General features: G+C 46.7%; 1 pseudogene; it reads left to right on the top strand.

Moving 5' to 3' along the window:
* Positions 1 to 27709: 27709 nt before the first annotated feature.
* Positions 27710 to 35431, top strand: LOC147121627 (uncharacterized; annotated as a pseudogene).
* Positions 35432 to 72089: the final 36658 nt, after the last annotated feature.

The raw sequence follows: 72089 nt of genomic DNA on the forward strand, positions 1-72089 counted from the left end.
AGACAGTTGAGGTCAATTCATTCAAAATAGAAGGAGTGAGATATATTTCTTAAGGCTAAGTGGGTCAAGGGATATGGGGAGAAAGCAGGGACAGGGTACTGAATTTGGATGATCAGCCATGATCTCATTAAATGGCGGAGCAGGCTCGAGGGGCCGAATGGCCTACTCCTGCTCCTATCTTCTATTTTTCTATGTTCCTATGTTAAACCTGCAAGGGGAGTAAATTGGATAGGCCCTGAAAACCGGCGCGGGGATCGCAATGGGTAATTACCCCACATCCGTTCGATGTAATCCAGACAGCATTACATCTTCGTATTGCCTGCTCATCAGCATGATTTCTGCGTGCTACCAGTGCTAACCCTGCTGTTGATTGGCTGCATGCATTGGCAGGGGGCCCAAAATCGATACTTGCTGGCACTACTTAAAGCTAGCCTGCACCTCTTAAAGGGGAGGTGCATTGTGGCTGCAGCAGGTGCTGGACATCGTTCTGCATCTGAATCTGACCTGAGAAAGGGAGAAGAATGACGGACCACGAGAGAGAGCGGGCAAACAGGTTTTCGGACGCTGCATTGGAGGTCTTGGTGGAGGAGGTGGAAAGGAGAAGCAATATCCTGTATCCTCAGGGGGGCTGGAGGCCTTCCAAACACATGATGAGAGGGCAATGGGAGCAGATAGCCGCGGAGGTCAATGCTAGGAGTGTAGCCCCAAGGACCTGGATGCAGTGCCGCAAGAAGTTCATTGACTTCACGCGAGTGGTCAAAGTCAGTGAATGCATCCTCAAATGACATATCCCACCATCTGCACCACTAGCCTCAACCACTGCTCAATGCACCACACCCCCTTCACTCACCTACCAGCAATCTCTATCAATCAGGACTCATAGCTAACATTCAGAGCTTCACCTCACCCTCACATACTTAGCACTGTTGGAAGCCTCACACCCACATCTAACAGCTTGCACACACTGCCAGCTATTCAACCATGACAGCCACATCACCCAAACACATCGCTCCACACTCACTGACACACTTCCCTCTCTCTTGCAGGAGAAGGTGGCGTACAACTGGAGGCAGCAGGAACTAATCGGAGGGGGAGAAGCGTGCCTCCATGTTCAAACCCCCATGGAGGAGATGGTGCTGGCCATTATTGGAATTGCTGAGGCCATGGCCAGCAGCGGGGCTGAAACCATCGAAGATGATGCTATCCTCATAACTACCTCTCCTCCTCACATCCCACTTCATCCTCATCCCACAATTTCTTCTGACTTACAAGCTGCAGATGGTGTAAGCATGCACCTCTTGCTTTCCTCCCACCACCCGCCCCCTCCCCATCATGACAACCATGTGCCTTTTTCCTTTCAGATACCCAAGAACTGTAACCTGGCCAGGCAGTGGTGGAAGACCAAGAAGACAGTGATGAAGAAGACACACCGTCACTTGATTTCAAACTCGAAGCCCCCAGCTCAGATACTGACGCTGTGCGTGTCTTAGAGGATAGCATAAAGGTAGGATCTGCTCATGGTGAGACACGGGATATGAGTGAGCTATAGCCAGAGCAGGAGGCAAGGATGGTGCTGGTGCCAGCTCCCCGGAGGGCGAGGTCGCACATGAGTTCTGCTGCAGAGGACTCAGATGAGGACTTCACTGGGCCAGGCTACAGAAGAAGGCTGATGGGTGTACACAACAAAGTGCATTGGGAAGCCTGCCAAAAAGCCTGCATTCAATGTCAAGGAGCATGGAGGAGTCCAGCATCAACTTGGCACAGGACGTTGCACAGAGCTTGGAGCCCATCCTTTCCAGCAAAGAACAGCCAACCTCATCAACACACTTGGGGACCCAACCATGATGCAGCTTCTGTTGGCCGATGTCTCAGGTTCCATTGCAGCACAAGCAGCTTCCACCAAAGGTCTGAGTGCTGCAGTGGAAGCTCAGACTGAAGTCATGCAAGTTCAGCTCAGTCTGCTGCCATCGTGGCTGTGGATACCAGTATTTAAAGGGGCTTGCAGGGTGTCACAGCAGTCCAGCAATCTGTCCTCCAACAGATTACTAGGATTGCTGAGGTGCTGCTCCGGGGGAGAGCCAGTGGCTCCGTGGAGCACGAGGCTGCTGACCTCTCTCAGGATGACAGCATTCGTCCTCCCACCCCTGCCACTCCACTAGTGCCATTACTGCTGTCTGTCAGCCAGCCAGCCCAGACTGCCGCCCGTGCTGAGATGGTGCAGTCCGTAGTCAGGCCTTCTAGGCCCAGAGCTGCTCGAGGTCATCCTGCAAGGCCATCTGCAGTCTCTCCCACTGAAAGTCAGCAGCCTTCCACCAGCCATGCTGCAGTCAATGGGGTAGCACTTCTTAGGAGCACTAGGACAGGCAAAGGCACACGGAAGACAGGCACTAAGGGAATGCACAAGGGTGATTAGTTGAAGTTTATATGCAATATGGTATGATTTCATGTATAAATTTGGTCTGGAATGTTTATATTGTGGTGGCTTTTATTGTAGCATTGTGGCCAAGAGGACGCTGTGATGGTTAGTGACACAGGGAAGGTAAAGTATGGGACTGTTGGTGAAACGGGAATTGGGCTTGAGGTTACTGGTATTGCACTTGAATTAGTTCTTCACGTACAGTCCGGACAGAGAGGGGTGTGTAGGTTGCACCAGCCATCCTCTTCCTCCTCTTCTTCCTCCTCCTCATGCTCCTGCTCCTAAGCTTCTCATCTGATAGGTGGTGACAAGGGCTGTCCCCTCATAATGGCGAGGTTGTGCAGCATGGAGCAGACCACCACGAATCTTGAGGCCTGCTCAGCCGAGTTCTGCAGGGCTTCTCCAGAGCGGTCCAGGCAGCGGAATCATTGCTACAGCACACCAATGGTCTGCTCTATCACACCAATAGTCTGCTCTATCACATTTCTTGTGGCAGCTCTCATTGTATGCACGCTGCGCATGTGTGCGTGGGTTGTGAACCAGAGTCATGAGTCCTGTTGTCAGTGAATAGTCCTTGTTGCCTAGTAGCCACCCTTTAGTTTGCTGTGGTGGCTGAAATGCAGCTTGCGCAGCGGACTGCCACATAATGAAGGCATCATGACTGCTGCCAGGATACCAGGCACTGACCTGTATGATACGCTGCCTGTGGTCGCACACCAGCTGGACATTGAAGGAGTGGAATCCCTTTCGGTTCTGGTTATCTCTGGCAAGAGAGAATGAAATGTAGTTATCTCTCTTTGAATAGAGAGCTTCAGTGACCTCCCTGAGGGAACAGTGGGCGGCAAACTGTGAGACGTTAATATCTCCAGCACCAGCCTGGAATGAGCCTGACGCATAAAAGTCTTCGCCCCGCTCGGAGGTTGGAGTTGTGACTGCAGCAGGTGGCAGATTTCAGTGAGGACATCCTTAGTGAAGCTCAGACGTCTGACACATTGTTCCTTGCTGAGTTTCAGGTCGGAGAATTGCTTCCTGAACACCCTGGGCGGATATGGCCTCCTGCTGAGAGCCCTTCTCCCCCTCCTCCTCCCTCTTCCAGCAGCTGGTCTTGCTCTGTGTGGCCTCTGCTCAGTCTCCCAGTCATGCTCTATTCCACCCATGTCTAGAAGCAACTGGTTTGTACAGAAGCCTTGAAGTCAGCAAAACGCACTTCAGCACCTGCCACACCACTCCCTGTGGACTGTTGAAACTTGAAACAACTATGGAAAGCACCAAACACTTGTAGAATTGTAGCAACAGCCAGAAGAAATCAACCAGCAACTAACTTGTAAGTAGTTGATAATCCCTTTAAATAGAGCTGTTGGGGGGTTGTTACTGCTGCATAATGTGTGCCCAGCTGTGCGAGCTTAAGAGAGGGTGTCGACTGGAGCGTGGAGCTGGCATAAAATCAGCGTGCTCTGCATACTTCCGACGTTAACTACGCAACTTAACGCCTTCACCAAGATGGCGCCTGGCGGGCTTTGCACCAGAAGTGTGCGCACGTGCCATGGACGCAATTTTGGAACCCTACAGGCACTTGAGGCACCCAAAAAACGGGCACTACCGAGCCCAATTTCACGCCCTCAGATGTCTATTTTGGCACCTCCAGAAAAGTTCAACTTATGATAATCAGCAATTAGGACCAAAATTGTATGCTAAATCCAGACTTTCAAACAGGCGTGTCTTATTAGCACAGCACCCATTTTAGCGCCTGTTTTCACCCTTTGGCCATAATAAACCCCAGTGGCTCAGTGTTCAGCTAGCACACCCCAGGTTATATACTGCGGGTCACACTAGGTTTAGCAACAGAGGTGACCTCTTTTTGTAATGATGGTAAAGTCCCCAAGAAGTCCAATGGATTGACTGGACACTCTTAAAATGTGGCTATGTACAGGGCTATAGTTATGAACCACCTGATGTCATCTGAAGTGGTATGACTACTTACCAACCAGAGGTTTCACTTCTTTCATTTAGTGAACTCAGAATGAATTTCACCAACATGATTAGTGAGTTATGCCACACCCAAAACTGCTTTGTCTCAACACTAAAGTAGCAGTATAACTGTATTCTGATTTACGTCAGTCATATAATTGTACAAAAGTGACCTTACTTTGATGTAACTGATGCCCACTTTTATAAACAGCAAAAGGAATCCAGGAATACCACAAAATCACTGCTAAGAAGCAGCCTGTGTCTGCGGGAATTTTGGTAGGTGTGTTTGTTCTCCCTTTACAGATTAGAGGAAGATTCATTATTTCCTCAGTTCGGTCGGGCACTGTGAATTGTCCAGCACCATTGGAAATGCCTTTCTGGTGGTGGGAGGAGATATGGTATTAAAGTTAATTGCAGCAGTCACCTGTTTATGACTGCTATTGCTGTCACACTGAGTGACCAGTGTCCAGATGTTGTGGCAGATGTTATTGTGGGCACCTCTGTTTAGCGGAAACTAACTTGCTTACTGTTGCTCATTGAAAGCCAAGAAATTTGCCAGTATGTGAAGAATTCCTTCAATTCCAACTATTTATCTGTGATGCATAGCATCAGCAAACAAAGGGGACACGGCACTACATCAGACAGTTATAAACCCACTAGTGCGGCAAAGGATAGAGCATCGAGGTAGCTGTGTTTAACCCTACTTCAGTTTGGACCAAATATTGCACATAGATTTTCAGTATCACTTTGGGTCATAGCAACACCTAAGAGTAATACAGCATGCAACATTTTAATACAGCTCGTGGAAAGCTCATGTGCAGAAGGCAGAGTAGTAATTACCAATAAATACTGGATTACTACCAGTGGCAATATAACCTGCAATAACATTACCCCATAGATAATACAACAAAGGCAGGTAAATGTAAATGTTAATTTCCCAGGAGGGATTGTAGATATTTAAGCAATTAATCAATTGAGGTTAAATTGATTGCCTGTGTTTGTAGGACTGATTAAATGTTTAATGAGTTAATTAGCTTTGACATTGTAGGCTTTTGTATGGATCCCTGTTAATGGTTAAAAATTGATGGAAATTATTGTTGAATCTTAAATTTTAGATGAATAAGCTATTTTGGAAAAAACTTGGGCCTAGAAATTCAGTGCCCTTAGCACCGATTTTGCGGCGCTAGAGGGCCTAGCGCTGCAATTGGCGCCGGTTCCTAAATTGCCTGGGGCCCTTCCGCGGCGGTAGACCGGTAGCGCTGCGCCGGCACCGATGACGTCATCAGTGTGCGCAGCGTCCCGGTTGCCGTGGTAACCCGGCCCCAAGCCGAAATTCAGTTGCGGCCGCCTCGCCAGTGGCAGCCGCAACTAAGACTCCGGCAAACGAGTGTTGCCAGAGTCTGCGCCGGCGCTTTAAGGAGGCGCGGCGGCCGGCCGCTTTCCCGCTGCGGCCGCCTGCCCGCAGCTCCCTCCCCGGACTTCTCCCCCCCCCCCCCCCCCGGAACAGATGCAAGCCCGGCACTTGTCCGAGGTGCCGGGCTCATTTTTGCAGAGATTTGCGCGGGCCGCGGCCGGGTGCAGGCAGCTCCTCCTTAACGGAAGGAGGAGGCCTGCACTTCCCGAGCCTGCCGCACCGCAGCGGGCGCTGCAGCGCCAGAATAGCGCCGCAATGCGGTGCGTTGCGCCAGTTTTCAGGCGCTAAAACCCTTCAGTAGCGCCGGCAGCCGTTTGGGCGCGGCGCTACTGAATTTTTGGCGCGCGCAAAGGGACTTAGCGCCGGCGCTAACTTCCGGCGCTAAAGCCCTGGCGCAGCGCAAACTCAATTTCTAGGCCTTGATGTCTAAAAACATTTCACTAAATATTTATCAACAGTCAGAGAAATGGATAAGAATTGCAGGTTCCCAGTAAGTGTCCATCATCAATAGTGTGGACCATTCCTTTAAAATAAAATTCTCGAATGATAACCAATTGTAATGAGATGAGCCACATTCTATAAAATCAAATAAAATCATTAATTGAAAACAAAAGTGCTATTAGTTAGGGTTGGTGGATTAGGACAGTTGTCAGTCCCTGGGATATTGGCTGTGAGAATTCTGAAGGAAATAAAGAACGGGAAATTTATACAATAAAATATAACTAATTAACATCGGGCATGATTTCCAAATTAACTGAGAAAATAAAGCAGCTAAACAAAAAATGATGACAATAGAAAGAATAAAACAATGACAATGGCAAATAGGTGCAGCTAAAGGGCGAACGAGATGTCAAGAGGAGAGACAGGCATTGTAGCTCATGGAGATAACATTTTGAGATATTTATTCTTTTCATAGCTGTTTCCAGCTCTTGTATCCATTAATTAACAAATTATAGAAAGGGAAATGCAATATTCCTTGAGATAGCTAAGCCAGATCTGGTAGCGAATGACCAGGCTGGTAGTGCATCAGTGTCTTCAAGTCTGTGGCCTTCAGATTTGAGGGTGCAGTACTGGGAACTGGAGCAGGGGAACAATGGGGTGAGAGAAACTGAGTGACTGGGAGGAGCTGAGGATGGTAAGGACAGAACTACGGGAACTGTTGAGTAGTTTGACAACAGCAGACATGATGTCTTTGAACAAGGGAAAGGTGCAGTTAGAATCATAGAATCATAGAAAGTTACAGCACGGAAGGAGACCATTTCGGCCCATCGTGTCCGAGCTGGCCAACAAAGAGCTATCCAGCCTAATCCCACTTCCCAGCTCTTGGTCCATAGCCCTGCAGGTTAGAGCAGTTGGGTAAAGGGAGAGGTTCAGATGGGACATGGCAATAATGGCCATATTACTCCATGGCAGGTACGATAGCAAAATACTGCGGATGCTGGAAATCTGAAATAACAACAGAAAATGCTGGAAAAACTCAGCAGGCCAGGCAACATCCGTGGAGAGAGAAACAGAGTCAACGTTTTGGGTCGAAACCCTTCTGTTGCCTAGCCTGCTGAGTTTTTCCAGCATTTTCTGTTGTTATTACTACATGGCAGATTGGGTGAGCGGGCATAGATTTTGCTGTTGCATTTGCCAACCAAATGTTAGTGAGAAATTATGGACTTAGAATGGGCATTTACACTTCATAAGATCATTTACCATCTGCATTGTGTCCCAACAATTTCACTGTCCAGTTAGTAATTCAAGTCCCAATTCATTTCAATAGATGCCTATTGTTTTATTTGATACATTTCAGTTGCTTTAATCAACTTGTACACCTGTCATCACCGTGTTTTCACTGTGTTTCTATATAAAATATTAGAGCCCAATATACTAGTATTTTCTATTCACACTTGCATCTGCCTATATTTCTGTTGGCAAACATAATGTCAGGCTAACTTGTTAGAGGAAATAATGAAGAGCAAAGTGTTCACAGCTGTCTTGAAGTAAGAAGTAAGTTAATTAAAATCTGATTGGAGCCACTTCTTTGAGGAAAACACATTGGAATGAAACCCGAGTCCTGTCCCTTTACCGGCTCACAAACAAATCTACTTGTATCGCTGTTCAATAGGGGAACAAAGCCTGTGGGTTGTCAGCCTCGTTCCTGTTGTAGCTATGTTCTAAATCCTGTAAGAAATCACGGTCACACAGCTATTATTAGCATAACAGACTCATCTTAGGCTCCTTAAATGAATGAATGCCTGTTAATGGTCATGATTAGCAATCACAGAAATTGCTTGGTTCAAGAGTCATTCTGAGTTTTACCCCCTGATAAAAGTGCCAGATTTTCAGTCATTAAACTGAAATAATGTTAACATCTGTACTTGAACTTACAGAACTAAGCATTACACATTACACCTAAATGTTTTAACATTAAAACAGTTACCATTATAACTTGTTTTCCACTTGAACATTACCAGCTCCCCACCCACCCACCTTTTCCCAGTCTAGCAGTTCTTCTCCTTCATTTTACTACTTCTCCCCGTCCACAAGAACAAATATTCATTTCTTCTTTTCCAAAGAGAAGGGGCCACTTAGGAAAAAGGGTTGGCCATTTGACCCACCAAGTTTGCTCCGCCATTATGATATCTACATCTCTTCAAATTCCCTGCCTTCTCATCATATCCCTTAATATCTTTACTTCCCAAGTATCTATTTGCCTTTTAAACAACCAAATTGATTGTCTATCTGGAGAAATAAATTCCATATTCTTACACCCTTTGAGTGAAGAGATTTTTCATGCATTCACGTTGAACTGGCTTCGTTCTAGTTTTCAGAGTAACTGAAATAAACACAGAAAATGCTGGAAATACCCAGCAGGTCAGGCAGCATCCATGGCGAGAGAAACAGAGTTAATGTTTCAGGTCAATGAGCCTGTTAGATCCGTGATTCTGAGAGAATTATGTTTTTCAATAACCACATGGATGCTGTAACTTAACAATCAACAGGTGTTTACTGGAGGAGGGTAGTCTCAAGACTGGGGTACAGAGGCATGCTCAAGGCTTATATACAGGTGTGGTCACTGCCGGTACTACAGTATACAGGAGCTGTAAAAGTAGTTCTCTCTTAAAGGTATATGTATTGATTTCTTTGTAAGTTCAATGACGAGACATTTATGAAAGAGAATGACTTTTAATCTAAAGCTTGTTCAACTCTTTATACAGCATTTCCAGGAGACATTATGCTGTGATGCATCTAGAACGAAACTGAAACTAAACTCCACTGCCTTGCTTGTCTCGGTCACATGACCTCTGCTGGTCAGGCATAAGTAATCAATACCTGCAATCATGCTGCTAAGGCATCATAATCAAACAGGCAAATAACATCACTATTTGCTGATATTATTACATCTCCTTTTCTTAAAACAAAAGTATTTTACTTTTAACTAACAACATGTTTTCTTTGTATTAATCTACATTTTAACTGTAACACTTAATGAACTTACATTATCATTATCATGATCAAGGTTTTTTAACCTTGCTTTGTGTGTTCACATGGAATATGTAAATACACTAGAACTTGAAGAAAGAATAAGATAACATTACTTCCTTCTCGAACAATAGTCCTTAAATTTGCTCAATGAGTCTCTCAGGAGGCTTCACGTGTCTTGAGGATTTTCTGATTAATTGTCCTTGAATCTGAGTTGTTGCCTCAGATGATTGGTTCTCAGCTGTGTGATCAGGTTGTTCAACAGTATCAGTCTCTTGACCTGCTGTGGCTGGTCCCATGAGAAGATCTCGAAGATTTCTTCTCAGAACAGCACCCTCATCTGTCTGAATGGTGTATGATCTTGGTTGAACTTCACTCAGGACAGTTCCCTTCTGAGTCCATGTGTTTGTTTTGTCTTTGAACCTTACTTGGTCACCAGTGTGGAGTTCAGGTAGGTTTTGTGTTCCTCTGTCATAGTAGTACTTTTGCTTTTCTTTCTGTTGTTCTTTGAACTTCCTCACTTTCTCCCCCTCTTTTGTTTTCAGGAGGTTCTCCGGGATGGGTAGGTTTGACCTTAGCCGACGTCCCATCAGGAGTTGGGCTGGTGACATACCACACTCGAGCGGCGTTGTGCGGTATACAAGCATGCTCTGGTAGAAGTCAGTTCCACTGTCTTTTGCCTTGTACATCAGTCTTTTCACTGTGTTTGCGGGCTCTCCTGGGTCAACAGCTCTGGACAACGTGTCTGCTGTATACATCAGCTTACCCGATGTGTACGCAACATTCAGTTCCTCATAGACTGTCTCTCCTTCGCTTTCCACAACGAGGACTCTCTTTACCAGGTTCAGTCTCTCACAGGCTTTTAAACCTAGTATGGCTTGCACATCCTTTGGCACCACGATTAATGCTAGCGTGTGCTCTCTGTCCTTGTGTGTTACTTTGACAATGCATCTTCCTTTCACTGGTATATCAGTACCTGAGTATCCTGTCACTTTCACTTTTATTCCATGTATCTTTGGTCTGGGTCTAATTTTCTTAAAATCAGTCTCTGATATCACATTAACTTGTGCTCCAGTATCCAATTTAAATGGAATGTGTATGTCATTCACTTTTAGTGTCAACATCCAGTCTCTTTCTTCTTTTTTGTTTTCAGACACAACATCTACATAGAACTCCTCTATGTCGCTTTCATCTACTGCATGGACCTTGCTTTGTTGCATTTGATTCTTACAGCAATGGGCATAATGGTTGTTCTTGTTGCAACTATTGCATGTTTTACCATATGCTGGACACTTTTTTGGTGGATGCTGTGTACTGCATCGACTACATGACTTTCGATTGTCTCTTTCATTTTCGTTCGCTGGCCACGCCTCTTTTTTCACATTGGCACTCTTTTTGTTAAACGGTTTGTGTCCGTTCTTACTCACTGCATCCACGTTGCAGCTATTGTCACTGAACAGCTCCTTTGCCTGCAACTTCACAGTCTCTGTAGCCTTACACAGTGCTATGGCTTTTCCCAGGTCTAGATCTTGCTCTCTTAGCAGTCTTTCCCGTAGACCATTATCTGGAATACCACACACCAGTCTGTCTTTTATCAGCGAGTCTGTCAGTCCCCCAAATTCACACGATTTGCTTCTGTTTCTCAGTTCAGTCACATACTGATCAATAGTCTCACCTGTTTTCTGAACACGTGAAAAATCTGTGCCTCTCAAACGTCACGTTACATTTAGGTATGCAGTAGGCCTCAAACTGTTCCATTATTTTATCCAGCTTCATTTTATCTCCATTAGCAGCGAATGTGAAGTTATTATACACCTCCAGCGCTTCATCACCCACGACATGTAAGAACAGTGACGATTTCCTTTTATTACTTTTCTCGTCAGCTCCGATTGCTGATAAATACAACCCCACACGTTGTTTGAATCTCCTCCAATTTTCAGCCACATTACCTGTAAACTGAAGCGTCGCCGGTGGGTGTAAACCTTCCATTTTTTCACTTCGTTAGCTATTCTCTAATGGTAAGCAACGATGTTCTCTTTTGGCTTGCTAATTTGTGGAGAGCTGATGTAACTTCTGAATTTTTCTGTTCATCTCTTTCAGCCACTTCTGACACCATGTATTGATTTCTTTGTAAGTTCAATGACGAGACATTTATGAAAGAGAATGACTTTTAATCTAAAGCTTGTTCAACTCTTTATACAGCATTTCCAGGAGACATTATGCTGTGATGCATCTAGAACGAAACTGAAACTAAACTCCACTGCCTTGCTTGTCTCGGTCACATGACCTCTGCTGGTCAGGCATAAGTAATCAATACCTGCAATCATGCTGCTAAGGCATCATAATCAAACAGGCAAATAACATCACTATTTGCTGATATCATTACAGTACATACACTACAATTCCTCCCCTTTTAGATTAGTAGTACCCATAATATTCAAATAACAATTAACACTTTAACATGTACATTAAACAACAATAGTCCATACTTTGGGGCGGCTTCCTGATCCTTTCGTGATAGCGCCTTTCCTGAGGTTCTTGTTCTTTGTGTGGAGGCGATTCTGGCCCCTTTTTATCGGTTAGTTCATCGGGTTCCACTGCTACTGGTTCGGAGGTAGATGCTACCGGTATGTTGGGTTCATCCCCAGGTACGCAAGACATGGGGTTGACACGTTCCTGTGACGCTAAGATCTGATCAATGTGGCATCTCACAATGTTCTCCCCAACATCCACTGTGTACATTAATGGCCCCTGCCGTGTGCATGTCGTTCCGGGTTGCCATTTCTCTGTTCGGTAGTCACGGGCCAAGACTGGTTGTCCTACATTGAAGCTCCTTGTCGGCTTCTCATTGATGTGCTGGAATTGTTTATCCTCAACATTTCTTCGCACATTTGGTCTAAGCAAGTCCAGACGAGATCGCAACCTTCGGTTAAAGAACATCATGGCTGGGGTCTGGTTGGTAACTGCATGTGTCGCGTTTCGGTAGGCTAATAAGAAATTGTCCACCTTATGCTCTGGTGGAATTTCATCGTCGCACATGGCCTTTATCACCTTCTTAAAGGTTTGTACGAACCTCTCAGCCAATCCATTTGTGGCTGGATGATACGGGGCGGATGTGTAATGCCTTACCACATTCCTTCTCATAAATTTTTGAAACTCTTCGGACACAAACTGTGGTCCATTATCAGAGCAAATCTGCTCTGGCAAGCCGTTTCTGGCAAATATGGTCCATAGGACTGCAATCGTTTTCTCTGTAGTGGTTGAGGACATTTTTATCACCTCAGGCCACTTCGAATGAGCATCCACTGCTATTAAGAACATTGGGGCAGTAATTCGGGTCGGTGGCTTGCCGCGCGTGCAAGCCCCCGATATGCACTTACCCGACGCGCCTGCCGTTCACCTCCAGGGGCGCCTGGAATTCCATTTTGAAACAGAAGAATCCCGGGCAGCGTTTGACGTCACGCCGCCCAGGAGTGCAGCCAGCGCGAAGCCTGGAGCGCGCTGTGCAAGTGAGACACGCCCCTTAAGGTCTCATTGTAGTAGGACACGCCCCCAATCTCTCCAAGCAGCTGCAGAGGACTTTGTAGTTACACAGCTGCAGGGAAAGTAAGTTATCTGCTATTTTATGAATGTTTTGTGAACTTTTATAAAATTTTAAAAATGTTTACATTATTTTGAAGAATCTGAAGTAGTTTTAAACAGAATTAAAGCAATTTAAAGACTTTTAAAAGCCCTAAAAGAATTTTTTTTATTCCATTTATTTATTTAGCAATGTCGTCGTCATACGTGTCTTCACACTGTTCCCTTTGGGGAACTGTATGAAGTGGTGGAAGGATTTATGGCCGTGATTAACGCTCATTCCGTGACCGTAACCATCTTTGAACCAGCCATTAGGGTGGTTAGTCCGATGGCGGGAGGGTTTTACGGGCTCCAACAAGCTATACAAGGTGGGGGGGCCACCCACACCCACGGACGCAAATATCCCGCTGGATGTCAACCCAGAATTTAGAGCCGGAGCTCCGACTCCACTTGCCGGGACTGTGTGGAGTGGGGTTCGAAACCCTACCCCGTCTGGCCCAGCGGCGGGGATCCTACCGCTACGTCAAAGGCCCAATCCGATTAGCAACGTGAAATGGCTGGAATGAGCACAATTCACGGCATTAAAAGAACTCACAATTGAACTGATGATGACCTCAGCAATCTCCTCAACGAGGTGGAGGCGCAGCGCCTGCTCATCATTGGTAATGAGAAGTCAAAGGCGCCGCAAAAAGGACAGATGATAGCTTGGTCTTTCAAGTGGCAGCATAGGGCTCCAGTCACGGGGAGGGAAAAGGTGCAGGAAACGTATGGGTGTCACCTTTTGCGTGGAGTGGGCCTTTTGCGTAGCGGTAAGCATCCCCGCCGCTGGTCCAGAAGGAGTAGGGTTTCGAACCCCGCTCCAGACAGTCCCGGCAAGTGGAGTCGGAGCTCCAACTATAAATTCTGGGTGGACATCCAGCGGGATACTTGCGTCCGTGGGTGTGGGTGGCCCCCCCCTCAGATGGGTTGTGGGAGCCCGTAAAACCCTCACGCCATAGGACTAACCACCCTAATGGCTGGTATGAAGATGGTTATGGTCACAGAAGGAGTGTTAACGTGGCCAGAAATCCTTCCACCACTTCATACAGTTCCCGAAAGGGAACAGTGTGAGGATACGTACGACGATGACCTCTTGCGCAATGCACCTCCTTGGACCCTCAGTCGCAGATGCGAGGGGGCAAATCGTGCAATTGTTAAATTTTTCATTTTATTGACATGTAAAATGTTGGCCCAGTAATTCCCTTCCAAACGCGCGAGTACGGTCGGGGTACTTACGCGTCTGGCCGGAGGAAATGCCGGTTTTCAGCATGCACAGCGCATGCGGGGAAAACCGGCATTTCCTGGCCTCTGAACGAAGGGGTTCAGAGGCAGAACGCGTGCGACTGTACAGGCAGCGCGTGCGCAGTAAAATTCGCCGCTTTCATTCATGCTTTCAGTGAGGTCAAGTCCTTACAACTTACACATGAAAAAAGCATGAGTACAGTTGCTCCAGAGGCTGCGGAGGAAGATATTTCTTATCGTGGAGCTTCTGAAAGGCAATATTTTTGTTTGGGAAAGGGAGGAAAGTTATTTTAAGAAATGCTGAGGTAAGTTTTAAAGTTTATTTTTGTTTTTTAAAACGGTTTATCAGTACTGTAGGTAGAAGGATCAATTGTGGCGATGTGAATTGGATTTGCTGTGTTTATTAAATGTAAAAATGACTCCAACATTTTTAAGAAAGAAACTTTTCATCAGTAATATATTCTTTTAAGTAATTATGTATGTATGTCTGTATATATTCCTTTGCGTGTATGTATATATTCCTTTACTTATGTGTATGAATGTATGTATTTAATTATGACTTTCAGAGAAAGTAACTTATTGGAAAATCATAATTAAAATTATACATTCATACACATAAGTAAAGGAATATAAAACATACATACATATACGTAAAGGAATATATGCGGACATACATACATAATTACTTATTACTGATGAAAAGTTTCTTTCTTAAAAGTGTTGGAAATGTTACATTACTCATTTTAGAACACTCATTTTCACATTCAATTCACACAGCCACAATTGCTCCTTCTACCTACCGTACTGAAAACCCGTTTAAAAAAAAAAAATTAAACTTTAAAACTTAGCTCAGCATTTCTTAAAATAACTTTCCTCCCTTTCCCAAACAAAAATATTGCCTTTCAGAAGCTCCACGATAAAATATATCTTCCTCCGCAGCCTTGGAGCAACTTTACACATGCTTTTTTCAAGTGTAACTTGTAAGGACTTAACCTCACTGAATCCATGAATGAAATCGACGAAGTTCACTGCGGAAGCGCTGCCTGTGCAGTCGCATGCGCTGTGCCTCTGAACCCCTTCGTTCAGAGGACTGGAAATGCCGGTTTTCCCCGCATGCGCTGTGCATGCTGAACGCCGGCATTTCCTCCGGCCAGACGCGTGAGTACCCCGACCGTACTCACGCGTTCAGAGAGGAATTACTGGGCCATTGAGTCCGTGAATGGACCAGCAAAATCAATATGCACTCATTGCCATGGAGAGGAGGGCCACTCCCATGGGTGTAGAGGGGCATGTGGTGGTGCATTTTGGACCTTCTGGCATCCTGAGCAGCTCTTGGTTAGGTCTTCGATTTGTTGATTGATTCCTGGCCACCACACATAAGCCCTAGCAAGGCTTTTCATTTTCACTCCCCCCAGATGACCTTCATGTAGCTCATTTAGCACTCTCTCCCTTAACTTGGGTGGAATCACCACTCTAGATCCACACATCACTGTCCCCTGGCATACTGACAGCTGTTCTCTTCTGGATGAGGATGCTGGCAACAGTGAGTCGCCATGTGTTGGCCATCCCCTCACCGTCAAATCATATACCCAAGACAGCATCGGATCATTGCGGGTCTCCTTCTCTATATCCGCATTCGTTACTGGCAATCGTTCAATTATTGATGAATAAAATATCTCGAAGGGTCCACTGCTGGTTCTTCCTCCACAGTAGGCAGTGGCAGGCGCGATAGCCCATCAGCGTTTCCATGCTGTTTCGTGCCTTTATATTCTATTTCATATTGATTCGCCCCTAGAAACAGGGACCATCTTTGTAACCGTTCTGCCGGCATCACTGGAACGCCCTTCTTAGGACTAAAGATGGAGACAAGTGGTTGGTGGTCAGTCAGCAAGGTGAACTTCTGCCCATGCAGATAGTGGTTGAATTTTTTTACTCCCCATACTAGGCTGAGGGCTTCCCTGTCAATCTGGGCGTAGTTGCGCTCGGCTGATGTTAGCGACCGAGACGCAAAGGCTACTGGCCTCTCCAACCCGTCTGGGAATTTGTGCGACAGCACCGCTCCAATACCATAGGGTGATGCATCACATGCCAAACGAATTGGTAGTGCTGGGTTGAAATGGGCCAACACCTCTTTTGATGTGATCAATTCTTTACACTTCTGGAAAGCTCGTCTACATTCGTCATTCCACTTCCATGGTACCCCTGTTTGCAGTAGGGTGTTCAGTGGGTGTAATACCGTGGACAAATTTGTAAGAACTTATGGTAGTAGTTTACCAGCCCGAGGAACGACCTCAGTTGTGACACATTTTCCGGTGCTGGAGCCTTGACTGCTGCCTCAATCTTTTCAGGGGACTTATGTAACCCCTCTTCATCGATGATGTGGCCACAATACGAGATCTGCTTCTGGAAAAACTCGCACTTGTGGCGATTAGCTCGTAGCCCATATTCCTTTAATCTGATGAGCACCTTCTCCAAGTTGGCGAGGTGATCACTGTCATTTTCGCCCGTGACCAGGATGTCGTCCAAATAACACTGGGTCCCTGGAATCCCTTGCAGGACTTGATCCATCGCCCTTTGCCAAATAGCCGGAGCCGATGCTACCCCGAACACCAGCCGGTTTTATTGGTAAAGACCTTTATGAGTGTTAATCGTGAGGTATTGTTTCGAGGCTTCTTCTACCTCCATTTGCAAGTACGCCTGGACTAGATCAATTTTGGTGAAGTGTTTACCTCCAGATAGCGAGGCGAAAAAATCCTCAATTCGTGGAAGCGGATATTGTGCCATGTGAAGGACTGGGTTCACTGTCACCTTAAAATCCCCACAGATGCTGACCTTCTTTGGTTCCCCAGGTGTATTACTCAATGACCTCTTCATTACAGGAATGATGGGTGTAGCCCACTCGCTCCAGTCTACTTTGGACAGTACTCCTGAATGTTCCAACCCTTCCAGCTCTGCTTCGACAGCTGGCCTGATCGCATAAGGCACTGGTCTGCCCTTAAGAAACTTTGGGCTTGCATTTTCCTCTATTTTAATCATTGCTGTTATGCCTTTTAGTGTTCCAAGTCCCTCCTGGAACACTTCTTTTGCGTCAGTTAGCATTTTTGACAGTCGTCCAGGTGTGACGTCGTCATCCTTTTTGGCCTCAACCTTCAGTGCCTGTATGGAATGCCAATCTAAATATATCTTTCGGATCCATTCACATCCTAGCAGTGGTGGTCCTCCATCTGGCAATACATATATATCCATTTTAGGTATTTCCTGGCCTTTATATATCACTTTCACCCTTATTTTTCCTTTGGGGTAGATTTTTTGCCCCGTGTACATCTTCAAGACAATCTCTGTAGCTTTCAAGGGTATATGTGAAAATAGCCGCTTGTAGTCCCTTTGGTTTATGACTGTTAGGGCTGATCCTGTGTCCAATTCCATTTTCACTTGGACTCTGTCTATCTTGATTGTAATCCAGATAGTCTTGTGATCCTCCATTTTGGTTACCTTATGTAGTTTCAGACAACCCAGCTCCTTGCTTCTGGAGTCTGTGTCACTTTTCTGTTCGTCTGAATTACTGTCCATCACCTGGTGTACCTTTTTGTACTTCTCCTGTGGAGATTTCTTACTGTTGGTTTTCTTCCCAGACCTGCAGACTCTTGCTATGTGTCCTGCTTTTCCGCACTATCTGCACACTTGGTCCTTGAACCAACAATCCTTCTGGTCATGTGTTGTTCTGCCGCAGCGATAGCACTTCCCTGTTCCATAGGACATTTCATTGGTGCCATATTCTTGCGGTCTCCGTTGTATCTCTGCAGCGCCCCTTGCAGCTGCTTCATGTGATACTGCCATACTGAAAGCCTTGTCCAGCGTAAGATCCTTTTCTGATCGAAGCCGTTTCTGGGTTCCTTCACTTTGCAGCCCACACACAAACTTGTCCCTTAACGTATCTGCTAGTCCCACTCCAAACTGGCAGTGTTTCGATAGCTTGCGCAGTTCCGTTAGGTACTCAGCATTGCTTTCGTCTTTGTGTTGGTTCTTTTTATGGAACTTAAATCATTCTGCTATCAGCAGTGGTGTGGGGTTTAAGTGGTCCTGTAGAATTTCTACTATGCTTTCGAAATTCTTGTTTACCGGCTTCTCTGGGGTTATTCGGTTTCGCAGTAACCCATAAGTTTTTGCACCCATTGAATTTAACAAAACCAGTACTTTCCTAGCATCTGGCACTTCATTCGCCCTGCAGTACACCTCAATACGTTCCACATATGTCGCCCAATCTTCGACTTCATTGTCGAACGTAGAGATACTGCCACTCTTCGGCATCCCCGGGTGTGATTTAACTGTCAAAAATGGCATCTCCCGTGCTTCCCCTTCTTCTCCGCTGGCACAAAATGGCGTCTCCCGTGCTTTCCTTCCTTCCCACGCTCGCCCTTCTTCTCCGCTGCGGCTTCTAAAAATGGTGTCTCCCGCGCTCTTCCTTCTTCTCCGCGGCTCAATGGCATCTTCCGCGCTCTCCCTTCTTCTCCCCGTGGACACTGTTCAGCCCTTGAGCCCTGGCTGTGCTCTGCGAATTCTTTTATTTTCTGTGCGCCTTTCCCGTTTCCGCCGCTCGGTCCTGAACCCGGCTGTTGCTTTACCCTCTCTCTCTCTGTTTTGTTTTTCCTCGACGCCGCTCAGTTTTCAACCCCCGGTTGCGCCCTGTGCGCTTCACCCTCTGTCTTACCCCGTCGACGCTGCTCGGCTTTCTCTCCGCCGTCGGTCGGCTCCAGCCGCCGCTGTCTGGGATGGGCCTGCACTGTGCCTGTCGTCAGTCTATTGCTGATCGTCGTGGCTGTGGAACCAAGCCCGGCTCTCCACAGCCTCCCCTGCAATGTTCACTCTCTGCCGGACGACTGGGCGGTTGCTCGTGGTCGACGCCCATGTTTCTGGCCTCGACTTTCTTCCACTGCCCTCCCGGAGCGAATCCTCGAAGTGAAATGCAGAGTTGCAGGTAGATTCGAATTGACACTCGTCGCCACCGGAGAGAGGCGAGGCCCGAGACCACAGCTGGGGCAGTCGGGAGAGCAGGAGGCCAGTAACTGCTGGGGCAGTCAGGAGAGCAGGAGGCCAGTAACTGCTGGGGCAGTCGGGAGAGCAGGAGGCCAGTAACTGGTGAGTTTAAAAGCTCACCTTTCGCGGGCTTTTTCTTTCACAGCTGGTGCAGTCGGGAGAGCAGGAGGCCAGTAACTCTTATATAGGTGGAGCTGTTGCTAAACCCGAAACACTACAGTGTAGTGTCTCCCACCCTTCCACCTCCTCTAACCTTTTAGGGGTTAGGGGAAGTTGAAAAGGTAGGTTCAATTTATTTTATTTCAGGAGCCTAACCTAGGTGGAAAAGGTTCCAGGACAGGAGGCGGCAGTGAAAATACAACACCAGAAAACAGGTAGGTGACTGGTTGGTGAGTACTTTCACAAACTTATTCTAAGTAGAATTCAATAATTAAGCTAAATCGTAGTAAATAAAAGGGTATTGTAAGGGTTAAGTCATGGAAGGGCAGCTCGGACCCATGTCATGCTCCTCCTGTGCCATGTGGGAAATCAGGGACACTGTCCCTGACAACTATGTGTGCAGGAAGTGTGTCCAGCTGCAGCTCCTAGCGGACCGCATGGCGGCGCTGGAGCTGCGAATGGACTCACTCTGGAGCATACGCAATGCTGAGGATGTTGTGGATAGCACATTCAGTGAGTTGGTCACACCGCAGGTAAAGGCTAGCTCAGACAGTAAATGGGTGACCAAAAGGCAGGGTAAAGGCAGGAAGGTAGTGCAGGAGTCACCTGCGGTCATCTCCCTCCAAAACAGGTTTACCGTTTTGGGTACTGTTGGGGGAGATGACTTATCAGGGGAAGGCACCAGCAGCCAGGTTCAGGGCACCATGACTGGCTCTGCTGCACAGAAGGGCGGGAAAAAGAGGGACAGGGCTATAGTGATAGGGGATTCAATTGTAAGGGGGATAGATAGGAGTTTCTGTGGCCGAGACCGAGACTCCAAGATGGTATGTTGCCTCCCTGGTGCAAGGGTCAAGGATGTCTCGGAGCGGGTGCAGAGCATTCTGAAGGGGGAGGGGGATCAGCCAGTTGTCGTGGTACATGTAGGTACCAACGATGTAGGTAAAAAGAGGGAGGAGGTCCTACAAGCTGAATTTAGGGAGTTAGGAGCTAAATTGAAAAGTAGGACCTCAAAGGTAGTAATCTCTGGATTGCTACCAGTGCCACGAGCTAATAAGTTTAGAGAGAGTAAGATAGATAAGCTAAATACGTGGCTTGAGCAGTGGTGCAAGGGAGAGGGATTTAAATTCTTGAGGCATTGGAACCAGTTCTTGGGGAGGAGTGACCTGTACCAAGGGGACGGTCTACACCTGAACTGTGAGGGAGCCGATGTCCTCGGGGTAATATTTTCTAGGGCGGTTCGGGAGGATTTAAACTAATTTGGCAGGGGGATGGGAACCTAGGTAGTGGAAAAGAGGGAAGTCATATGAAGTCAGAAATAGATGGTAGAAAGGTGAGAAGCAATAAGCAAAGGAGAGAAACACAAAGGGCCAAACTAATTCATAATGAGAGTGTGAAAAAAGCAAGCCTGAAGGCTTTGTATCTTAATGCTAGAAGCATTAGGAACAAGGTGGATGAATTAGTTGTGGAAATAGAGGTAAACAAGTATGATTTGATTGGGATTACAGAAACGTGGCTGCAGGGTGGGCAAGGCTGGGAACTTAACATCCAGGGATATACAATATTTAGGAAGGATCGGCAAAAAGGTAGGGGAGGTGGGGTAGCATTGCTGGTAAAGGAGGGGATTAATGCAATGGAAAGGAAGGATATTAACTCGGATGAAACGGAATCTGTATGGGTAGAAATGAGAAATAGCAAGGGGAGGAAAACGTTAGTGGGTGTGATATATAGGCCTCCAAATAGTAATATGGAGGTGAGGGAAGGCATAAAAAGGGAAATTAGAGAAGCGTGCGATAAGAGCACAGCTGTCATCATGGGTGACTTTAATTTACATATTGATTGGACTACCCAAATTAGTAAAAATTCTGAGGAGGAGGAATTCCTGGAATGTTTTCGGGACGGTTATCTGGACCAATATGTCGAGGAGCCGACTCGAGATCAGGCCATTTTAGACTGGGTATTGTGCAATGAGAAGGGACTTATCAGCAATCTTCTTGTACGAGGCCCCTTGGGTCAGAGCGATCATAATATGATCGAGCTCTCAGTCGAGATGGAGAGTGAGGAAATTGAATCAGAGACTAAGGTCCAGAACTTAAATAAAGGGAATTACGAGGGTATGAGACGGGAATTGGGTAAGATTGATTGGGTGGTGTTTCTGGGGGGATTGACAGTGGATAGACAATGGCAAGCATTCAAAGATAGAATGGAAGAATTCCAGAACATGTTTATACCGGTTTGGCATAAAAATAAACCTAAAAAGGTGACTCAACCGTGGATAACGAGGGAAATTAGGGACAGCATAAAATCAAAAAAAAGGGCATATCAACTGGCAAAAAAAAGCACCAGACCGGAAGATTGGGGGCAGTACAGGATACAGCAAAAGAGGACAAAGGGATTAATCAGGAAGGGGAAAATAGAATACGAAAGTAAACTTGCAGCAAACATAAAGACAAACTGCAAAAGCTTTTATCGGTATATCAGGAGGAAAAGACTGGTAAAATCCCAAGTCGATCCCTTGCAGTCCGATTCGGGAGAATATATAATGGAGAATAAGGAAATGGCAGACCAATTAAACTCATACTTTGGTTCTGTATTCACAAAGGAGGACACAAATAACCTCCCAGGAATATCGGCAAACATAGGGACTAATGAGAGGGAGGAGCTGACAGAAATTAGTATCTCTAGGGATATGGTGTTGGGTAAGTTGAGGGGACTGAAGGCCGACAAATCCCCAGGGCCTGATAAACTACATCCTAGGGTACTTAAGGAGGTGGCCCTGGAGATAACAGATGCTCTAAGGATCATCTTCCGGAACTCCATTGACTCGGGAACAGTACCCGTGGATTGGAGGGTAGCTAATGTTACCCCAACATTTAAAAAGGGGGGTAGAGAGAAAGCAGGGAATTATAGACCAGTAAGCCTTACATCGGTTGTGGGCAAAATGCTAGAGTCCATTATTAAGGATAAAATAGCGGAGCACTTGACAAATGGGGAAAGGATCGGACAGAGTCAACATGGATTTACAAAGGGTAAATCGTGTTTGACTAATCTGCTGGAATTTTTTGAGGAAGTAACTGGTAAAATAGATGGGGGAGAGCCAGTGGATGTGGTGTACCTTGACTTCCAGAAAGCCTTCGATAAGGTTCCACACAAAAGATTATCATGCAAAATTAAGGCTCATGGGATTGGGGGCAAAGTATTAACGTGGATAGAGAACTGGCTGGCGGATAGAAAACAGAGAGTTGGAATAAACGGCTCGTTTTCAGAGTGGCAGGCAGTGACCAGCGGGGTGCCGCAAGGATCTGTCCTGGGACCCCAGCTGTTCACAATATATATAAATGATCTGGATCAGGGAATTGGATGCAATATTTCCAAATTCGCTGACGACACTAAACTAGGAGGAGGGGTGGGCTCTGATGAGGATGTCAGGAGGCTACAGTGTGATTTGGACAGGTTGGGGGAATGGGCGGATACGTGGCAGATGCACTATAATGTGGATAAATGCGAGGTTATCCACTTTGGGGGTAAAAACAGGAGGGTAGATTATTATCTAAATGGCAATAGATTGGGAGATGGGGAAGTGCAGAGGGACCTGGGTGTTCTTGTGCAGCAGTCACTGAAGGAGAGCATGCAGGTGCAACAGGCGATTAAGAAGGCAAATGGTATGTTGGCCTTCATATCAAGGGGGTTCGAGTATAGGAATAGGGATACCTTACTACAGCTGTACAAGGTGCTGGTGAGACCGCATCTGGAGTATTGTGTACAGTTTTGGTCGCCCCATCTGCGGAAGGATGTTCTTGCCATGGAAAGAGTGCAACGGCGATTCACCAGGCTGATACCTGGAATGGCGGGAATGACCTACGAAGAGAGATTAAATAGTTTGGGCTTGTACTCACTGGAGTTTAGAAGATTGAGAGGGGATCTCATCGAAACATATAAAATTATGGCAGGCCTGGACAGGCTGAATTCAGAGAGAATGTTTCCAATGGCCGGGGAGCACAGAACCAGGGGCCACAGTCTAAAAATAGCAGGCAAATCATTTAAAACAGAGATGAGGAAGAATTTCTTCACTCAAAGAGTGGTGAGCCTGTGGAATTCCCTGCCACAGAGGGCTGTGAAGGCTAATTCAATAAATATTTTCAAGAGAGAATTGGATATATTTCTGAAGGCTAAGGGGATTAAGGGTTACGGAGAAAAGGCGGGGACGGGGTACTGAACTGGTAAGATCAGCTATGATCTCAGACGAAGATCAGCCATGATCTCATTGAATGGTGGAGCAGGCTCGAAGGGCCGAATGGCCTACTCCTGTTCCTATCTCTATGTTTCTATGTTTCTATGTTTAGATCCATGATTCTGAGAGTATGATGTTTTTCAATAACCACACGGATGCTGTAACTTAACAATCAACAGGTGTTTACTGGAGGAGGGTAGTCTCAAGACTGGGGTACAGAGGCATGCTCAAGGCTTATATACAGGTGTGGTCACTGCCGGTACTACAGTATACAGGAGCTGTAAAAGTAGTTCTCTCTTAAAGGTACATACACTACAGATCCCCTTCGTCAGAACTGGAAAAAACTGGAAATGGAACAGGTTTTTAAGCAAGTGTAGGGGCAGGGAAAGGGTGGAGTGGAGGAAAGAACAAAAGGGAAGGTCTGTGATAGGATGGAACGCAGGAGAGATTAAAAGACAAAAGGGTTGATGGTGCAAGGCAAAAGGAAATGGTAATGGGTCAAGTTAACAAACAATGACTCCAGATGAGGTGTAAAAGGCACTGGCAGAATGATCGACAGCTGCCATGTGAGAGCCTGAAAAAAGAAAAAAGAAAAAAATGAAAATAAAAAAAATAGGGGCAGAGGTTATGGTCTGAAATTGTTGAACTCGATGTTAAGTCCAGAAGGCAGTAAGGTGCCCAATCGAAAGATGAGGTGCTGTTCCTCAAGCTTACATTGAGTTTCAGTGGAACAATGCAAGAGGCCGTGTCGGAATTATTAACGGGGATGGGGTTATTGTCTCTGGCCAGTCAGAAGCCTCTGAGCTGCTCCAGAGCCCCGTGTGGTTTCGAAGCGCTCCCCTTTTCCTGGTTCTGACCGCCGGACTTATTTGGTAGCAATGTAGACAGAAACGAGACTCGTGGTTGGGTGCAAAACAGACCAGTATTTATTGAAACAAAAAGAAAACAACTTAAAATAATGAATACATCACACCTGTGCTTGATACAGCACTTTTACTTAACACAGTGCACTTAATGTCCACTACAGCACTCTTTTGCTTAGTGCAACACTTTTTTCTTAAATACAGCACCTTTAATACAGTACACTCTTACTTAAATACAGCACCTTTAACTAGTGCAGCACTTTACTTCTCACAGTACTTAGTGTCCACTACAGCACTCTTTTGCTTAGTGCAGCACTCTTTTACTTATATACAGCACTTTCCTTCTCACAGTACACTTAGTGTCCACTACAGCACTCTTTTGCTTAGTGCAACACTGTTACTTAACAGGGGAGGAGAAAACGGACACAACGAGGGAAAATTGACTAAAATTACAGTTTCAACAAAATCCCCCTTAATTCCCACCCCTAAATACCTATCTAAGTTGCCTTGTGATGGGCCAGAAAAAAAACTATGCTCACCAGTGAAATGCCTGCTCCCTGCCCCTGTGGTCTTAGATTCTTCACCACCCTGAAATGGAGATACCCCAGTGTTTAAAAGTAACTGCTGGTATTCCACTCCCTTGGGCGGGCTCCTGAGTTGTAGATAGGGCATGGAGGCGAGGCTGCAGAGAGAGAGAGAGATGGCTTCCTGAGAAGCTATCTTATACCCCATTTGAAGCCGAAATCTTCCCGCCCAAATCCAGATGTATCTGGGCTATACCCCCATTCATTGTGATGGGTTGAATAAAGCTGTCTCTGTTTGAAGAGAACATGTCTATTTCCTTAATTGCTGAGTAAACAGCCCTTGGATGTTAGTGTAAACAATCTGATTGTCCTGTGGTCACGCCCAACCGCAATTGATTGGCAGTCTCAAGTGCTTAATCTCTTAAGTCAATATTGTAAAGCGTTCGTGTAAACAAAGTTCCTTTGTTCATGCTGACAGTCTCAAGCACTTTATCTTTTGAGTCAACATTGTAGCAGTTTCCCAAACCGCATTTGATTGACGGTTTAAATACCTTATTACTTCAGGGGCTGGTTTTTAAAAAAAAAATCCTTTGTCAGCCATCTTTGATTTTCCTTTTCACAGCACACAGGCTGTGTTGTGTCTTCTACCACGAGGTCGGACAGCCATCTTTGATTTTCCTTTTTCACAGACACACACAGGCTGCCTTTTCTTCTGCCACGTGGTCTGGCAGCCATTTTTGATCCCTGGATTTTAAAGGTGTATTCTACCCAGGTATTCTTTAATCAAAAATAAGTCTTCGGAGCTGTAGAAAATTTAGAAATGATTGCGAAATCCTACAGCCGAGGACGGTGAGGTCAGAGTGGGAGTGGAGCGGAGAATTAAAGTGACAGGCGACCGGCAGCTCGGGGTCACACTTATGGACTGAATGGATGTGTTCCACAAAGCGATCACCCAATCTGCATTTGATCTCCCCAGTGTAGAGGAGACCGCATCGTGAGCAGTGAATACAGTATACTAAATTGAAAGAAGTACAAGTAAATTGCTGTTTCACCTGGAAAGATTGTTTGGGGCCCTGGACAGTGGGAAGGGAGGAGGTAAAAGGACAGGTGTTGCATCTCCTGTGCTTGCACGGGAAGGTGCCGTGGGAAGGGGAAGGGGAAAGGGAATTCGGGGTGATAGAGGAGTGGACCAGGGTGCCACAGAGAGAGCGGTCCCTTCAGAATGCTGAAAGAGGAGGGGACGGGAAGATGTGTTTGGTAGCGGGATCATGCTGGAAGTGGCGGAAATGGCGGAGGATGATCCGTTGAATGTGGAGGCTGGTGGGATGAAAGGTGAGGATAAGGAGAACCCTATCATGGTTCTGGGAGGGAGAGGAAGGGGTGAGAGCAGAAGTGCGGGAAATAGAGTGGACATGATCAAGGGCCATGTCAACCACAGTAGAGGGGAATCCTTGATTGAGGAAAAAGGAAGACATATCAGAAGCACTGGTATGGAAGGTGGCATCGTCAGAGCAGATGCGGCGGAGATGGAGGAACTGGGAGAATGGAATAGAGTCCTTACAGGAAATGGGGTGGGAGGAAGTGTAATCCAGGTAGCTGTTGGAGTCAGTGGGCTTATAATGAATGTTTGTCAATAGCCTATCCCCAGAAATGGAGACAGAGAAGTCAAAGAAGGGAAGGGAAGAGTCGGAGATGGACCATGTGAAGGTGAGGGAAGGGTGGAAATTGGAAGCCAAGTGAATGAAATTTTCTAGTTCAGGGCGAGAGCAGGAAACGGCACTGATACAGTCATCAATGTACCAGAAAAAGAGGTGAGGGAAGGGACCTGAGTAGGACTGGAACAAAGAATGTTCCACATATCCCACGAAAAGGCAGGCATAGCTAGGACCCATGTGGGTTCCCATAGCAACACCTTTAATTTGGAGGAAGTGAGTGGAGTCAAAGGAGAAGTTGTTCAATGTGAGAACAAGTTCAGCTAGGCAGAGAAGGGTGGTGGTGGATGGGGACTGGTTGGGCCTCTGTTCAAGGAAGAAGCGGAGTGCCCTCAGGCTGTCCTGGTGGGGGATGGAGGTGCAGAGGGATTGTATGTCCATAGTGAAAAGGACATGTTTGGGGCCAGGAAACTGGAAACTGTTAAAGTGGTGGAGGGCATTGGAAGAGTCATGGATGTAGGTGGGAAGAGATTGGACAAGGGGAGAAAAAATAGAGTCGAGATAGGAAGAGATAAGTTCCATGGGGCAAGAACAGGCTGAAACGATGGGTCTACTGGGGCAGTGCTGTTTGTGGATCTTGGGAAGGAGGTAGAAGTGGGCTGTGCGGTGTTGGGGAACTTTGAGGATGGCAGCTGTGGAGGGAAGATCTCCAGAGGAGATGAGGTCAGTGACAGTCTTGGAAATGATGGCTTGTTGTTCAGTAGTGGGGCCATGGTCCAGGGGAAGGTAGGAGGAGGTGTCGGAGAGTTGGTGTTCAGCCTCCGCACAGTAGAGGTCGGTCCGCCAAACAACAACAGCACCACCCTTGTCAGCAGGTTTAATGACAATGTTGGGGTTTAGATCTGAGAGAATGGAGTACTGCAAGTTCAGAGGGAGGTAGGTTGGAGCGAATGAGGAGAGCAGAGAAATGGAGATGGCTGATGTCATGCCGGCAGTTAGCAATGAAAAGATTGAGAGAGGTTGAGAGGCCAGAGGGAGGGATCCAGATAGAACGAGAATTCTGAAAACGGGAGAAAGTGTCAGCTGTGCGTGAGGAAGACTCCTGGCCAAAGAAGTGGACATGGAGATGAAAGCGACGGAAAAAGAACTCAGCATCATGCCGAGCTCAAAATTCATTGAGGTGGGGCTGTAAGGAGATGAAGCTCAGGCCTTTGCTAACGTCTGATCGTTCGAGGTCAGAGAGGGGAAGGTCAGAGGGGATAGTGAAAACACAGCAGGGGGTGAGATTGGAAGAAGGGATAGAAACAGAGGAAAGTGAAGGGGAAGAAGGTTCCGGCGGGGCGTTGGTGTCCAAGAGTTGTTGAAGCTTGCGATCCTTGACACCTGAAAGGAAGAAAAAACATTTTTTGTTAAAGCGCCAGATGAGGCAAAGGATGAAATGGAACTGTGGACCCGGACAGCTTTCAGACAGAGTGAGTCGGTGCTGCTGAAGAGAGAGGTCGAGAGTGTTCATGTGGCGATATGTGGCATTCAGCGTGGATCCAGGATGTGGCAAGAACAGTGGTTCGAGGAACGCTGACTATCTCGGAGATATCTGTAATCCTGGGTGGGTCCAAAACATGAAGGTGGAATTTCAGTTGGAATCCATGTGGAGTAAGTCAGAGCCAGAGGCAGTTGCTGAGGAAAGATATGTGATTGTGAAAGCGAGTTTTGGTAGATACCTGATCAAACACGAGAAGGGAGACAGAAAGCAATGAAGATGAACAAGGTAAAAGAGACAAACGGAAATCCCGTCGGAGAGAAGGGCAGAACTTCTTCAAGGTGGGCATTCCTGGAAGAGAAGTGGCAGTGAATTAAACACTAATACAAAAGCAAAGTACTGTGGATGCTGGAAATCTGAAATAAAAACAGAAAATGCTGGAACTACTCAGCAGGTCAGGCAGCATCTGTAGAGGGAGAAACAGAGTTAATGTTTCAGGTCGTTGACCCTTCATCAGAACTGGAAAAAGTTAGAGATGTAACAGATTTTTAAGCAAGTGTAGGGGCAGAGAAAGTGGGGAGGGGAGGAAAGAACAAAGGGAAGGTTTGTGATAGGGTGGAAGGCAGGAGAGATTAAAAGACAATGGGGCTGATGGTGCAAGGCAAAAGGAGATGGTAATGGGACAAGTTAAGAAACAAAAGATGACTCTAGATAAGGTGTAAAAGGGTATGGCAGAATCATCAACAGCTGCCATGTGAGAGGGAAAAAAAATAGGGGCAGAGGTTGTAGTCTGAAATTGTTGAACTCGATATTGAGTCCTGAAGACTGTAAAGTGCCTAATTGAAAGATGAGGTGCTGTTCCTCAAGCTTATGTTGAGCTTCATTGGAACAGTGCAAGAGGCCCAGAACAGAGAGGTCAGAGTGGGAGTGGAGCAGAGAATTAAAGCGACAGGTGACCGGAAGCTCGGGGTCACGCTTATGGACTGAACGGAGGTGTTCCACAAAGCGGTCGCCCAATCTGCGTTTGGTCTCCCCAATGTAGAAATGTAACAGATATTTAAGCAAGTGTTGGGGCAGGGAAAGGGAGGAGGGGAGGAAAGAACAAAGGGACGGTCTGTGATAGGATGGAAGGCAGGACAGATTAAATGACAAAAGGGATGATGGTGCAAGGCAAAAGGATATGGTAATGGGACAAGTTAAGAAACAAAAGATGACTCTAGATTTAATTTTTTTTTTTAAATAGGGGCAGAGGTTATGATCTGAAATTGTTAAACTCGATGTTGAGTCCAGAAGGCTGTAAAGTGTCTAATCGAAAGATGAGGTGCTGTTCCTCAAACTAGGTCAAAACTAAATGCAGAAGGATTTATTGCACAAAAAAGCCAACTGTGATGTTTTGACCTGTTCTGTTAAAATAATTATGTTAAAATAAGGAAAGAGTCGTATTGAACTCAGGTTTTACAGCAGTGTGCAAATAGTCACCAGAGTTATCTAAAAAAACAAATTCCTAGTTCATGCTATCTTCTGTGTACAATATGAGATCTTTTCTTAGGTAGAACGTTAGGAAAAATATTCACACTATCCTCAGTGGTTAACCTCAGTAATGTTGCTGGTTTGTATGACTATAGATGATGAAACCTCACAGTCAGACTCAGAACTGAAGTGCCGAGTTTGTCTGGTGAGAACGGATGAGTCTTTGCTCGGCGAGATGACCTATATATATTCGACATAATTTTGATAACATTTTTGTGCATTTGCGGTAATTGTTACTGGGCTGTGACACTCATCTGCCAATTCTCCAAAACAGCATGTGCTCTAGAATGGAAACAAAATTTAGCTTAAAATCCGCCATAAGCATTTTTACCTGGAAATAATCTGAAATTCGTGTATACAGAAAGTGCCCACTGAGACTCGCTGGCCAATAGTACTTGTGTAAAATTACAGCACAAAGTGTCGAACACAGTGAAAAACTATGAAGTATCAGGAATAATGCTTCCTGGCTGTTTTAATGCCCTTATTGGAAATGAATGGTTCATGAACTCAAAGCAGGATTTGAAATACACTGTGCAGTGACAAATTTATTCATTCCTGGGATGTGGGCGTCGCTGGCAAGGCCAGCATTTATTACCCATCCCTAATTGCCCTTGAGAAGGTGGTGGTGAGCTGCCCTCTTGAACCGCTGCAGTCCGTGTGGTGAAGGTGCTCCCACAGTGCGGTTAGGGAGGGAGTTCCAGGATTTTGACCCAGCGACAATTAAATACACCTGTAGTACTCCAAAGAGCAATTTTCTGCAAAAGAAAAATTTCCAAAGTTGGGCTAAAATGCTCTTCTGCACAACAGAGCAGGTGCAATGTTATTGCTAAGAATGGCCAGAGTAAAATAACACAAGCTGGCTGCTGTGTGGTGACCTCATCTTATAGAGAATGTTAAGGCTTAGATGGCCTACCAGAAAAAATGGGGGAAGAAGAATCCATAACAGATTTTAAAAGGGAAGTGGACAAATATCTGAAAATATATAAAAAAATTTAAAGTATGGGGTAATTGCAAGGGACTGGGAATTAGCGGATCGCTGTTTCATGGGTGGAATAGGCTGAAAAGCCACCTTCTGTGCTATATTTGAAGGGACATGCACTTGTGTGATTTTTACTAGCTGGATGAGTGACCTACCCATTGAACGGGAAGGACGAGTTAGATATTGTTTATTTTGTGTGTAAGTACTGACTTCCAGGGGGAAATGGCAGGCGATGTTCCTGGAATCTGCCTCTTGCTAAGAAACAGAGCAAGACTTCAGTAGCTCAACTTTCACTGTATTCAGCATTGGTTCTCCCTCCCCTCTGCCAAGCCACTTTATAGTTAAGGCAAGTGATTTGTTGCGTCAGTGATTTGTCGCTCAGATCCATTCAGAAAGCAGAAATGCCCACTACTGCTGGACCTTTTATGCAAATATGCAGCACCCAGGGACAAAAATAGTCTTGCATGCGGTAGGTGTACAGATTGACATGGGTCACACTGTACCAATATGTAGGTGTACAGATTGACATGGGTCACACTGTACCAATATGTAGGTGTACAGATTGACATGGGTCACACTGTACCAATATGTAGGTGTACAGATTCACATGGGTCACACTGTACCAATATGTAGGTGTACAGATTGACATGGGTCACACTGTACCAATATGCAGGTGTACAGATTGACATGGGTCACACTGTACCAATATGTAGGTGTACAGATTGACATGGGTCACACTGTACCAATATGTAGGTGTACAAATTCATATGGGTCACACTGTACCAATATGTAGGTGTACAGATTCACATGTGTCACACTGTACCAATATGTAGGTGTACAGATTCACATGGGTCACACTGTACCAATATGCAGGTGTACAGATTGACATGGGTCACACTGTACCAATATGTAGGTGTACAGATTCACATGTCACACTGTACCAATATGTAGGTGTACAGATTCACATGGGTCACACTGTACCAATATGTAGGTGTACAGATTCACATGGGTCACACTGTACCAATATGTAGGTGTACAGATTCACATGGGTCACACTGTACCAATATGCAGGTGTACAGATTGACATGGGTCACACTGTACCAATATGTAGGTGTACAGATTCACATGGGTCACACTGTACCAATATGCAGGTGTACAGATTGACATGGGTCACACTGTACCAATATGTAGGTGTACAGATTCACATGGGTCACACTGTACCAATATGCAGGTGTACAGATTGACATGGGTCACACTGTACCAATATGTAGGTGTACAGATTCACATGGGTCACACTGTACCAATATGCAGGTGTACAGATTGACATGGGTCACACTGTACCAATATGTAGGTGTACAGATTGACATGGGTCACACTGTACCAATATGTAGGTGTACAGATTCACATGGGTCACACTGTACCAATATGTAGGTGTACAGATTGACATGGGTCACACTGTACCAATATGTAGGTGTACAGATTCACATGGGTCACACTGTACCAATACGCAGGTGTACAGATTCACATGTGTCACACTGTACCAATGTGCAGGTGTACAGATTGACATGGGTCACACTGTACCAATATGTAGGTGTACAGATTCACACATGGGTCACACTGTACCAAGTTGCTTGCCCTATTTATTGCATGAGGTGATTGTGACTAATCACTGAAGGCTGGTTCGACATTTTTCAGTGAGCACATCGTTAAAATATCTGCGTGGAACATTTGCCATGATATCACGAGCAGTCTTTGCTGTCATTAACTATTGAAACAGCAACCAGTTTACATCAAGGAAACTGGAAACTTAATGTCATTTCATAAACACAGATCGAAACAACCACCTTCATCTTTACATAAATGCATCATGTACAAATTAACAAAAATACTGAACATACTTTTACCAATTAAGAAAAACAATGGAATAAAATTTGGAAATGTTCTTAATTGTTTTCTGCAATGTCCTGAATAAATCACTGCAATATTTTATGATGAGAGTATATGTACTATTTAACACACATTGCCAGCTTTATCTCAGCGCATGTGCTGTGGTTCAGATTGCTTTTGTACTCGTTGAACAGGTTTTTGTGTTCTCAGGCTAGTTTTGGGCAAGGTTTGTCCATTAGACCAGCAAACCTCCACAATCATAGGGTGCAAATGTGCCATTCCACCAGACCTCTGCTGCCCCCACTGACCCTATACCACGCTGCACCAGAGTGAATGCAGTTCAAGTCAAAACTGAAATCTGCCAACTCTGCACTCAACCTAGAGAAAAAGAAAGATGCCTTTCTATAGTGCCTTTCACGACCTCAGTACACCCCAAAGTGCTTTACAGCCAATTAAGTACTTTTGAAGTGTAGTCACTGTTGTAATGTAGGAAACGTGGCAGCCAATTTGCGCACAGCAAGCTCCCACAAATAGCAATGTGATAATGAGCAGATAATCTATTTTAGTGGTGCTGATTGAGGGATAAATATTAGCCAGGACACCGTGGAGGACTCCCCTGCTCTTCATCCAAAGAGTGCCATGGGATCTTTTACGCCCACCTGAGAGAGCAGATGGGACCTCGGTCTAGTGTCTCATCCGAAAGACGGCACCTCCGACAGTGCAACACTTTCTCAGTACTGCACTGGAGTGTCAGCCTAGATTTTGTAAACAGAAGTCTCTGGCGTGGGCATTGAACAGACAACCTTCTGCCTCAGAGGCAAGAGTGTGAGAACATAACAAGAGCATAAGAAATAGGATCAGGAGTAGGCCATATGGCCCATCAAGCCTAATTTGCCATTCAATAAAGTCATGGCTGAACTTCTACATCAATTCCACTTTCCCGAATATTCCTTGATTCCCTTAGTGCCCAAAAATCTATCAATCTCAGTCTTGAATGCCTAAACCCGGAACTTGTGCGGCCCCTACGGGCGCATAGGCATCCATAGGGGTCGCAAAATATGGCCCTATATTTTTTTAATTGTGTTCAAATAGGTTTTTTTTTTAACTTGATTTTTATTCCAGAATTCTTCCACTGTAAGTTGGCTAAAGGAGTTTAAACAACAATAGCCATTTCCCTCCATACTTGGCCAGCTTGTGAAACTCTCTTCTTATAAACAAGATGGTTTCACAAGCCAGCAGGAAGACAGATGCCTAGTCCATCTAATAGATCCGATAACTATTCCAAAACTGAATGATCAATAGATCCTCCTCAACTTATAATATTAATGCTGCTCTGCTGCTCAAACAAGAGTCAAACTTCCTACTCAACACCTCAGTTGAAATCTAATGATCTCACCACTGGTTCACACATTTCCATGCTGTTCACCACTTGAACCAGTGATAAAAGCATGGATTGAGCATTGTGTTATGTTACCTGATAAGTTGCAAAGAGAAACTGTGATAACAAAACCTACTTGACAATCACTTGGGCTAACTTCAGTCCTGCTTGTCTTGCTTCCCTTCCTGTTTCTAAGCCTCTCAGATCTACATTCTGATAGAAACAGTAAATGTTGAGCCAGCTTCAAGTAAGCTGACAGCACAAAAACACTGTGCTTTTAGGATTCATGGCACAAGTAGACAAGGAGGTATACTGATCACGCAGTGGGACACAGAACAGTCAATGTCATGATGATGAGGGTATTCTCATACCTAATCCTCCTTCTCTCTTCCCATTTCTCCCTCATCCCACAATCTCTTCTGACTCATAAGCTGCAGGTGGTATAAGCAGGCATCTCTTACTTTCTCCTCTCCTCTCACCACAACTCAACCCTTGTCGCTTTTTCATTTCAGATATCCAAGAATTGGGATCTTCCCAGTCGGAGGAGGAAGAGGAAGAATACAGTGAAAATGAAGAGGCACCGTCACTCAATCTTACACTCACAGCCACCAGATCAGAGACTGACACTGCGTGTACTTTACAGGATAGGATAGAGGAGGGATCTGCATGCGGTGAGACACCGAGCACAACTGTGCAGGAGCCAGGGTGGGGGGGGGGGGGTGCGGTGCGGGAAAGGACAGTGCCGGTGCCAGCTCACTGGAGGGTGAGGTCGCACACTAGTTCTGTTGCAGAGGAGCCAGATGAGGACTTCGATGGGCCAGACTACAGAAGAAGGCTGATAGGTGTGCACAACCAAATGCTTGGTGCATTGGAAAGCCCGTCAGAAAGCCTGTGCTCAATGTCAAAGAGCATGGAGGAGTCCAGCACCAATTTGGCGCAGAGCTTGGAGCCCATCCTTTCCAACATGGAACAGGTGGTCACCTCCATCAGCACACCTGCAGAACCCACCATGATGCAGCGTCTGATGACCGATGTCACAACTTCCATTGCAGCACAAACAGTTTCCATCAAAGGTCTGAGTGCTGCAGTGGAAGCTCAGACTGCTGCCATTGTGGCTATGTATTCCAGTGTTCAAAGGGGCTTCAGGGGCGTCACAGCACTCCAGCAATCTGTTTTCCAACAGATCACTAGGATTGCTGAGGCGCTGCCCTGATAGAGTGGTAGTGGTTCCATGGAGCAGGAACCTGCTGAATTCTCTCAGGATCACAGCAATCCTGCTCCCACCCCTGCCACTCTGCCCGTGCCCTTGCTGTTGCCTATCAGCCAGCCAGCCCAGACTGCTGCAGCCCAGGCTGAGATGGTGCAGCCTGAAGCCGGGCCCTGTAGGCCCAGAGCTGGTCGAGGTCGCCCTCCAAGGCCATCTGCAGTCTCCTCAATTGAAGGTCAGCAGCCTTCCACCACCCATGCTGCATCCACTGAAGAAGCACCTCGTAGGAGCACTGAGAGAGGCTAAGGCACGTGGAAGACAGGCACTAAGGGAATGCACAAGGGTGATTCGTTTATTTTGTATGCATTATTTAACGAGTGAATTTATAAATTTGGATTGGAAGGTGCAGTTTCTGGTGGTTTTTATTTTTGCATTGTGGAAAAGAGGACGATGTGATGGTCAGTGATAGAGGAAAGCTAATGAGCGTGAGACTGTTGGTGAATGAGGAGGTGTGGTTGAGGTTACTGGTATTACTCATTAATTATTTCATCACATAGAACCCAGGCAGAAAGAGCCTGTCCATGTTGTAACCTCTCTTCCTCCTCCTGTTCCTTCACTTCCTGTTGCACTTCTCCGCCACTTCCTCATTCTCCTCTTCTTCATGCTCCTGTGCCTCAGCTTCTCGACTGATGGATGGCGGCAAGAGCTGTTGCCTCATAATGACCAGGTTGTGCCGCATGCAGCACACTACCACAAATCTTCATACCCGCTCAGCTGAGTACTGCCAGAACTCCTCCAGAGCGGTCCAAGCAGTGGCAGCATTGCTTGTGGTCACCAATGCTGTGCTATATGATGGCCCAGAAATTGGTGTCGGTGGCTTCCCGCAGGTGCAAGCCCCCGACCTACACTTACCTAGCGCGCCGACAGTTGAAGCCTGGCCCTGCGTGGATTTCCTGTCAGTGGCCCGGTTCAGCTCCCGGCGCGCTGTGCTTGCGTGATCCAGCGGCGTAGTTCGTTCGATGAGCCGGCTGGGATCACGTGAGCACTGGGCAACCAATCGGAGGTTGCAAAAGTTCATTCATGAGTTTGATAGTAAGAACTGTCAAACTCATGAAAACTCTGGGCGCCCAAAACAGTACTTAAACTTCAAATAAAAGTTAAAAAAACATCCCACTAATTAAATGAACTATTAATAACTGTAAAAAAACTATTTTAAACAATTATTCAAATTTTTGAAAAAAATAATTTTTTAACAAATCGGGTCTAAAAATACACTTACCTTACTGTAAATTCTTTAAAAATAATAAACCTGTGGAAAAAGTTTTCTAACTTTAATTAATAGACCACTTACCTTTTAAAACTAAGTCCTTACGTCTGCTTTTTTCACGCGTAAAAACCGGAGGCCTTCACACACGGGCAAAGCTTAAAAAAAGAAGGAATTTCAGCGCGCACGCGCAGACTCCTGCGCGCACGCGTTCGACCTCTGAACCCCTTGGTTCAGAGGAAAGGAAATGACGGTTTTCCGCGCATGCGCTGTGCATGCTGAAAACCGGCACTTCCATCGGGCCCACGCGTGAGTACCCCGTCCGTACTCACGCGTTGGGACCCGAATTACTGGGCCAATGTTCCTTGTGGCAGCATGGCTCTCACTGTAGGCCTGCTGTGCACGTGTGCATGGGTTCTGGATCAGAGTCATGAGCCACGTCATGAGTGGATAACCCTTGTCTCCCAGTAGCCAGCCTTTGACTTGCCGTGGTGGGTCAAATACAGGTGGCACAGAGGACTGCTGCAGAATGAAGGAATCGTGACTGCTGCCAGGGTAACGGGCATTGACCTGCATGATGAGCTGCCTGTGGATATATTAAGAAGGAGTTAGATATATTTCTTAAGGCTAAAGGGATCAAGGGATATGGGGAGAAAGCAGGGACAGGGTACTGAATTTGGATGATCAGCCATGATCTCATTAAATGGCGGAACAGGCTCAAGGGGCCGAATGGCCTACTTCTGCTCCTACCTTCTATGTTTCTATGGTCGCACACCAGCTGCACACTGAGGGAGTGGAATCCCTTTCAGTTCATGAAAATGGCGGAGTTGACGTGAGGTGCACGCAAGGCAATCTGCCTGCAGTCAGCGGCACCCTGCACCATGGGGAAGCCTGCAATCCAAGCAGACCCTCTTGCTCACTCCGCCTGCTTGTCTCTGGCAAGAGGGAATGAGATGAAAGTAGTTCTCTTTGTACAGAGAGCCTCAGTGACTTCCCTTATACAGCAGTGGACTGTAAACTGTGAGATCTTGCTTATATCTCCAGCAGCAGAAAGAAGCCAGACGCATAAAAGTTCAGAGCCACGGTCACCTTGACAGCCACTGGCAATGCTGTCCTTGCCCTGTTCAAGGTTGCAGTTGTACTGCAGCAGTTGGTAGATTTCACTCACAACCTCTTTAGTGAAGCGAAGACATCTCAAGTATTGGTCCTCGCTGAGGTAAGAGACTTGCTCCCTGAAGCACCTCAGCGGAAATGGCCTCAGCCCTTCTCCCCCTCCTCCTCTTCCTCCCTCTTCTAGCAACTTGTCCTGCTTTGCATGGCCTCTCTTCATTTTCCCAGTCATGCTCAATTCCCAGAGGAAGCCCTACCAGACCACCCTGGTCTAGAAGCAACTTGTTTCAGCACAAGATTTTAAATGACAAAAAAGTTCTTCAAGACCAGCCAGACCACTCCCTGTAGACTATTCAAACTTTAGCCAAGTATAGGAAAGCTCCAAAAACATGTACAATTGCATCAGCAGCCAGAAGAAATAATCTAGCAACGAACCTGTAAGTAGTTCATGATCCCTTTAAATAGCGCTGGTGGGTGGTCCTTCATTCCGTTTAACATCATGTTCAGCTGTGTGGGTTAAGTTTGGCTGGAGTGTGGAGTTTGAAAATGACAGCGGTGGTTTCAAATCAGTGTTGCACACTCATTCACTGCTCTGCATGCTGCTGGCTCTTTACCAAGATGACATCCTGTGTACTTCCCGTCAGAAGGGTGGGCACGTGCATCCCGGACCACATTTTCGAGCTTTATGTGGCTGCGTAGCACCTAGAAAATCGGCACTACATGGCCCAATTTAGTCCCCTGTAACTTTATTGGGGGACAAACACTAAACAAACAAAACTATAATTGGCACTCTTTGAAACCATCAGCTCATTTTAAATGTTTTCCCTTGGCTCCTGCCCGTCACCTGATTGGCTGTGACATGCTCCTGTTCCACCTTTCAAATGATCTGATTGCTTGATACCAACAACCTCCCATTAATTTTGTTTTAACACTGACAACAGGATTGAAATGCTGTCATCTTAAAATGCTGATTTTTGGCACATATGGTTCTACCATGATCCTCCAGCCTGAAGCTGGCCTCTTGATCATCTCCGAGTATAATCGCTCAACCATTGGCAGCCGTGCCTTCAGCTACCTAGGCCCTAAGCTCTGGAATTCCCTCCCTAAACCTCTCCGCCTCGCTGCCTCTCTTCCCTCCTTTAAGACACTCCTTAAACCCTCCCTCTATGACCAAGCTTTCGCTCATTTGCCCTAATATCTCCTTATGTGGCTTGGTGTCAAATTTTGTTTGATAATTGCTCCTGTGAAGCGCCTTGGGATGTTTTACTACATTAAAGGTGGTATATAAATACAAATTGTTGTTGTTGATGTTCAAGCCAGTCCAATAGGAGCAGGTCCAATAACTCTGTTACTCTACCCTCAGATATTAGAACTGCCAATATGGGGTTCATATCGTTGTTCTGGCTAAGGTGTACCCTAGTCCTTTCCCTACTGGGGTTGTCTATCATGGCTGATAAAAGAAGATAGTCATCGTACTTCAGATGAACATTGGTCTTTATAGAGGAGGCAATTGTATTGGGAATTTGTGCATGTTGTTGGTATGTTAATTTTATCCTGTTAGCTAATGGGAAATTGTTGAACCAGAAAAATGAAAAAAAAGGCTGATACACGTTGGAAATCTTCAGAGATGAATAGTGTTCAAAACTGATATTTCAACTTCAGTATTATTTATATGAAAGATAGATGGGCTTCTCCAAAGGCTTTGTGAGTTTAACCGGTCAGCTGCTTTGATTTGCTGGACAGGTAGCTCCGGGAGTCGATCCCTGGTCTGTGCTGAGTTAGCTCATCGCAGCTGGGCCAGCAGTGGAGGTCTTACTGTGGAGAGGGCAGCAGCGTGGGGGGGGAAACAGCCGGGATTTCCGCTCCCGATTGATATTCCATGATCCCTGTTGGAAGTGCGCACATGCCGACGCCGGGCAAGGACAAGAACATGCTTGGTTGTGATGCCAGCAAATGGCTTACCTGCACTCACTGTCGTGGCTCATGCACAAATAATGGTCGCTTGGGAGAAGTACCGGAAGGCACGTGTTGCCTGTGAGGCTGTATCACAGCAAGGACTCAACATTTATAAAAGAGATGGGGAGGGGGAGGTAACTAGATTAGTGAGAAAATGATCTTCTCCAGAGGTTTCTCAGGCATTGTACAGAACAGTATTACAAAGGTAGAGGCCAGGCTACCTTTCTTCCAGTCCTCAGCCACCGATGTTCTATAACTGGATAATTTGAGGCACGCTTCGGTGACCTAATTTGACTCCCCATCAATTTTTTCAAACTCCCTTTGCCCTCTTTCAGCCCTTTTCGCTGATGATTGCACAGTGATCAGTGCCATTTGCAACTCCTCAGAAAATAAAGCAGTCCATGCCCGCATGCGGCAAGACCTGGATGACATTCAGGCTTGGGCTGATAAGTGGCAGGCAACAGTCGTGCCACACAAGTGGCAGGCAATGACTATCTCCAACAAGCGAGAGTCTAACCACCTCCCCTTGACATTCAACAAGATTACCATCGCCGAATCCCCCACCATCAACAACCTGGGGGTCACCATTGATCAGAAATTTAACTGGACCAGCCACATAAATAATGTGGCAACAAGAGCAGGTCAGAGGCTGGGTATTCTGCGGCAAGTGTCTCACCTCCTGACTCCTCAAAGTCTTTCTATTATCTACAAGGCACAAGTAAGGAGTGTGATGGAATACTCTCCACTTGCCTGGATGAGCGCAGCTCCAACAACACTCAAGAAGCTCAACACCATCCGGGACAAAGCAGACCGCTTGATTGGCACCCCATCCACCACCTTAAACATTCACGTCCTCCACCACCGGCGCACCGTGGCTGCAGTGTGTACCATCTACAAGATGCACTGCAGCAACTTGCCAAGGCTTCTTCGGCAGCACCTACCAAACCTGCTATCTCTTCAACCTAGAAGTACAAGAGCAGCAGGCGCATGGGAACACCTTCCTGGAACTTGCAAGTGTAGGGGGTGGTGTGTGAGTCAGCCTCACCTCTGACTTATGAACGGTTTGAATCGCTCCCACTCCCTTGATTCTAGACCTTGGGCTTATTTGGGGGGTGTGACAATTGGTTTTGGTGCAAGAAACTTTGATCTTTATTCAAGAAAGAAAATACAACATAACAATCTTATACTCTAATAAAAATGGGGAACATTTTAATACATACGAGGGAAATACAGTAGAAAATACCTCACCCCTCCCAATCCCACTTCCTAGCTAAGTTGAACTCCAGAGGACCAGGGATAATGCTCACCAAACGAATCCTTGACAGTTGAGCTGGTTCGCGGTTTCGGGGTTCGCTGGAAGTGTTAGTTGGTGTCTGCCGTACCCCGGACGCAGTAGAGGACTTCGACTGCTGGTCAGTCTTCGCAAGTCCGCTGATGTGGTAGGATGCATTTTGGATTTATGGGGTGAGTACCCACTTTTCTTCTGTCGAGATAGGGTTTAGAGTTCCTTTTAAGTAAAAATCTTACCTGGGGTTAAGTCAGGAATAGATTGTAGAGTGGAAAACTTTTGAATCTTCGGTATTCTCCTGAGTTATTTTCCTTTGGTCGTGGTGGCTCAATATTACCAGGTTGGCTGGTGGTACTATTTTGTTGGTAGTTTCATAAGGCTCTTGTTGCCGCGATATGCTCCAGTTTCTTCTTGTGTGTTGCTTCTAGAGAGAACTGCCTCTTCTTGGGAAAACAGGCCTTCAATTATACTTTGAGGGGCCTTCTAATCTGCGCGCCAAATCAGTCTCGGTTTATTGTTTGATTTGGGTGGGCTCATGAATGGAAACTTGATTAGAAATGTGTAAAATGGTTTCAGGATGCTGTACTGATTATTCAATGAGCTGTTGAGCTCCTAATTAATTGTCATAGCTATACTCAGGTGTCGAGTCTCCTGTCTGAGCCCAAGATTTCTATGTAGGTTGGCGAGGTGATTTGCATTATGCATGTTTTGGATGGGTCCTGTGTTTTGGGTGGGGACTGCTCCTTCGTGGATCAATTGTTAGGATGTTAATGTCTGATAGGGGCTGAGTGAGGTTTCACAGTTCCCCAGACAAATTGATTTACTCCAATACCAAAACTGTCTTTACAGGGGTTGATCCCATTCCCTGCTGCAGCTTTTTCTCCCTTTACAGGCCCAACATGCCTTTTAAAATGCCAAATCTTGGTTTCCGGCCTTGAATCTCCCTCTGTTAGGCCCAATGCGTATTTTATCATCCTGAAGCTTGTTAGAAAGAGTCCAAAGTCATTTTCCTTAGGGTTTTCTTCTAGCTTTGGGGGATCTGTGAATTTTGAGAATCTTACAGTCCTCCTGTGATACTTTACTTGTCGAGTGTCATACTAAGTGAGCTAAATTCTTGATCCCTAAGAGCCAACCTTCCCCCTGTAGTTTACCTACCTAAGACCCAAAGCATATATTCCCCTTTAAATGTAGTGTTCAGATGCATACACAGGTAAAATTCAATTACATTCATATCCAAGCATGGAGGGGGTCCAACACCCCTGCACCACTCGGAAAATATGGTACATACATAGTAAAATGATACGCGGTCACAAACTTTATTACAATGGCAATTAAGGCTCGTCCAATACATGATCATAAACTTTATTGTAATGCTCGTCCAATACCCTCTCATGTCGGGATTGGAGCTTTCTGCCCCTCCCCTTGCACTTTGTACATAGTAAGTAGAAAACTATACCGAGCTGGCAGACCACTAAAATATGGGAAGCCATTCTGATCCAGGAAGGGACCTCTATATTTTTGAAAATATCCCACCAGGGTGGAACTATGATGTCCGAAATCTCGCCCCCATCTCGACTGTATTTTGTTCTAGAGTATAGAAATGTTTTTGTGATATGTCTATGGCTTTGAGTAGGGGGGTAAGATGTTCGGGTAGAGTGGGAATTTCATAGCTAAAGTATGTAACATAGTCTTGTAGGTTGGTTATGTTTTAAGTTACAGTGAGGTGAACAGTGGAGGGTTCAGGAATGGGGACAATCCGTTCCTGGGCCACTTGAACTGCTGCCTCGGGTTTAAAGCAGAAACTGCTGTCACTTACCGGACACCAGATGTGCTGTCCATGCTGGTAGTGGGGCACACTTGTGGTGACACAATAGGCCCCACCCCTGTAAGATTCTCAAAATTCAGCAGATCCCCCAAAACCAAGAAGATTACCCTAAAGAAGGGATGTTTGGACTGTTAATAAACCATCTCAGAATGGTATAAGAATATTGGGCCTAAGGGAGATTTAAAATCAAAGACCCCAGGAGTTTGGTTTTATTTTTAAAAGCATGTTCGAGCCTGTGGAAGGAAGAAGGCTGCAACAAAAGAATTGGGACTGGCCTCTGTAAATGGACAGTTTTGGGTATTGGCATTAACCGAGCTGTCTGGGAACTATCTAAACTGTCTCAGTCATTTTACATACTGACAATAGACCAACGGAAAAGCAGTTCCCGCCAAAATTACAGAACCATCCAAAACCTTGCATAATGCAAGACATGCCACCAACCAACAAAAGAACCTTGGTCCCCACAGGAAAAGACAACTTTACTGCAATTAAACAAGAGGTTAAACAATCGATGGGACCATCCCGAAACCACTTCACACGTTCTTAAAACAACTTAAGATCGATGGGACCATCCCGAAACCAATTAAACAATTCAAACCAATCAAAATTAACGAGCCCGCCAAAACTAACAATAAGCCAGTACTTATTTGGCGCACAGATTAGCAGGCCTCAATCAGTATAATTGAAGGCCTGTTTCTCACAGAAAGGAGTTCAAGAAAGCAGTCCAAGAGGAAGTTAGTTCGAGTTCAAGTTCGAGTAAGAATATTCGTCGACCCAGAAGAGATCCACCAACTTCGGGATCAAGAAGTCCATCACGAAGCAGTTCTCCCTCTCGAAGAAGTAACACACCATCACGGCAGACCAGGGCCCCACGAAACAAACAACCAAAAATATTACCAGCAACCGGGTAATATTGGGCCACCGCAACCAACAAGAAACCAACTTGGAAGAAACCGAAGATCCGCAAGTTTTTCCACTCTACAAACTATCCTGACTTACCCCTGGGTAAGATTTTACTGAAAAGACTCTAAACCCTACTTCTAACCAATAGAAATTGGGCACTCACCTGATAGATCCAATACGCACCTGACCGCATCAGCGGACACGCGAAGACTGACCAGCAACACAGGTGAAGTCCTCTACTGCATCTGGGGTACAGCAGGCCCCAACCGCCACATCGAGAGAACCCCGAAATCGCGAACCTCTACAACTGTCAAAAGAAGTCGTTTTGGTAAGCATTATCCCTGGTCCTGTGGAGCCCAACTTAGCTAGTGAAGTGGGATTGGGAGGGGTGAAGTATTCTGTCTATTGTTATTTTCCCTCGTATATTCTGAAGTGTTCCCCCAATTTAGAGTGTTAAGATTATTGTGTTGTGTATTTTCTTTCTCAAATAAAGATCAAAGTTCTTTCACCAAAATTCAGTTGTCTGCTGCAATTTCATTACAACCCCCAAATAAGTCCAAGGTCTAGAACCAAGGGAGTGGGAGTGATTCGAACCGCTCATAAGTCAGAGGCGAAGCTGACCCAAACACCACCCCCTACACCTCCTATGAATGCTACCTGTGGGGGAACATGGCCTTGTGCCATTACCTCCATGGTACAGTTTATAGGTCATGCGCCAGCAGTTTTAATCCCGCACTCTGGCCTAGAATAGGCATTCAAGTGCTGGAGACACAGTATTATGTGTGCAACCTGGCTCTGGCACCCGGAGAGGTTAGTAGCTGTCATAGCGTGCTCCCACTTTATGACATAAGGTGGGACCGCTGTGAACCCCCTTGAATGATCCCAATGTTCTCCACCCTGTATACCAGTGTGGGTCGGGCTGTCCCACCCATGACCGCATCCTCACTACTATCCCCATGATACGCCTGCAGTCTACTGGGACAGGGTAGGCTTCAGAGGCTAGGCGGAGCTGACACGGGCTCAGCAAATTGCTAAACAAGTGGAGTGCTGCGAGGTGCTTGTTGCTGATCCAGGAGGGGACTAAACCTTGTTTTAAATCCTCCAGGTTGCTATGGCCCTCGCCCAGCAACCATGCCCCGTATAGCACACACACCTCATTCTGTGCAGCCTGATCCGAAGCATTCCTATCCTCCCGTATGAGTGCATTTACTGTTTTTGCATGTCTAGCTCAGCAATAATTTCCTTTAAATGGACCGTCATAACTTGGTCCTCATGTAGTTCTGAGCCTACCACTGTGTTTTCTTCCATTAGGATCTTTCGTAGTTGGGTTTTTAGACCATTTATTTGCATTTGCAGTTCTAGATCGTCCAGGCTATTTATTACAGAGGATCCTGTATTGTAGGTAGTGAAAATATCGTTCCAAGTTCCCCTTCTTTGCCTCCCTGCGCCCATAGTGTACTCAGCGTGTAATGTGTATAGCTCTGCTTTGTCTATGTTGGCAAAGTCGAATTCGTAGAATTTCCTGAACATTTCTTTTAGTAGGGCCTGGTTTAGCTGTTCTGTCTCCGTAGGGCACCATTCAGGTAAGTGTACTTCGATAAGGTTTAGGATAACTGAAGCTACTGCATAGTGTATCCCCTGGTATAGTACATTTTCGGTCAGTACCAGCACCTAACCCATTCCCTGGTCCCTTGGTGGTGGTAGGACACCTCTCTATTACTGTCCGTGCTGTCGGGACCGTGGGCAGGGGCTTTCGGGTGCGTGATACGAGTTCGGTGGCGTTGACTGGGATTGGGGAGTGTGGGACCGCACACGCATGCAGCCTAGAATCCCACCCCATCCCCTTCCCGGTATCTTGCCATTGTCTGGAGAAGATGATGAATATGCCTGTGGGGCAGACCCTCTCTGATCCCCACATGCAGATGTAAATTCCCTGTTCCAACTCCCACCACTTATCCCAACACACACTCACTCCCCCTTGGGTCCCCGTGATCGTCCGGTAGGTGTCGTTCCCCAGTCATTCCCAGTCGGCTGTATGGTCCCCTATGTCCCTGCTCAGCTTCCTGAGCCACCACCACCTATCCAGGGGAATCCGTCCTTTGCATGTAAGACACACACGTTTCCCCTCAGTGACACTGATCCGTGTAGCAACGACCTGTACCCTGGGGCACGGGATGGAGGCCTCCCCGTAGGTGAACCCAGTCTGGCTGGAGTATTGTGTAGAGTTAGACCCCAGCCACCCTGGCCACCTTCCCTTATGGAAATAAATAGCGAGCTCCTCCACACCCGGTTTGCCACTCCCAGCGGTAATGATCGGCGCTCTCTCTCCTGAGCACCCATAGATGTGGGAGTCCTCCACGTCACCTCAGTCATCGATGCTCACCCCTACCAGGGCGAGCAGGAGCAGAACCTTTCTCATGCCGAGAAGGTTCTCTGGCTTGACAAAGTGATCGAGTTTCGAAACTTAAACTTACTTCGAAAATAATTAAATAATAAACCTAAAGCTACCAAAACTGTAAAAACACACCTAAATACATCAGAAACGCTATGTGCATCCGCCGCCCGTTTTCGGGCGGCCAGGCTAATTCCTGTTCGGCCTCTGTCTTGTGCAGCTTCTGGGCAGCTTGTACGCCTGGGCATAAGGCAACCTGTAGCGCAGGACCTGGAGAGTCCTTCTTAAAGCAACTGGGGGTTTCCCTGAATCCCAGATGATCGGGGGAGTGTCTCCTCCTGTACTACAGCACACTACCCCCTTCTGTGTGGCTGCTGAGTCCCTGTCCTGTCCTTAGGGTTCCGCGCAGCCTGAGGCCGCAGGCTGGGGACCCCTCTCGTTCTCTTTGCCCACCGCTACCTCTCCTGTGAGTCCCTCACCGTTGGAGGCTGCAACAGTCTCACTTCTCACTCCCAGATGGTGAGGTACATACACTGCTGGGATATAATCTATTTCTCACTCAAGCACTCATAAGGAACAGATTGCAAATATCGGCCCAATTGTGGGATATAAATCACAAGAGGTAATTATATGAATTGTTCTTCCCCCGCAGCTTTGCGAAGTCAGGGGACCAAATATAAAGTAATCCTAGGTTATGAGATGTTCTCTGATAGCTCAGAGCTTGAGAGACTCCAGAAAAAGTGCATTCCATGCGAAACATACCAGCCCTGCCCATAACCCGTCATGCAGTAGCTGCGTCTTGTACTTTGCAGAAGCCGCGACTACTCAATTCCTTCTTTGACCGATGTACCGCAGCACCATGGAATCTGAGAAGTGGTTTCATTCTCAAGTAGAATGAAAAGCAATCCTACACTTTTGGTGTTATGTTAAATTACAAATCATTAAATCCAACAAAGGATGCAGATTAGTTAGCCAAATTGGAGAGCTTTGAGATGCACTCAACTATCAAGCCCACTTTACCGTCAGAAACCTTTAGGATTCAGAGCAAGATGGGTCAAGCAACAGGATGAAACCAAGAAATCCCCACAAGATTTTTTTTTTTGGTTGCTCGTGTTCAATATTGCTTGACCTTCCCCGTTGAGCATAATGATGGAAATTCACACCTTCAGCTAAAGACTAACCACAACGATGTGAAGTGAAATGGAAGTGGTTGACAAGTGGTGTGGGCATTTTGTTTAGTTACATATTTACTACAGTGGTTGCAGTCATTTTGTTGCATTGCAAGTAAAGGTTCTTACCTGTATATATAATGTGAACTTGAAAACTGAAGCGTTTTGGACAACCTCTTTCAACAGGTCAGGTTTTCTGCTGCAAAGCAAAACAGTTTCTTTCCGATTCTACTCGTGTTAATGACTATAGTAAAAAAAATCCTATTTTAATTAAAAACAAAAAAAACTAAGAACACAACTTATGGGAACTGATATTTATGCACTTTTTAAAGAAAGACAGTTTGGATTGTACAGAAAAATTCTCCCACCAACTGAAAGTATCTTATTAACATAGGAGTCCTTTTGTTTCTGTAACTCACATAGAGAAGGAAGGACGAGCTGGAGGCGCAGCAATCCTGCAGAACACGTAAACCTATAAGGGGTTTTCCTGAGGGATGTCTCTGAGGTTTCTCTCTCTGGAGGCCTCTCTCTCTTGCACAGTAAAACCTTGAGTGGTTCGACCCACTCGCCCCTTAGATTCTGTACTCTGGACTTAGGCGCAGGAACTACAATGTAGAGAAAACTCTTATAGACCAAGTTTGATGAAACAAAATGAAATTTTATTGCATAAGGAAAAATATCAAATCAAATGCAAGCAGATAAGAGAGTACATGGGAGGGAAAAACACAAACAAATCATAATGACACAATACTAACTAAGGCAAATACAGGCATCTTATACTCTACAAAGATCATCATGAAATAAGGAAACACACGGAATATCGAGGGACAATTCATGTTAATTGTACCCTTAAATCCACCCCCTTATTAAACCTATCTAGATCTGATTGTGAAGGGCCAGAAACATGCTCACCAATCCCACTAGAAAGTGCAAGGTTTTGAAGTCAAGTCTGTGTTTTGATCCCTTCAGGCGCTCCGTCTCCTCATGGATCGTGGAACCCCTGCGAGCTGCGCCACACCTCTCTCCTGAGGTGGGGGTCGGGGCGGCTGGACACCGGCGGGTCTGGATGTCGGCGGGGTCGAGGATCGTCGGCTCGACCCTGGTTAGAGGAGCCTTGGGCCGGCTCCCATAGATTTCCTTGGTTCGTTACTGTCTTTTTTCGAGCCGGAGTGGCTGGAAGGTTTCTTCTCTTGGGGCTTTATTTTTTTTGTTTCTTCTCCCAAGTTGGGTCGATGGCCTCTCGTTTCGGCAACGGCCCGGGGATGGTCGATGATCTCCCGATGTGTTTCCCCGGGGCGGGACGTCGACTTCGAAACAGCCTTCTTGATGTTGGCTTGGTTCTTCTTCCTCCTCCGATGGTGAAGAGGAGTTTGCTGATCTTCTCCCGAAGTGACTCCTCTTCACCCACCGCTGTCTCCAACTACAACTTCAGAGTTTCCCGAGTGTCTGCGTGAGCTCTGCGTCCTCCGAGCGAGTCCTTCTTCCTGAGTGTGTCGTACAACTCCAACTCCTTCAGTTATACTTTTCCCCCAGAAGCTCCACTTCCCACCCAAAATCAGGTTAGTCTTTGTTTAACTTTTGGCGGGCTGGGAGCACAGTGGGGTAGTTATTATATTTTAAAATGTTTTCGATGGCCGCTAAAGGCCCATCTCTGGTCTGGAATGACTTTCATTGTTTTTAATGTCCTGCTGATCTCATTATCTAGTCCTGGGTGCTGTTCTCATGAATATGAAATTGTCCCCTTTTGTTTGGGTCAACATTTAGATGGCCTCTGTCTCCAGGCCGATCTTGACTGGATCTGCATCTAATCCATATGTATATGTGTGGGTCTGGTTTCGTTCTCTCAGAAACGGCTTCCAGAACTTGCTGTGGGTTGAATCCACAAAGCTGTCTGAGGTTGCGCAGGAACCATTTTAAAGTGTCCCAATAAGCTGGTCACATGGTATTGTAGTGTCCACGTACCAATAACACATGGACTGCAGGAGAACGGTAATAACAAGTGTTTACTGAACAGAGGGTATGCTGGAACTGAAAGTACAGAAGCCTGCTACTGCTTTATATACAGGTGTGGTCACTGCCGGTACTACAGTATAAAAGCAGTTCTCTCTTAAAGGTACATACACAATTCCTCCCCTTTTAGATAAACAGTACATAACATTTGTGATAATAATAATAACTCCCGGGAAGTTATGTGCACATCACTTCCTGTGTTTGGACTAGTATAAATACTGTACTCAGTATGGTAAAAGGGCTTCACCTAGAGGCATGGTGAAGACCGCTCTTGTATATAGTTTAATTATAAGTTGCTTAAAGCTTACTTTAAAGTTCCTTGATGTGTGAGACTCTTTTGTTACATCAATTTAAGCAACTTAGTATTTACACTCACAAATACTAGACCTTCGGACAAACTCGGAGTTAAGGATCCAGGGAACCACCCATCATGGAAAACATCCTTAAACCTACTCGTCTGGACTTGGACCCAAACGCACCAGCAGCTGGCAGGGTATGGAAGCATTGGTACCGTACTTTTGAGAATTTTCTTGATGAATGTAAAGCGAATGCTTCTACTAAACTGAGGATACTTATCAACTATGTGACCCCAACAGTGTTTGAATATGTTGATGAATGGGATAATTACGATGAGGTGATCCGGGCACTTAAAAAACTATATGCCAAGACCGCAAATGAGGTCTATGCTAGGCATCTACTGGCCACAGCCCGACAAGGGCCAGGGGAATCGATTAACGAATTCCTTCAAGAACTTCGCAGGCTCAGCGTAGATTGTAACTTTCAGGCAGCCTCGGCTGAGCTGTGCCGCGAAGAAATGATTCGTGATGCTTTCATCTGCGGGATTGCCTCTCCATTTATACGCCAGCGTCTACTAGAAAGTAAATCTCGATCTGCTGCTGTAACTGCAACCAGACGATTCAAGTGGCCTCAGGTGAACCCTATCATGGAGGAATCTAATCCTGATGATACTTCTGATGAAGAAGAGGAGTATGACCCCACTTTAGCAGCCTCTTGGCAATCTAGGAAGGAATGCTTCTTTTGTGGAGATTCTTTTCACCCTAGGAAATTCTGCCCTGCTCGCAATGCGATCTGCAGTCATTGCGATAAAAAGGGACACTTTGCAAAAGTTTGCCAATCAAGAGCCTCTATGAGGGCCTATCCAGCTAAGGCCTACCGAGGGCCTATCAAGATGCTCCGGCTAGGACCTATCAAGCTTCCTCTTGAGCTCTCTCCCGAAGAAGCACACCTAGAGTTTTAGCCACTCTCTGTGCAACCACACCAATTACAGCTGCTTGCCCACAGAACCTGTTTCATGCAGCTACAAAAGTTTCAATTAATGGGCATACCTTAGATGCCTTAATTGACTCAGGAAGTACTGATAGTTTCATTAGAGAACAGATTGTTGTGAAATTGAAACTACATATCTTCCCATCGGACCAGGCAATTGCGATGGCTCAGTCATCACTTAATACCAGAATCTCCAGCTTTTGTATTATTGATATGACACTTAATGGTCGCATGTATCCCTCCACCCGACTTTCGGTGCTCAAGGACTTATGTAGTGATCTCATCTTAGGGCTGGATTTTCAAAAACAGCATAAGAAACTCACCATTGAGTTCGGCGGATCCAAACCTGGACTTACTATTTCTAATATACTGTCTAAATTACCGTTTTGTGCATTATCAGCAGCTTCACTTGATGAACCCTCATTATTTGCCAGTATTCCTCCTCGATGCAAACCAATAATAACGAAATCGCGGCGCTTTAGTCAGGAAGACCAATCTTTTATTGAGGCTGAAATCTCTCGACTTTTAGCAGAGGATATCATCGAACCATGTTCGTCGCCCTGGTGGGCTCAAATCGTCATCAGCAAGAACCCTCTAAAACCTCACAAACAACGACTATGCATTGATTATTCGCAAACCATCAATCAATATACTGACTTGGACGCCTACCCATTGCCATGCATTGATGATATGGTTAATAAACTGGCCGAATACAAAGTGTTCTCAACTTACGATTTAAAAAGTGCCTATCATCAGGTACCATTGAAGGTCTCAGATAAGCAGTACATGGCCTTTGAGGCTAATGGACGGCTGTACCAATTTCGTCGCCTCCCATTCGGGGTTACTAATGGAGTGGCTGTCTTCCAACAGGCAATGGATGGCCTGGTTAAGCAGGAAAACTTAAGGGACACTTTTCCCTATCTTGATAACATTACTATTGCAGGTCACGATCAACAGGAACACGACGCCAACCTCCAAAAATTCCGGGATGCCCTCCATCACCGTAACTTAACTTTGAATGAATCTAAATCTGTTGAGTCGCAACCGACCATCAACATCCTTGGCTACTGCGTAGGCAATCGTATCATTAAGCCAGACCCAGAAAGACTTTGCCCGCTCCAAGAGCTCCCGTCACCTAAGAATCCGGCTTCTTTACGTCGGGCTCTCGGTCTGTTTGCATACTACGCTAAATGGATTCCTCATTTTTCAGACAAAATCCAACCCTTGCTGCATGCTCGATCATTTCCATTGGAAACAGCGGCTGTTGCAGCCTTTAACCTTCTCAAAAAACAGTTGGAGAAAGCGGCTCTTTACTCCATCGATGAGAATCTCCCTTTCATAGTCGAATGTGATGCCTCGGAGGTGGCGATCTCGGCTACTCTAAATCAGGAAGGTCGTCCTGTAGCATTTATGTCCAGGACCTTGCAAGGTGCCGAGCTACATTATCCTCCGGTTGAGAAGGAAGCCACAGCCATCATAGAGGCGGTACGGAAGTGGAACCATTTCCTAGCTCGCCAGCACTTTACATTAATCACGGACCAGCGATCAGTCGCCTTCATGCTCGATAATCGAAAACGAACCAAAATTAAGAATAATAAAATACAGCTTTGGAGGATGGAACTGGCCTCTTTTGGTTACACCATTCACTATCGACCTGGCAAGGAGAATGTGGCCCCGGATACCCTCATATGAGCATTCTGCTCCACTATGTCGTCCTCTACTCTCATAGATGTCCATAATGGATTGTGTCATCCTGGCGTTACGCGCATGCTACATTTCGTACGATCACGGAATCTCCCTTTTTCTACGGGAGATGTAAAGAAAATGTGCTCAGAATGCCGGCTTTGTGCAGAATTAAAACCTCAGTTCTTCCGCCCCTCAGATGGTATGCTCATACACGCAACCCAACCGATGCAATGACTTAGCATCGAATTTAAGGGCCCAGTACCCTCTTCAACTCGGAACACATATTTGCTCACCATGATTGATGAATATTCACATTTTCCGTTTGCCTTCCCCTGCTCCAATATGCTGGCGTCCACAGTAATCTGCTGCCTTGAGCAGGTATTTTCTCTCTGTGGCATGGCGGCTTACATTCACTCGGATCGGGGTCCATCCTTTATGTCTAGGGAACTCAAGGACTACCTCTCAGAACGGGGAATTGCTACAAGCAAAACGACGCCATATCATCCCATCGGAAATGGGCAGGTAGAGAGGTATAACGGTATCATCTGGAATTCCGTACATCTTGCTTTAAGATCTCGGGGCCTACCAAACCAGCAATGGGAAACAGTGCTTCCGGATGCATTGCACTCTATACGGTCCCTTCTTTCTACAGCCACAAATACTACACCTCATGAGCGGTTCTTTGGATTCCAGCGTCGCTCATCTTATGGGACATCCCTCCCGTCATGGCTAACTACTCCTGGACCTGTACTACTCCGAAGATACGTTCGGACGTCTAAAAATGACCCTCTCGTAGACGAGGTCGAACTAACCGATGCCAACCCCACCTATGCATACATACGATATCCCGACGGCCGAGAATCTACCGTATCATTACGGGTTCTGGCTCCCTGCCCACCAGGGCCTAGTGGGACATCGAGTGATGGTATTTTACCAGGAGCCTCTTGGAAGCTACCGGGTACCCCTCTCCAGGATCCTGATCTGACACCAACTAGCTTGGTGCCGGTAGAACCCCATACTCAAAGTTGCGACCCTCCCAGTACCGCGCACCAAAGTACTGATCCGCCACAGACCAGCTCTGCACCTCCCTCTGAACAGAGACAGACCGACTCTGCACCTATTGGGACTCGTACACGAAGCCATGATCTCCCCGACCCTTCACAGGGTAATCCAGGCCACACAGACTCTGACCAATGGCCAACAGCATGTAAGCGGACCAGCGACCCTCTACGACGGGAACCCAAATGGGTGTGACTCTTCCTCATTCGGCGGCTGCGAAATAAAAGGAAGACCACAGCCTTCTAATCTCGCAGGAGGGAAGAATGTGATAATAATAATAACTTCCGGGAAGTTATGTGCACATCACTTCCTGTGACCTGTGAACTGTGAACTCTGTGCATACATCACTTCCTGTGCATACGTCACTTCCGGTGTTTGGACTAGTATAAATACTGTACTGCTCAGTATGGTAAAAGGGCTTCACCTAGAGGCATGGTGAAGACCACTCTTGTATATAGTTTAATTATAAGTTGCTTAAAGCTTACTTTAAAGTTCCTTGATGTGCGAGACTCTTTTGTTACATCAACATTCATTTAACAATTAAATAATGACTAATTACAATTACAATTTTCTCTGTACTATATACATCAGGTGAAAGTAATCATTTATAAATTCAGTCTTTGTGGAGGCTTCCTGATCCTGTCTGGATAGTGCCTTTCTCGAGTATCCTGTTCTTGCGGCGGAGTCGATTCTGGCTCATTGTCATTGGTTGGTTCGCCAGCTTCCAATACCACTGATTCTGAGGTAGATGCAATCTGTACTTCGGGTTCATCACCAGGTGCACATGCTCGTGGTATGGTTTTGACTTGTTCCTGTGACTCTAGAATCTGGTCAGCATGGCGTCTCACGATGCTCTCTCCAACGTCCACTGTGTACATTAGTGGTCCCTGCTGTGTGCATATCGTCCCTGGCTGCCATTTTTCTGTTCGGTAGTCGCGGGCCAAGACTGGTTGCCCTATCTTGAAGCTCCTGGTTGGCTTCTCATTGATGTGCTGGAATTGCTTATCCTCAACATCTCGTCTTATGTTTGGTTTGAGCAAATCCAGGTGACATCTTAACCTTCGGTTAAAGAACATCATGGCTGGAGCTTGGTTGGTGACTGCATGTGTCGCATTCCGGTAAGCAAACAAGAAATTATCCAACTTGTGTTGCAGTGGTATGTTGTCGTTATACATCGCCTTTATTGCTTCTTTAAAGGTCTGAACAAACCTCTCAGCCAATCAATTTGTGGCTGGATGATATGGGGCAGATGTGTAATGCTTTACCCCATTATTCCTCAAAAACCTCCGGAAATCCTTGGACACAAACTGTGGTCCATTGTCGGAGCAAATCTGTTCTGGCAAGCCATTCCTGGTGAAGATGGTCCATAGGACTGCAATAGTTTTCTCCGTGGTGGTGGAGGACATTTTGATGACCTCTGGCCATTTCGAATGTGCATCCACGGCGATTAAAAACATTGAGTCCATAAATGGACCAGCAAAATCAATGTGTACCCGTTGCCATGGAGATGAGGGCCACTCCCATGGGTGTAGCGGGGCCTGTGGTAGAGCGTTTTGGACTTTCTGGCATCCTGTGCATCTCTTGGTCATTTCCTCGATTTCTTTATCGATTCCCGGCCACCACACAAACGCCCTGGCTAGGCTCTTCATTTTTACCCCTCCCAGATGACACTCATGAAGCTCATTGAGCACTCTATCTCTCAATTTGGGTGGAATTACCACTCGGGATCCACACATCAAGGTCCCCCAGCACACTGACAGCGGTTCTCTCCTTGGCGAGAATGCTGGCAACAGTGAGTCGCCATGTGCTGGCCATCCCTTCACCAAATCATAGACCCGAGAGAGTGTCGGGTCATTTCGGGTTTCCTACTCTATACTTGAGTTTGTAACAGGTAGACATTCGATTATGGTCGAATGGAATATCTCAACAGGGTCCACTGCAGGTGCTTCCTCCACCGTAGGCAAGGGCAGGCGCGACAGCCCATCAGCATTTCCATGCTGTTTCGTGCCCTTATACTCTATGTCGTATTGATGTGCCCCTAGAAAAAGGGACCATCTTTGCAGCCGTTGCGCCGTCATCACCGGAACGCCCTTGTTTGGGTTAAAAATGGAGACAAGAGGCTGGTGATCAGTCAGTAAGGTGAATTTCTGCCCGTGCAGATAGTGATTGAACTTCTTTACCCCCCACACCAGGCTGAGGGCCTCCCTGTCAATCTGGGCGTAGTTACGCTCGGCTGAGGTGAATGAGCACGACGCAAAGGCTATTGGCCTCTCTGAACCGTCAAGGAATTTGTGCGACAGCACCGCTCCAATGCCGTAGGGAGACGCATCACATGCCAACCGAATCGGTAGTGTTGGATTGTAGTGGGCCAATACTTCTTTTGAAGTGATTAGGCATTTACACTTCTGAAAGGCACGCTTACGCCCATCACTCCATTTCCATGCTACTCCAGTTTGCAGCAGGGCTTTCAGTGGGTGCAGAATTGTAGACAAATTTGGCAAGAACTTATGGCAGTAGTTCACCAACCCGAGGAACGACCTCAGTTGCGACACATTCTCCTGTGCTGGAGCCTTGAATACTGCCTCAATCTTGTCTGGGGCCTTATGTAACCCCTCTTCATCAATCACGTGGCCACAATACGAGATTTGTTTCCTGAAAAACTCGCATTTGGGGCAGTTGGCTCGTAGCCCATATTTTTGTAATCTAGTGAGCACCTGCTCCAGGTTGGCAAGGTGTTCACTGTCATTTTCGCCCGTAACCAGGATGTCGTCCAAATAACACTGGGTCCCCGGGATCCCTTGCAGGACTTGTTCCATCGCCCTCTGCCAAATAGCCGGAGCTGATGCCACCCCGAATACCAGTCGGTTCTACTGGTAAAGACTTTTGTGAGTGTTTATTGTGAGGTATTTTCTAGATGCTTCTTCTACCTCCATTTGTAGATTCGCTTGGGCCAGATCAATCTTCGTAAAGCGTTTCCCTCCAGATAGTGAGGCGAAAATATCTTCTATCCGCGGAAGTGGATATTGTACTGTGTGCAGGACTGGGTTCACAGTTACCTTAAAGTCCCCACAGATGCGAACCTTCTTCGGCTCCCCAGGCGTGCTGCTCAATGATTTCTGCATTACAGGAACGATGGGTGTGGCCCACTCACTCCAGCCCACCTTGGACAGCACACCCGAACGCTCCAGACTCTCCAGCTCTGCTTCGACGGCTGGGCGGATCGCATACGGTACTGGTCTGGCCTTAAAAAATTTTGGGTTTGCGTTATCTTCAATTTTTATCGTTGCCGTTATGCCTTTTAGAGTCCCAAGTCCTTGCTGGAACACCTCTTTTGCGTCAGTTAGAATTTTTGACAGTCATCCAGGTGTGACGTCGTCATCCTTTTTGTCAGCCACAGTTAGCGCCTGAATGGAATGCCAATCCAATTGTATTTTTCGGATCCATTCACGTCCCAATAATGGTGGTCCTCCATCTTGTAGTATATATAGATACAGTTTCAGTGTTTCCTTGCCGTTGTATTTAACGGGCACCCTTATTTTCCCTCTGGGGTAGACTTTTTTGCCCCATATATGTCGTCAAGACAATGGACGTGTCCTTCAAGGGTATGTGTGAGAATAGCCGCTCGTAGTCTCGTCGATTCATGACTGTTAGGGCTGATCCTGTGTCCAATTCCATCTTTACTTGGGACCCTATCATGAGGGTGACCCAAATGGTTGGGTGATCCTCCTTTGCGATCACATTGTGTAACTTTAGACAACTTAGTCTCCTGCTCCCGGAGTCATTATCACTCTTCTGATCTTCTGAACTACTGTCCGTCATCTTTTGTACTTTCTTGTACTTTTCCTTAGTATTTCTTTTAGTGTTGGTTTTCTTTCCCGACCTGCAGACTCGTGCTATGTGTCTCACTTTTCCACATTGCCTGCATACTTTGTCCTTAAACCAGCAATCCTTCTGGTCATGGGTTGTTCTGCCGCAGCGATAGCACTTTTCTGCTCCATATGCCATTTCATTGGTGCTATATTCTTGCGGTTTCTGTTGTATTTCTGCAGCTCCCCGTGCTGCTGCTTCGTAGGATACTGACACGCTGAAAGCCTTTTCTAGCGTAAGGTCCTTTTCCGAAAGTAGTCATTTCTGGGTTCCTTCACTCTGGAGCCCGCAGACAAACTTATCCCTTAAGGTATCTGCCAGTCCTGCTCCGACCTGGCAGTGTTTCGATAACTTGCGTAGTTCCTTAAGATAGTTAGCATTACTCTCATCTTTGTGCTGGTTTCTTTTATGGAACTTGAATCTTTCTGCTATCAGCAGCGGTGTAGGGTTTAGATGTTCCTGTAAGATATTGATAATCTCTTCAAAGCTTTTCTCCATTGGTTTAGCTGGGGTAATTAAATTCCGCAATAGGCCGTACGTTCTCGCGCCCATCAAATTCAATAATACCTACGTCTTCTTTTCATCGGCCACCTCATTTGCCTTGCAGTACACTTCAATTCTTTCCACATACGTGGTCCAGTCTTCTATTTCGTTGTCGAAATCAGTGATGCTGCCACTCTTCGGCATCTTGGGTGGTTTAAAATGGCGCCTCCCGCGCTTTTCCTTCTTCCCCAATGGATTAAAATGGTGCCTCCCGCGCTTTTCCTTCTTCCCCCTGCTGCCAATGCTGCTCCTAGCGCTCTAAATAGTAATGGCGGCGCCCCGCGGCTTCTGCGCGTCTCTCTTTTGTTAATTAATTTTCTTAGTTTTATTCTTCTTCAACGCTGTCCACTGCGCGTCTCTTTTCCTTCCCCCTTTTTATTTTCTTTACCGCTGCCCGGCTCTTGAGCACCGACCGCGCCCTGTGCGCTCCACCCTCTCTCTCTCTTTTCCTTCCCGACGACGCTGCACGGCCCCCTTGCAGAGCCGCTTAATCGAGCTCTAGCCCGCCGCAGTCCGGGAAGGGTCAGCGCACTACCTGCTACCAGCACGATTTGCTGGAACACCTTGACTGGAGAGCCAAGCCCAGCTCTCCACAGCTTCCCCTGTGATTCTCTGAACTCCGATGGATCACTGGGCGGTTGCCCACGGTCGACGCCCGTTGCTCTGGCTTCGACCACCAAGAAGCTTCTTTTCAGGGATGGATCCCCGTGAGGTGATGCAGTACTGCAGGTGAGTTTGAACCTGCTCGTCGCCACTGTAGTGTCCGTGTACCAATAACACACGGACTGCAGGAGAATGGTAATAACAGGTGTTTACTGAACAGAGGGTATGCTGGAACTGAAAGTACAGAAGCCTGCTACGGCTTTATATACAGGTGTGGTCACTGCTGGTACTACAGTATAAAAGCAGTTCTCTCTTAAAGGTACATACACAACAGGTATGGTGGCCATTTTGTATGCCCCTTTTTCTGGGCTTCTTTTAAAACAGTCTTTAAAATCACGGCCTCTTCTGCCATTTGACCCTTATTAATACAAAGTCCAATTTTGCAAATTCTACACTCCCCCCTGATGATACTGTAACTTGCTTGAAGTATCATAATTCTGGGTGAGCAAAATGTTCTGACTTTCCACAATCTAACCATCCCCAGTATTTACCTATCTATGACCCCACGACACATGCATTTCCCATTTCAGAAAAATCTAGTGTACATTAAGCATCTATAGATGGCAATACCTTGGAGTTAAAAATCTAACAACTTACTTCCAGGCATGGAGGGGGGCCTTATACCCCTACATCACCTAGTGCACACACATTACTTTCTAATAATAACAACACATCTAATTCAAATGCAATAACAAAAATAAAATACACACACGAAAAATCAAAACGCACATGAATATATGTCAAAAATAATATAGAGGAGGGAGGGAAAGTTTTATCTTTATATAAAGCAGCAAAATCTAAATGGGTGTCTCTTCTTCTACCTGCACATAATGCTCCCTCCATTCCCCTCTATTCTCATACTTTTGCGAATGTTTGACCTTTTTACAGTGTACAAACAGTAAATAAACTACAATGACAACCTGGCACACTACAAGAATGTGGGAGGCTATCCTAATCCAAGAAGGGACGTCTATATTAGTGAACAGGTCCCACCACGGTGGGGTCACTATGTCCAATATGTCTGCCCCTATCTCTAAGGTCTTCTGCTCCAGTGTGTAGAAGTGTTTCTGTGAAACAACAACGGCTTTTAATATCTTGGTGAGGTGTTCAGGGAGAGGGGGAATGATATATCCAAAATGTGCATTTACTGCACCCCTTCTTTGTCTCCCTACTCTGTCCAAGACCTCATGTGGTGTGGTGTACAATTCGGCTCTGTCAACATCGGCAAAGTCGAATTCGTAAAACTTTTTAAACATGTTTGTTAACAGGACCTGGTATAACTGCTCCGTTTCCCTGGGGCACCACTCTGGCAATCGTACCTCGGTGAGGTTTAAAATCACCGAAGCCACCGCGTAGTGACCCCTTGGTACAGTACCTGACCTGTGGGTACCAATACCAATCCGTTCCCGGGTCCCTTTGTCGTGGTGGGGCACCCTTCCCTGAGGGCTTTAGCTACCGGAATTGTGGGCAGGGGCTTGCGGGGTCGGGTGATGAGCTCGGTGGCGTTTACTGGGACCTGAGAGTATGGGACTCCGCACGCCCGTGTGCTGATGTCCCACCTCATTCCTTGTCCAGCATCCTGCCACTGTCTTTGGAAAAAGATGGAGACGCCTGTGGGGCAAGCGCGTTCTGAACCCCACATACAGATGTAGATCCCCTCATCTGGTTCCCACCATTTGTCCCAACAGACACTCCACCCCCCGTGAGTTCCCGTAATTGTCCGATGGGTGTTATTACCCAGTCTCTCCCATTCCACAGTGGAATTCTTCATGGTGTTGCTCAACTTGCGCAGCCACCACCAATGGTCCAAAGGTACATGTCCGTGGCAAACAAGGTAAATCTTCTTGCCCACGGTGACGCTGATCCTGGGTGCAATGATCCGCACCCTGGGGCACATCAGGGACGTTTCTCTGTACGCAAACCCCGTCTGGCTGGAGTATTCAGTAGAGTTCAACCCCAGCCAGCCTGGCCATCTCCCTTCATGGAAGTAGGCAGCAGTCTCTTCAGCATCCCGTGAGCCGGTTCCATCAGTCGCGATGGGGCCTCTGTTGCCAGAGCACCCGTAGATGGTAGAGTCCTTAGTGTGGCCCCGATAGGCCCAGCTCCACCCGATCGTCACGAACGCGACGAGGATCCCTCTCATCTTTACTGGCTTCTGTAATAAATCAAACAATATGGCCAGGCACCCGAGAGATTCTGGCTTAGGTGATGGCATGATCGTGTCTTTCGACCTCGATCCAAAACAACACACATACTGGGCAGATTTAAAACTACTTAACTCCAATCACTTTAATGTTTACACACCTTAAACTTAAACCTAAACTTATGTACAGTGCTGCCCGTCCCCGGGCGGCTTGCCTAATCCCTGATTGGACAGAAGCTCGCCGCTCCCTGTGGCGGGGCTGCAGTGACCTGTGGCTCGGGTTCCCCGCAGCCTTTTGCTGTTAATCGGGGACTGTGTTTTTTTAAGGATTTCTGAAGTCGGCGTTTACTGAGAACGGGGGACTCGGGCCAAGGTTTTACTGGCTGAGGCGTTCGAGTCGACCTGCGAAAAGGCACTTTGAGCGTGGCTCCCTTAGCGAGTGGACCTTCGGGTGGGACCTTAGCTCTCACAGTCCGTGGCTCTTCCACGACTGTGGGCTTCGGCTCCCTTCCCTCAGGCTCTGCCCCTTTGGGATTTGGGCAGGCTCCCTTGGCGAGTGGACCTTCGGGTGAGACTTTAGCTCTCACAGCCCGTGGCTCTTCCACGACTGTGGGCTTCGGCTCCCTCCCCTCAGGCTCCGCCCCTTTGGGAATTGGGCCTGTGGCAGACGGCTTCTCCTCACCTGTCCCTACAGGTGGAGAATCTCTGCCCCCAATTTCTACCTCCCCCACGCTTGAGTCGAGGGCGGGACCTCCGTCCTCCGACTCCACCCTCTCCAGAATCGTGTCGAGGGCGGGACCTTGTTGTTCGGGCCCCGCCTCGTCTGAGTCCCAGGCCATCAGGGAAAGCTCCCCCCAGGTGGGCGGGACAGCTTCTCCTTCCAAGCAGGCTACAACGCCAGCTTGTGTGGTCTGTGACTCATCGCGCGCCTCAGGCTGAGGATCTTTATCCTCAGACCTGACTTCGGTTGCTGATGCTCTTGCACCCGGTTTAAACAGTTTGCACCGCTTCATGCGAAACCACTTGTTGCGTCGGGACACCTCCACTGTGCGAGTGGCGTAGACCGGTGGATTTTCCACCGATTCCGGTCTATCCTCCTGGTCTACGGTTCTCTCACCAGCGCATAGGGTTAGACCCAAGAATTTTACTTCTCGCCGGCCAACCCGTGCCTTCGTAGGGTTCTCCTTGACACTCTCTATCTCCTTGACACTCGCACCCGCTCCCCAGAGACAATGATTTCTTAGGTCCACGTGGATCCCGTGGGCTACCAAGAAATCAGACCCCAGGACTCCCGTTCCACCTCCCACCTCCCACTTCATCAGGGTACACTTCCACGTGGTGCGGAGTAGTCCTAAACGAATGGAGAGGGGAAGGGAATGTGCGCCAGCCTGTTCTTCGCCTGTGAAGCCCGACAGAAGGTATGGGACCCCGGTGGACAGAGGCGAGGCGGTGGGGTTACCTGCGTGGATCACGGTGCACGATGCTCCCGTATCCAGCAGATAGGTCCCTTTCACCTCCTCCACTTCCATCTCCACGAGGGGTCGTCTCCATACATCATATCGCAGCGCACACAGGTAGACGGGCTGCGCTGACTCTAGTCACTTGGGCACAGCGATCGGGGTGTCGGGAGCGACAAGACCAGTGGTGACGGCTATTTTCCCCTGCAAAATCATCAGAGACCGCATTGTCTCTAAAATCGATTCAATCGCAGCGGGATCCATAACTGCACCAGCTCCTTGTGCTGGGACAGGAGCTACGGCTTGGGTTTGGGCTGGTGCTGGGGCGGCGGTCTGGGCTTGGGCTTGGGCTGCGGGAAATCTCCCTTTATTATCCTTCCACGGATTTCTACAGTCCTTGCGCCAATGTCCATCCTTCCCACACCCGTAGCAATTGAGCTTGGCTTGGACAGGGCGATTCCCCTCCTGACGCCACTCCTTCTTGCTTGGGGCTGCGGGTTTTGCCTCATGCACCTTTCCCTTCTGGGGAGGTGTTTCCTGACCTCTACAATTCTTGTACGCAACATTGAGCTGACGGAGTACCGTCTCCTCCGTGACACCGGGACCTTGGAGATCAAACCAAGATCTGGCTAGGGCCCGTATCTCTGGCAAGCTGTTGGTAACCAAGCAACGGAGCCAATGAACCCGCTGTTCGTCGCTCATTGCAGCCCGTTCAGGCATGCCCGGACAGCTGCGTCGATACACTGGCCACAGCCTTTCTGCGAAAACCCGTGGGGGTTCTCCAGATAGCTGCACAGTCCCTTCCACACGGTCGAACGGACTACCGTCGTCCACTCCCATTACTTCTAAAACTTCCTCCCTGAGATCCGTATACCCTTTCCGTCCCCTTTTACTATCCTCTGAGAGGCACTGAAGGATTGTGCAATCCAGGGAGAAAAGCAACAGTTTCACCTGTTCCTGATCATCACAGTCATTAATGGCTGCTGTTTCCTCTATCTCCCTGAAATGAAGCGAGGGATCTCCCTTTACTGTGAGTCATGTGAGGTGGCTCACCATGGACCTTAATTGCGGGCCAGCATAGGGCACCACGAGCTGGTTCTGGTGGGGTCCAAAACTGCCATCGGCAGCGTTGGGACCGAACCTCTGGTGCCGAGCGGGACACATTGGTGCCGGTCCCGGCTTTGCGACCAGTGGTTCTTTCTCACACTCCACCTCGGCTACCTCCTCTTTCGCTACCCCCTCCTTTTCCGGCCAAGTCTCACTATAGCTCGGCGGTGCTGAGGGCTCGGTGGCTGGTACCACAATTACCTCAGCTGGAATCAGCTGTTTTGGTTCCTTTAAAAAGTCCATGTGACTAGCTTTCGGGCTGACGAGACACACCATGCCTTTTGCCTTTACCAGGGCTGTTCTTAGGTCCTCTATGGTCTTTTGGCAGGGTCCGTGGTCTGTGTAGTGTATGTACCTTTAAGGGGAGAACTACTTTTTACAGCTCCTGTATACTGTAGTACCGGCAGTGATCACACCTGTATATAAACCCTGAGTAGGGATCTGTACATTTAGTTTTAGAGTAACCCTCATCCAGTAAATACCTGTTGATTGTTCCTGCAGTCTCGTGTCTAGTTATTGAAGGACACACTACATCAAAAATACACGGATCTAACAGTCTGCGCTCTCAAACCTGTGCTTGAGGGCTAGCTTGTAAGCTGCATTAACCTCCACTATTCTCTCCTCCTGCGCTCTTAGCTGTTGTGCGAGGCGGGCGTTTTTCTCCCGTATCCTCATTTCATTGATTTTGCCTCAGTAACCTGGCACTCCAGGTACTCTATCCTGGCCTGATGCTGACCAGCTACCACTTGGCGTTCCTGATTCAGCGCGTGAAGCGCTGTGATGAGTTTTTCCCCACCCATGGCCTTTTCCTCTATCTCTGCTGCCTGGGTTGTGATCTTGGCTGCCTGTGTTGCAACGACCTGGTCCAAAATCTGGACCTGCTTCTTGTAACACATCAGCCACACTGCCTTCTCCACTGACTTCTTATGCTCTTTGCTCTCTGTCCACCCGATGGCTGCGTCCACCGGACGCCCATCCAGTAAGAGATCGGAAATCCACTGTTTAGTGAGATTTACCTTGCCAAAGACATAATCCGCTATCCTCTCATCCATTGCATTTCGACCATTCAAACTTGGATCTGCTACATTGCAATCCTGCTGCCAGAGTCCTGCCACGGTCGCCATTTTCTGTAAGGGGTTTGTAAGGATTCCGGGGGCTTCTTTAAACTGGTTTAAGGTAATCTACCTGGCCAGCAGTCTTTTTGCTGCTGCACTCTAAACCAATTTACAAACAGTGGTTTCGAATCGCTACCCCTCCTTTAGTTCTGAGTGGAGGAACTTATAATTAATGATATTAAAACGGAACACGTGGTTTGGATGAGAGAACAAAATCAAGCTTTATTAACTAAAAGAAACTATAATCAAAATATCAAACTATCCCACACGAACACAGTGAAATTGTAAAACTATACAACAGGGGGGTTGCAGACGGCAAAAACGAGGGATACAATGGCTACAATGTTATTTAAACAATCTTAGCAATTCCCTTAAATCACCATCCCCCCTTAACTCCTGCTAGGTTGCCTTGTTGAGGAGTCAGAAACTCTGCTCACATGTGGTCCAGCAAAGTGAGAGAGAGAGAGAGAGAGAGAGAGAGGCTCACCTATGGTCCCAGGAAGTCAAGAGAGTCAAGAGAGCGAGCTGGCTTCTCAGCCCTATCTTTATATCTGGTGAGCCCCTCCCGTCCTGCCTTGCAAGGCTGTGTGCAAAATTCCCCACCCAAAAGGGTCCAATACACAAGAGAAAGCTGTGATAGGCTAACTCAAAGTGGTTAGACTGAGTTAATGTGATTTTCGGAGCTCCCTGCCTGAAACAAAATGGAGATACAACTGCTCTATTGTTCAGTACTGGGGTGATTTAAAATCCATTCAAATGTTAACGCTTCCCATTCAAGATACAAAAGTCTCTTCTGCAGTTTAGATGTCCTTTGTCTTCATTGAACCTTACTTCCAGACACAGAAAGCTGCATTCCAAGCCTCTTTTGTCATTCGGCCATGTGGTGTGACTGCCATTTTTATCCCTGGAAATTTATAAGCACATCGCTCAGGGATCCTTTAATCAAAAAAATGAATCTTCAGAACTGTAAATTATTGCGAATTCTTACAGTCCGCCCTTGGATACTTCCAGCTTGCTTGTAGTATCCTCTTGAAGAAATAAGCAATAATTTCTGACCCCCCACAAACAACCATCCCCTGTATTTACCTAATAGCCATCTGCCACTGATCCCCGTCCCGTCTATTCCCCTTAAATTCCAGAAAAAAAACCATGGTACGGTAGGCATCTTACAGATACTTCAGTTTTCAATAAGGGGTCTCATACCCCTACACGCTTGTAAAATTATACAGTGTAAACCAAATTTACAATCACTTTTTTTTTACATCATAAGTTATTACAAAATGTTTCAATCTTAGTTACACAATGTACTCAAATTATCGCAAGCACGGAGAGGGTCCTACGCCTCTGCTCAACTTGGAGTTGTCAAAAACTGGTCCCAAGCACGAAGAGGATCCGACGCCTCTGCTCAACTTGGGGCTGCAACACAAAATACAAAAAATCATTAAACAACATGCTTAAATGAACCCCGATCATCACGTGCCGATGATGGGTCGTGAAATTCGAGTGGGTATTGCTCCTCCCACTCGGGCAGTAAAAGTACCTTCCACCCCCCTTTGATCAGCTTAAACTTTAAAACAGGCAGAATGGATTTAGCGACCAGCCTGCTCCGCCAGCCCCGAGCCGTTCCCTTGTCCCTTTGTGGAGGTGGGGTACCCCTCACATTTTAAAATTTACCTTGGCAGAGACCGAGACCGGGGAGTATGGGATCTCTTGACTCCCAGTCACTCCCCCTCCCGTCTTCCCTCGGCTGGCTGCAGAAAATGATGGGTGCCTGTGTGGCGGCACTCCCTCGCCCCACACTGATCCGGCCACCCACTCATCCTTCCCAGCCACAACTTATCTTCTTTGCCCGTGGGCCCCCGGGTGAGTTCCTCCCTCCCCCGACCGCACCCACGCGACTCTTGGGTCTCCCCCCTCCTCTATACAATCATTCCCGGGCCATCACCACCCAACCCTGAGGAACGCGTCCCTATGACCAGGCGCCCACGCTTCCCCATCGTGACTCCTCGACAGCGAGGTCTCCCGCAAGTGAACTTCGGTCAGGATAGTGCTGGGTTGGGGGCCGTGCCCCACCCAGCTGGGGCCATCTCCTCCCCATAGGAGGAGTAGGCAAGTTCCTCCGGACTCTGTCCGGTTTTTCCCGAAGACCGCTGCGGGGTCTCCTGGATTCGTCCAGTGGCGAGGTGATCCCCAACATTCCGTACCTTCATTCAATGTCCAGCTCGGGCTGGGCGAAAATGGCTGCTTCATTTTCCAATCTCCTGCAAAAACTCAAAAGGACATGCAGCCAGGTCTCACTGACCTGCTGCCTTAGGTGGAGACATGGTCGGGTCCCTTGACCTCGGACCAAAATACAAACATTTGGCACACATGTGAACTTAAACTCTTTAGACTTACTTAAAACTAGTTAAATCAACAAAACTTAAAATACACCTTAAAAGCACGCTATATACACACACATAGCTATAATACAAATGCCGCCCGTCTCCGGATGGCTAGTCTAATCTCTGGCACTGTCACAGATTGCTGCTGGCTGCAGCGAAGCTGGACTGCCTCCTGTCTCTGGTCCCTCGCAGCTTATGGCTGTTGAGTGGGGACCCCTGTTCTTTGGCTTCTCCCTGGCTCGGAAGACCGCCCTACTCCACTGTAAAGTGGGTGACCATGCTTTCTTAGGCTGGGGCACCCGCTGAGACCTTCTGAGGGGTGTCTCTATGGGGGAAACTTTGGCTGGCGGACCCTGAGCTTGGATCACAGCCCCAGCTGGCTGGGAGCCTTCTCCCCCATGTCCAAATAGCCCGCACTGTATAATGTACCTGGCAGCCTGCCGGTGCAAATCTCTATCTGTGTTTGTCTGCTTTTCCCTGGAAACAAGTCACAGTTCCTGTTTTTGTAGACTGTGAACTTGAACTTGCATGGACAGCAAACTCATGTTCCCTCACCCAGGTGGCTTTAACTGGGGAATTTTGGACCTGCCTTTTTTCTGGGGCCAAAACTATCCCCTGTGTGCCTCCCTTGTCCCGGATTTCTGCTACTGGACCTGCTCTACAGGGGTCCCAGAACTCTCCTTCCCTGTTCCCTGGCTTAAACAGCTTACTCTGAACATGAATGGCTCCTCCCCCCACACAAGCCACAGTGCTTGCCTGTGAACTCGAACTTGCTGTGGGCTGAGGATTCCTATTCTCAGGCTCACTCCTCACGGGCGGACCGTACCTCCGTTGTTGGAGAGGGTACACTGGTCCTGGTCCCCGCCTACCTAGCGGGATCTGCTGGTGATCTCCTACCACCCCATTGTCCACCCCTCCTTGCTGCCAGAGCTCCTCAAGACTCGGAGCTGTGGGCTGCTGTCTTGGGATCACTAATTCCCTAGCCAGCCTTTCCCTGGGTGTTGCCCCTGGGACGGTTTGATTTGGGCTGCCAGTGAAATCCAGCTGACCTGCCTTCAGGCTGATCACGCAAATCATTCCCCTTGCTACCTTTAAAGCCACGTTAAGACTTTCTATCTCTGCCCTACAGGGGCCATGATCTGCTTTCTCAAACCTTAGGGCGCAGGCCAGCTTATAAGCTGCCTTTGCTTCCCTAAACCTTTCCTCCTGCTCTCTCTTCACACCCTTCCTAACCCAGCCACCTATACCCCGATAGGTCAGCCTACACGCTGCTGCTAACGTCCGCAGGGCTACCCACATACTGAAAACAACGAGAGAAACAAGAGCTGATGCTTTATCCAGATCCAGACCACTTATTAAATCAAAAACTGCCTCCACTCCTACCTGGCTCGCCATTGTAAGGATTCCGGGGGCTTCTTTAAACTGGTTTAAGGTAATCTACCTGGCCAGCAGTCTTTCTACTGCTGCACTCTAAACCAATTTACAAACAGCGGTTTCGAATCGCTACCCCTCCTTTAGTTCTGAGTGGAGGAACTTATAATTAATGATATTAAAACGGAACACGTGGTTTGGATGAGAGAACAAAATCAAGCTTTATTAACTAAAAGAAACTATAATCAAAATATCAAACTATCCCACACGAACACAGTGAAATTGTAAAACTATACAACAGGGGGGTTGCAGACGGCGAAAACGAGGGATACAATGGCTACAATGTTATTTAAACAATCTTAGCAATTCCCTTAAATCACCATCCCCCCTTAACTCCTGCTAGGTTGCCTTGTTGAGGAGTCAGAAACTCTGCTCACATGTGGTCCAGCGAAGTGAGAGAGAGAGAGAGAGAGAGAGAGGGAGGCTCATCTATGGTCCCAGGAAGTCAAGAGAGTCAAGAGAGCGAGCTGGCTTCTCAGCCCTATCTTTATATCTGGTGAGCCCCTCCCGTCCTGCCTTGCAAGGCTGTGTGCAAAATTCCCCACCAAAAGGGTCCAATACGCAAGAGAAAGCTGTGATAGGCTAACTCAAAGTGGTTAGACTGAGTTAATGTGATTTTCGGAGCTCCCTGCCTGAAACAAAAGGGAGATACAACTGCTCTATTGTCCAGTACTGGGGTGATTTAAAATCCATTCAAATGTTAACGCTTCCCATTCAAGATACAAAAGTCTCTTCTGCAGTTTAGATGTCCTTTGTCTTCATTGAACCTTACTTCCAGACACAGAAAGCTGCATTCCAAGTCTCTTTTGTCATGTGGCCATGTGGTGCGACTGCCATTTTTATCCCTGGAAATTTATAAGCACAACGCCCAGGGATCCGTTAATCAAAAAAATGAATCTTCAGAACTGTAAATTATTGCGAATTCTTACAGGTTTTCCTGAGAGATGTCTCTGAGGTTTCTCTCTCTAGAGGCCTCTCTCTCTTGCACAGTAAAACCTTGAGTTGTTCAACCCACTCGCCCCTTAGATTCTATACTCTGGACTTTGGGGCAGGAACGACAATGTAGAGAAAACTCTTGTAGACCAAGTTTGATGAAAGAAAATGAAATTTTATTGCATAAGGAAAAATATCAAATCAAATGCAAGCAGATAAGAGAGTACATGGGAGGGAAAAACACAAACAAATCATAACGACACAGTACTAACTGAGGCAAATACAGGCATCTTATATTCTACAAAGATCATCATGAAATAAGGAAACACACGGAATATCGAGGGACAACAACTCATGTTAATTGTACCCTTAAATCCACCCCCTTATTAAACCTATCTAGATCTGATTGTGAAGGGCCAGAAACATGCTCACCAATCCCACTAGAAAGTGCAAGGTTTTGAAGTCAAGTCTGTGTTTTGATCCCTTCAGGCGCTCCGTCTCCTCGTGGATCATGGAACCCCTGCGAGCTGCGCCACACCTCTCTCCTGAGGTGGGGGTCGGGGCGGCTGGACACCGGCGGGCCTGGATGTCGGCAGGGTCGAGGATCGTCGGCTCGACCCTGGTTAGAGGAGCCTTGGGCCGGCTCCCATAGATTTCCTTGGTTCATTACTGTCTCTTTTCGAGCCGGAGTGGCTGGAAGGTTTCTTCTCTTGGGGCTTTATTTTTTTTGTTTCTTCTCCCAAGTTGGGTCGGTGGCCTCTCATTTCGGCAACGGCCCGGGGATGGTCGATGATCTCCCGATGTGTTTCCCCGGGGCGGGACGCCGGCTTCGAAACGGCCTTCTTGATGTTGGCTTGGTTCTTCTTCCTCCTCCGATGGTGGAGAGGAGTTTGCTGATCTTCTCCCGAAGCGACTCCTCTTCACCCACCGCTGTCTCCAACTACAACTCCGGTGTCTCCTTCAGAGTTTCCCGAGTGTCTGCGTGAGCTCTGCGTCCTCCGAGCGAGTCCTTCTTCCTGAGTGTGTCGTACAACTCCAACTCCTTTCTTATGTTCATTAATAAATAGACATTCTTATTATGAACACAGCTAGCTTTTGCTAGACACTTTTATTGAGCACATGTGGACTAGGTACTGTATCTGTAGAGGCTTCCATCTTGACTGCTGCCTTGTGGGTAGCCTAATGCCTCCTGGGTAATGTAGTCTTAATATACATACAGCTGGGTAGTGTAGTCTTATACATACAGCTATATACAGCTCTACGGCTCCACCTAGTGTCCACTATAGAATGACATGTTATTGATCATTACATCCCCCTTTCTTTGAGGTTTAACAAAATCAATATCAATCAACTTTCAAGAAAACAATAAAGATAATATCAGTAACACTTTTGTTAGTGCTCTATAAACATTTTCAAAACAGTCAACACATTTTCAAAGCTTTACATTGTACTCAAAGATTAAGTCTATCAGGCTTTTTTACTTCACGTGTGGATCTTCTCAACACGGGTAAGCCTGATGTGTCTTCATGAGATTGTTCTGGCGGTGAATGACAAGATGCAGTTGCGGCATTGTCATCGATCTGCTCTTGTATAGATCGAGGTCTCCTTGCGATCTTTGCTTGGAGAGGGTTTCAGTGTTTCCTTCATTCTTCATGCCATAACTCTCAATGTAGTCAATGCACTCTAGAAAAACTGCTGGCAGCTGGATCCCATCATACAGCATAGTCCTCTCAGCAGCCTCGGCTAATGGAACACCAAAGATTGGCCTGAGGGAAGAAGGAGTATCCACCGGAACTGCTTTCTGCTCTGGTGCAGGCTTCTTCTTTTTCTTTTTCTCTTTCCACTGCTTAACAACATCTGCTGCGGTTATATCTTTGGACTTTTTCTCCTTGTGTTTTTCCTCTTTGTGCTTTTCTTCCTTTGGCTTCTCTTTGACCTTAAAGTCCTTTTCTTTCTTCTTGGAGAAACTAGGCTTGTTGAAGACATGGATACCCTTTGGCCTTTTCATCCTTGATGGGCTCTCTGCTTCATCACCTGAGTCATCTGGTCTGCTTATGGCACAGTTTATACGGTAGACTCTCTTGACCAGTTCTAAGTCTTCACAAGCTTTGTCACCTAGTATCGAATCAAGTCTTTCAGCCACAACAGAAAACATGAGATGATGCACTTTGTCTTTGACTGTCACTTTAAGTCTGCATACACCTAAGCTATCTATTTTCTGTCCATTATAGCTCTTCAGTAGTACTGACTTTTTCTGTATTTTGGGCTTTTCTTTCATATTTTTTATGTCACTCATACTGATTAAGTTTGTTTTTGCCCCAGTGTCCAGTTTCAATGTAACTAATGCTCCATTTATCTGCAGTGGGATCATCCATTTGTCCACTTTTACTGCATTGACTTTATGTTCAGCATTGTCCATTTCTGAGGGCTGCACATTTTCTGTATCTTTTTTGATATTGTCACATGACACCATTCCTACAAAAAATGTCTCACTTAAATCAGTGTCCTCAATTACATTAACTCGTTGCCCTTTCTTAGTTTTTACTTTTGAAAAGCATTGTTTGGAAAAGTGATTCTTTTCATTACACTTTGTGCACATTTTTCCAAACGCTGGGCATTGTCTTAACTGATGTTTGTAACCACACCGTTTACAATTAAAAATGTCATCCTCCGATTGCTTTTCATTTCTGTTCTGCCCACGTTTCTTCCCCTTGTAGGACACCGCACCGACAGCAGCATTATCACTCATTACAATCGCATCATTATTGATTTCACTGAAAGTCTTCGCGTGCTTTCGAGCTAGCTCGCTGGCTTGGCATATTTTCACCGCATTTTCCAAATTTAGTTCGGTTTCTCTCAACAGACGTTCACTGACTTTTTTTATCATGAATACCAAACACAATCTGGTCACGAATCATGGATGCTTTGAGCTCAGAGAAATTACATGTCTGTGCTTTCAGTTTCAGATCAGATATAAAGCTATCAAAAGTCTCATTTTGCTGCTGTGTCTGAGAATGGAAGATGTATCTTTCATAGGTCTCATTCTTTTTGGGAGAGCAATGTGCATCAAATTTTTTTAGCACATCTTCTAATTTTTCTCTGTTCTCCTCTGGATTAAATACAAATGTATTAAATACCTCTATCACCTGTGGGCCTGCAACCGTAAGCAGCAACGCTATCTTCCTTGCGTCTGGCTTCGTACCGAATCCGATGGCTGCAATGTCGAGTTTGAATTGTTGTTTAAGAGTCTGCCAATTGTAGTCGATGTTTCCTGTGAGTTTCAAACGCTCTGGTGGCTTCAAATTCTCCATGTCGCTTTTCACAATTTTCAGCAGGTCTTCACCATCCTGGTACCATCTTATGTTCATTAATAAATAGACATTCTTATTATGAACACAGCTAGCTTTTGCTGGACACTTTTATTGAGCACATGTGGACTAGGTACAT

The sequence above is a fragment of the Somniosus microcephalus genome, chromosome 3, assembly GCF_052327205.1.
Source record: "Somniosus microcephalus isolate GS21.2 chromosome 3, FLI_Smic_1.0, whole genome shotgun sequence".
In the NCBI taxonomy this organism is placed as follows: domain Eukaryota; kingdom Metazoa; phylum Chordata; class Chondrichthyes; order Squaliformes; family Somniosidae; genus Somniosus; species Somniosus microcephalus.